At 44.0% G+C, this 72,089-nt stretch overlaps 1 pseudogene; it reads right to left on the reverse strand.

The window, feature by feature from the left end:
* Window positions 1-40,273: 40,273 nt before the first annotated feature.
* On the reverse strand, window positions 40,274-41,783 carry LOC114693633 (annotated as a pseudogene).
* Between the last annotated feature and the right edge of the window lie 30,306 nt (window positions 41,784-72,089).

Raw genomic sequence — 72,089 nt, forward strand, 5'->3', positions numbered from 1 at the left:
TCAAATGCAGGTTAAACATATTGTGCAAATCTTAAAAAACCCAAGCTCTTTTCTTTTCCTTTCAGATATGACCCTGTTTGCTGCTCAATTCCTTTAATAGCTAATCCCTTGTCATAGTTAGTTTCTCAATTGAACTGTCTTCTTGATGAAATGGTCCCTTTGATCTTATGTGCTCTTCTGTGACTTCTCATTGTTACCATTCCTGACCTCCTAGTCAATGATGACTTATCACAAGTTATGACTTTAGTTATTAATTAGTTCCTGTATTGGCTTCCATTTTGTAGTGTAAGTTCTAAGAGGACCGTGCATGTTTTGATGATCATTGTGTCTGCCCAAACAGCAGAGATGCTGTCAACGGGCTTCACTCTCAATGAGTAATGATTTGATGAATGAAGTGGATATATATTGAATGCTCTGAGCTCTGTTCAGACACGTGATATCCAAAGGGAAGAAGAGGGACATAAGACCTCCACGTAGTCTGCAAGATGGATAGTGTCCCTCAAGGAGGCTGTGCCTTGGTTGTCCCCAGGGAATCACCCATTTAGTCTGCAAGCTGGACAGTGTCCATCAAGGACACTGTGCCTTCATTACCCCTGGGGGGATGAAGAGACAAGCTTCCTTATGGCAGAGTGAGGGTTAAAATGGAGTAGAATAAAAGAGAAACATGAATGAAGCCTGTTCCAAGTAAAACAGATGCTTTACCTCAAATCCACTTTGTTTCCATGAATAAAAGGGGGAGTAGGGGCAGTTGGGGAGATAATAAGGAGAATTTGCCTGGCTTTGGCTCCTTCCTGAATTGCCTGGTCACTTGCGACCTGGGATACTTTCTTGGCTCCCTTCTCCCCTTGACCCCTTGCAGCCTCCCCACTGAGTCACTGGTGTGTGCTTGTGGAAAAGAACAAGCAAGTGACAGAGGGAAGGGGGCTTGGAGGAGAAACTAAGAGCTGGCTTCTGTGAGACTCTAAAACCATTCAGACCCACAATGCATTTGTGGTTGTCTTCTGGGCCACCAAGGAAGCAGCATGCCTGAGTATTAGCATTCTGAGTTGCTGACTGTGGAGCCCCATGGAAATAAACAAGTTCAATGAGTTATGGGCATAGGGCCAGAAAGGAGGGCAGGGCCAACCTCCTAACCTCAGGTGGACAGGAATGTTACCTGAGCAGAAAAGGTCCCTGGCCTTTGGCAAGCTAATTAATGATAGCCAGAAAAGGATGCTGCCTACATCACTCTGGAGTGCCACACAAATTCTCCTGGACACCATTGCTCATATTCACACTTAAGAAGAGAGTATTAGGCACCTACATGGGCCAGAAATTTGTCTTTGAAAAATCAATGCAATGAACACACAGTTTTGCCTAGTGGATACATAGTCTAAAGAGTATATGAATTTATGAAAGCTATTATGTACTTATATTTTAGGAACACTTCAATGACAAGAACAAAACGGTCCTGTCTGGAAACCTCTTAAATTTGTTATAGTAGTGACATTCAGAATTTAAAGTGATATGGACCATCAATAGAGAGAAAGCAGAAAGGAGAAATGAATTAAATCTACTACAGGAGACTGGCATCCAAGAGCTTCTTACGGGCAAAATGACAATGGTCTTCAGGGGCCAGGGAGACTCGGGCCAGGAAAGAAGCAGCCCCTGGGTGGTTTTGGTGTTCTTGGCAGACGACAGGGTAGAATCTTCTAGCTCTTGTTCCCATTCTAGACCATTTCTGCCTGCTTGACATGTCCTTCTTTTCATTCCATCTTCAGGCTCTCTTCTGTCAAGGCTCTCCCAACTGGTGCCCCACCTTCCAAGGCCGGCTGTTTCTACATTATTCTCACCCCCTCTGTTTCTTCTCTTTTGGCATTCTAATTGTGATGTGTCTAGTAAAGAAGGAGGAGGTGGGGAGATCCCTAGAGGACTCTAAGAAATGACCAGCTGGGCGGTGGTGGCGCAGGCCTTTAATCCCAGCACTCGGGAGGCAGAGCCAGGCAGATCTCTATGAGTTCGAGGCCAGCCTGGTCTACAGAGCGAGATCCAGGACAGATACCAAAACTACATGGAGAAACCCTGTCTCAAACATGCCATAGGTGGTCACTGTTCCCCTCACTGTACTACTGTACTCCTGCAGCCTGGTTTCAGGGTCACACTCAAGGTGTATTCAATGTCCCCAAAGGACCCCTGGACAACCACAGCTGCTTCCTCAGCTCCTCCTCCCTAGCTTCGTGGATAGAAATCCATGAAGTCAGTGCTTTTCTCACCCCTCAAGCCAATACTCACCCCCCGTAGCCAGTTATTCCCACTTCTTTCATGCTCAGGATCGACCATGAGTTATAGCATTTTAGGTGAGCCTTACAATAGAAAATAACCTTTCAACTTAAACTAGTGTTTGCTACAGGTTCTGACACTTGTTAACAAATACTAGACTAATCATGCACCTGAACTCCCTGGTCCATTTGACTAGCTACATTTTATTCTTTATTTTATTTTACCATTGTATTTTATTGAAACAAAATGTTTTATGTCTTTATAGGGCACACCATGGTAATTCAGCATATATATCAAATCAGAGAAATGCTTACATTTCCATCTCTTCAAATATTATTAATCTGTATGTGTCAGGAATACCATACATTTTTAGTAATTTTGAAATCTATCTATGCTGTCTTGACCTACTGTGACCCCATTATGCTTGAGAAGGTCCAGAAGATGTTCCCCGCTTTGTCTACTGCCCCGACTCAGCATTTTCTTCCCCATCCCACACCTTCCCAGCTCCAGGGACTGTTGTTCCATTCCATATTATGCTGCTCTAGTAACAAGGCTGACTTCCAAGTTTCCACAAATGAGTGTGAACACGTGGTGTTTGTCTTTCTGTACCTAGCTTATTTCACTTAATGTGATGACCTCCAGCTTTGTCCATATGCCTACAAATGACAGCTTCCCATTCTTTTGTTACAGCGAGGTAATAGCTGATCATGTAAAGCTACAGGATGCAAAAATCAAAGTACAGAAAACAGTCATATCTTCATGCATCAATGATAAGCTTTCTATAAAAGAAATTAGGACCAGATCTCATTCATGAGAGCTACAAAATGAAAATAACATAGGAAGTGAAATATCTCTACAATGAAAGTTATAAAATGCAAGAAGAGGACATAATAAATGGAGAAATACCCTGTGTTAATAGGTTAGAAAAATGGATAATATTAAAAAGACCACATTATGGTTATCTGTAGATTCAATGCCATTCCAATTGGATTATCTGTGTTGTCATGCTATGGCTGATACATCTCTTGTAATGGGGAAAGTAAAATCCATAAAAGGAAAGTAATATGTGAATTAGTGAGACAGAAACCTTGAAAGTGAATCTAGTATTCAGTACCAGCATCTTCTTATCCCTTTGATCTGAAGTAATAATACAAGCCAAAGGTGAGGAAAGAGCCCCTGTAGGCACAGACGACACACACTGGGCAAAACCATGACTCCCGAGGCTCTGTTCATCTTGTGGAAACACAGACTCTGAAAACCTGGGCAGCCCTCCCCACCTGGAAGAGCTGGGCAGCCCTAGGCACCTGCTCCTGGCATTTTTCTGCTTGTCTAAATTGCTTTCCTGGAGACAGATTCAGCCTCTGCTCCTTGGTCCAGAGCATCATTCAGACCTGAGCTCCTTGACTGCACACTCAAGAGTTCATGCTAATTAGCTACAAGAGGCACACACAGGGACCCTGGTGCTTGGGGCAGCCCAGGCCTCTTTGTGTCCCTCTTAAATCTTGGCCTCTGTTGAGTGCCATTGAAGCGCTCAACACCTGCTTTTCTTACCTCTGTGTTACTTACGCATGAAGTATCACAGTCACAGCCTTCACTCTGAACACCAACTACCTTAATTCCCTTTTCCCTAGACCTCAGCAGCAGATTGGATCTCAGAGTACACTTCTCTTTTGGTCAGAATTTTCCCCTGGGCTGTGTCCCCCGTTTATCATTCTGGCCTCATCACAAACATCAACTTCTCTGAGAAGCCTTGAGTGACCCGACACTCTGGCACATGACTTCATTCCTGATTGCTTTTCTTCATAGTGTTGAGAACTACCTAAGTAGTTACATTTGTATGTTCATTTGTTTAGTTCCCATGTTTTTCTTACTAGAGTTCAGACATCCCTTCTAGAGCATAAGTGTTCAATTTTGTGTGCCCGTATGAAAGCCATATCTGCCTTGAAATAGACATTCAAAAATCACGTGTTGAACAGAAGTGGATTGAACGTGGACTAACTTGATTTCTTTGTGCTGTGTGCACAGGGGGCTATAAAGCCCCACAACAAGCCATCTCATTGGTTCTCAGTCTCATACGCCCAGTATAACAAAGGAGGGTCACCCAATGACTGACCTTTGTGACACTCACCAAGGTCTTTCCCACATTTTTGATCCAACAGCGAGTTACCCCATCTCCACTAAATCAGGCTCCTTTATATCCACTCCAAACCAGAGTGGCTGTCTTTTTCTCAAATCGCTTTGGGAGAGGTGCATGCCTTCACTCAATGGCTGCTAATCCCCTCTGCTTCGTGTCTGAGGTCTCAGGGACAGTATCTCTCTTTCCTGGAATCCTGGAGGTATCAGAGAAGTTCAAGAGTCTTCTGGAGAGCCAGGAGAGAGACCATGGCCTAGTTTGTGCTTCCATAGGTGTTGGGGTGGGTTTTCAGTTTGGATCCCTTGTCCCATTGGGATGTGTTCATTCTCATCTGTATATGTGGGACTTCAAGGCTCCCTGCCACCTCACACCTTAGCCAAACTCCCCTGTGGCCACTTCCCATTATTTGCTGTTTCTCATAACAAGTTTTCTGATCCTTTTCCACATGTCCCAGCCCCACCCCCTGCAGTCAATCTCTGCCGTGTGGCCACCTCTAAAGGACTGTACCTGTCACTCCTCATTCTAACATTCCTCTGCACCCACAAACCATTACTCAAAGCTTTTCCTGTAAGGGAATATTCTGTATTCCCTCTCCTTGTTTTTTTCCTACCAGACCAGTTCCAGTCATCTTCCAACATACTGTTTGTCTGTTTGCACAAATCCACCTCCACAGGACCCTAGTGAATCCAGATTTGACTAGGTATCATGTTTTGGGTCTCCATTTATACTTCCTGTTTGGTGGAATTGTCTTTCAGGTTTTAAAAATCTGTTTTGTTTGTTTGTTTTTAAGTCCTGATGGGGAAGAAGATGTCTATATTTTATTTGTTTAGATTTTTAAATTCCATTTTATGTGTATGTTTGGCCTGTATATGTGTATGTGCATCATGTGTGTGGTGTTCCTGGAGGTCAAAGGGGGCATTGGATCCCCTGGAACTGGAGTCACAGATAGTCGTGAGCTTCCACAGGAGTTCTGACACTGTAACTGAAGTACTCTGCAAGAACTACAAGTGTTCTTAACTGCGGGAGCCATCTCTCCAGCTCTGTACTTCCTTGAAATAATTTCTTTTCTCTCTTTGGGGGCATGAGGGCAGAGCAGTCATTGAAAGGTCTTAATGAATTAACTATCACAATTCCAGGGTAATCCCTCTTTGTCCCTCTCCCACTCTGACTTCTGTCCCTCCTTTCCAGAGCCAGTCAGCTAACATGTCAAAACTCAGAGGAATGACCTTGAATCAACCAAGAACCTCTCCTGCACAGCGTGGCAGAGGGAGCAGGAGCTGGCAGAATGGCGGGGAAGAGTCTCTGCCCTCAGGGGTCTTTGAGTTTATTAGTGAAGCAGAGGTAAAGGAAAACACAGCAAGGTGGTAGAAGGAAATGGCTTGGCAGACCAGAGTCTTGGCTCCCGGGTCTTCGTTTCACCCACCATTGACTCTCCTGGCAACTGTCTAGGAATATTTCAGAGTCACTTGGGTAAGGCCTGAGAATGAATCAAACGTCTCTTTTCATCGACCCACCAGGTCTGGCTGAGAGCTAGGATGGTCATTCTGTCCATTCCTGGCCCTGAGGGCCAGACCACATCAATTCATCCTGCTCAGCCAGGGGTAGCTCCTGTTTCCAAACCTCACCGGAGACGATCCTGCCCAGCACCGTCTACTTTTCCTGCTCCGATGGTTTTGAGCCTTGGAAATGAATGGCTAATCCCAGCTGCATTCCTTGGACAGCCTGAAGCCTTGCATATTTGTCAAACCCTCTTGGAGAGGGAGCTCGAGGGGATCAAGAGGCAAAGGCTTATGCGGGAGGCGCAGCCAGAGTCAGCTTTTTCCACTGGGCCATTCAGCTACATTCTGACTGGGCTCCAAGGTGGGAAAGTGGTTCCTGTTTGCAAAAAGATGAATGTTGGTGTTTGACTTCTTGCTGTATCTGGGCCCAGAAGCTCTGGCAGGGAAAACCTACTCTAATTTGGAAAAAAAGAAAAAAGCCTTTGAATTCCACCTGCCTGCTCAATCGTCAGCACCTCCTTCTCTTCCATACACCGAGCATGTGGGATTGCAGCCTGCCAGGACAGGCCTCCTGGACAGAGCTGTCTCTCCTTGGAATCCTCCGGTTCTACTGCTCATCCTCCTGGATGGACCGCTGACAGCTGATATCACTCAGTGCTGCTGTGCACTGAGGCTCTAAACAAGGGAAGAGGAAGTGGTCTTGGGCGAAGTGGTAATGTCAAGGGGGCAGAGTGCCGATGGAAGGCTGAGGTTTAAGCATCTTTGAAACAGATCCTTGGATCTTTTTTTATTTTTTTTCCCCAGACGTCTTCTTTATGGAAAATTCCACTCTTTCCAGATCATTTTAGTGTCTCCAAATTCTGAATGGAGGTACTTCACAGAGCTTGACAGCCAACTGTCTCGGGAAGCATGTAAGAACCAGTCAGCATATGCTGCTTTGTCTTCAGCCCAGGGTGCTGCCCCTCTTCAACACTGCTATGCAGAGTCCCTGGGAGAGAAGCTGGGAATAAGGAAAAAGAGTGCCTCTGCCTTGAGAAAGCTCCTATAAACTGCAAGGCTTGTGCTAGGCTTGCAGGAAGCCAGGCACTTTTTTTTTTTTTTTTTTTTTTTTTTTTTTCCGACTGGGTTTCTCTGTAGTTTTGGTGCCTGTCCTGGATCTCGTGCCGTAGACCAGGCTGGCCTCAAACTCACAAAGATCCGCCTGCCTCTGCCTCCCGAGTGCATGCACCACCACTTCTTGGGGAGAACTTCTAGGTTCTTGTTAAATGAGTCCCAAAGCACCACCTTGCCCTTCTCCCATGCAAGGAGTCAGTGAGAAGGTACTACCTAAAAATCACAAGGTGTGGTCAAGTCCAAACCTGCAGTGGGACCAGCAGGTCCTAGAGTCCCAATTATGTTGACGAAGTATGAAGACAGTCTATCAGAGAATTCTTTTAAATGAGAGAGCTTGGGATTTTTAACGGTCTCTACCTTCCACTTGGGTTTTCCCTTAGGAGCCCAGAAGATGAGGTGGCTCTGGGAGTCCTCCTCCTCTCTTTCTCTCCGGCTGAGGCTCAGCAATGTGCCACGCTGTTTTGTCAAAGGCTAGGTCCTCACAGCACGGGTGAAGTGCTCTACAGTTCTGTACCTTGCTTCCTTTCTAGCTGCTTCTTTGGTCCTAGAGGTGTTAAGCTGCTCCCACTCTTATTAGTCTTGTGACATCGTGCTTTTCTGATTTCCCTTAACTCGTCCATGTCCCAGCAAGCCCCTCCTACCGTTGAACTCTCCTCGTTTCTACCTGAGTGTATCGTCTGTTTCTTACAGGGACCTGAAGGGAAATGAGGTACAAGTAAGGATCTTGTTTCATCTCAAGCCTCCAGAGAACATCAAGAATATTGAGCTCAACACATTAGCAAATATATAACAAGAACATTTGTATGGAAATGGGAGAGTGTAGTGCTATCGGGTCCCATCTGCTTCTGAAACATTGTAGCAACCGAGAGAAGACTAGACATGCAGATGTGGCTGAATCTCCAGTCCCGTGGAGTCATGGGCTGAAAAAGCAAGCAGAGACAATGGCAGGCTCACCTCTGCCTCTGTAAATGGGTGCAATTGAACTAGACCTATCAAGACTGATGCTGCTGCCACCTACATCCCTGGGGGAAAAAGCAACCTGCTGCCTAGGATGGGGGAAGAAGGCAGAACACAGTTCTGGAGCAAGGTCCTAGGTTAAGACACCTGCTGGCTCAGAGACGGAATCTGCGATATTCCTCCTACCACAGAATGGAAATGCCAGGCTGCTCACATTTAATCTAAGGTCAAGTCACACAAGGTAAGCATGTAAAGCAAAATTCTGAGATGCTTATGTGAAAGAGATAAATCAACAAATTAAATGATGCAAGAACTGATAATACAAAGGACCAAAAAATTTAAACGCATACAAAAGCAACAGCAATAAAAGAAACTGTGGTACTAAAATACAGCCATTGGGGGGAACTCACATGATAGGGAGAATAAATGTTTAGAATTTAGAGCCAAAACAGCAAATAAAGAGAGGTGGATGTGGAGATCAATTTTATATGTCAAATTGATCAGATCAGGCCTGTGGTGATGTGATACCTCGTCAAATTTTATTCTTGGAAATTCTGCATGGATATTTTGGATGAAACTAACATTTTAACTAAATCAGGTTGTTCTCCATGGTCATGCTATAGATTAGATATAAATAAGTTATGATCTGGGTAGTACTAAAGAAAGAATCAACCTAAAATTGTAATCTAGTTAAATTAATGATGATTGATGGATGTAAAATAGACATATTTACATACATAAAAACTAGGGATATTTACCGTGCACAGAACTCTTACATTTAGCCAGGTAAAGACCCGAAGACAGTTAAAAATCCCAAGCTCTCTCATTTAAAAGAATTCTCTGACAGACTGTCTTCATACTTCGTCAACATAATTGGGAATCTAGGCAGGTCCCACTGCGGGTTTGGACTTGATTACACCTTATGGTTTTTAGGTAGTACCTTCTCACTGACTCTTTGCATGGGAGAAGGGGCAAGGTGGTGCTTTGGGACTCATTTAATAAGAACCTTATATTTGTGCTCTAATGAGTTTTCTAACATCCATCCTTTGAAGTCTTAGTTGTGAGCTTTAACCTTGGATGGCTGAGCTACCTCTCCATCCCTTCAACATACTGGGCAAGAGGGTTGGGGGAATGTGTTTGCGTTTGGGAGAATACAAACATTTACCATCAGTGAGGAAGACTGTGGGAGCTATTTTTATGCCAGTAGGTTAACCAGCTCACAGTGAGTGGAGTAGACAGACAGAAAGAACATGGGCTTTACTGATGTTAGTGAGCTCCGAATGAATCAAGCCTGGCATTGCTCTACCTAAGGACTTTGGTTCTAGGGATAATATACTTTCTTAATTGCTTAAGTCAGTTTAGATGTTAAAGCTTCCTGTTACTTGTAGCCCACAGCATCCAAAGCCATTGAACTACCAAATCAAGTTCTTGACATCAGGGGAGAGGAAGTGCCATGCATCCTCAGATCTATAGTTTCCCCCCTGAGAGTGGAGAGTGGCTTAGGGCAGCCCAGGATGATAGCTAGCCTTGGTTTCTCATATCACCTTGGGGAAAGAGAAAGGCATTCAGCGAACTGGGTCATGAGTGCCTGGGGACCAGAGTTGTCCTAGGGCTTTCAACTGAGGCACTCTCCTAATGAGCAAACAGGCAGGAATCCAGCAGGGAGGATGACAAGGCTCTTGGAGCTTCTTGCTACTCAGATTAGATGCGTAGAGGTAATAAAAACCACCCCAAAGAAACTGTAAAAGGAGGCCTTGGGAAGCGCGTCCAAAGGAACGCAAAGGAAGGAGAATAGAAGGAGCCCGTGGAAAGAAAATCTTCCAGACCAAATGACGATCCAAAAATAATGAGACCAAAGTTCAAAGAAGTAATTTAAACCAAATAAGGCAGGGAAGGCCTAGCCAGCACAGGGCGGGCTTGCTCTGCAGGGAGCGGGTGAGCAGCAGGCAGCAGGATGGGACTAAGCAGAGTTCAGTTTAGGACAGCCAATGGGTCAGAGGGAAGGGAGACGTGTTGCTGCAGCTGCCAGGGTCAGAGGAGAGGCAGGACTAAATAGTACCTTCTCACCTTCCCAGCCCTGCCCTACCTGGGCATTGCTCCACCTCACCATTAGCGGGACTGCTCCAGTTTGCACAGCATGTCAGAGCCCACTGGACCAGACCAATAAGACAAGCCTTGCTTGCTTAGAATGTTTCTGTTTAGGCACTCTTTTATAGTTGATTGTAGCAAAGAATTACAGGGCCATTCTACAAACCTCGGAAGGTGGGAGCTGAGGTCATTAGCTGCTTGCTCAGTCTGTAGACCGAGGCTCTTGGTCCTAAAACCCAGGTAATGGCCCGAGGGTGTAGAAGCAGAACATTCTACTGGCTCATTTGTGCGTTCTGCGTGTGGGTGTGCATTTGCACACGAAAACACCTTTCCATTCCTTTTTTGTTTACCGTGTGCGCTATTCCAAATGTGCGCCCTCTACCACCTACCACAGCCTCTTAAGTCACAGCTGTGAGCAGTGTGTGTGTGTGTGTGTGTGTGATGTTGTTGGCCAGGACTTCAGTATTTAAAGATGTATTGACATCTGGGTCTTTCATTCAATTGTGATGTCCAATACTTATTTTCTTGACAGAAGATGGAAGTGAATGGTGCGCCACGCTCCCCAGGGGATTCCTATTGCATTCAGAAACACACAGAGAAATGATCTTTTAGCTCCTGAGATCTTTCCTATGACTGCTCTAATACGAACCCTCACAGCATTGGCAAGTAGGGTGGCATTATTGATATCAATCTCATCTAGATAGGTAACATTATATCTTAAATGACTCTGAATTGGTTAGAAATGTCTTCCTTTTCTTGCTCCTTCCAAGGAGTTATCTGGAAGGATGTCACGATGGAAGAAGAGAAAGAGAGACTCTGAGCCAACGTAGTACTACATAGATTCCCATTTATCTCCACTGGGGTAGATGTCTGGTCTTTACTGGCAATGGACATTGGAGACAATACATTTTCTTCTTAATCTGGGGTCCTGTCAGTACCACACTGGCCTTTCTCTGGAGCAAATATTGACAATCCCAGAGTATAAGAAGTGGGACTCTAAGCTCTAAGTACATATGTATACGCTATAGGCTTTGCTCCCTGGTCGTGTACCTGCCATGCTGGTGGGCTGTCATGAAGTCAATGTTGATTGTGTCTTTCTCTGGGACTCTTCTTCTAAGAGGCTCACAGTTTCTGCCAAGTTTTGACTGGTAACACCACTGCTGGTGGCCTCGAGCAAGTGTTTCCCGGTCCTTCTACACCTACTTGGTGCCTTGGCCCTGCCGCCCCCTTCTCCTTTTGTTTTATTGGTTCTTTTGGCTCCTTCCAAGAGGGAGAAAATCAAGTATGGTGAATTTGATCTCTTTGCTCTACTGCCATCTGCTCCTACAGTCCACCTTGGGTCAGCCAGGTCATTCTCCTGGCGTTATGACCTGGGATGTGTTTTTCCCTCTCCTGATTCCTTGAAACAGACAGACAAACTGTGCAAAGCCCAGGACTTGCCCTTCAGTGGTGTGATACGGATTCTGAAGTATTTAAACATCCAGCCATCACATTAGCATCCACAACCCTTGAGGCTGATCTGCAACCCTGTGTAGAAAAGAGGCTTTATTGAAGGCTGCCTCGTGGCTGAGGAAGGAAGCTAAATCAGACAAACCTCCATTGCACAGCAGCAATGTTACCAAGGTTCCACACGTTCCTTTTGAAATGTGGGCATTATTTATTAAGCGGCACAATGTTATTTACTAAGCGGTACAGTGTGATTCATTAAGCAGCGCTGTTTACTGTGCGAGAAAAGCCACGAGGTACAACAAAGCCCACTGGAAGAGTTTATTAAGGGAAGGGAACAGAAGGGATGTGCATAGGCCTATGGAATGACTGTGCAGGAAGAGAGGGGAGGTATAGGTGGAACCTGTTTTTATAGGTTCCCCCACCCCCTTGCACATGAGCATATGGGCTTATGTAGCTACACCACCCATGTGCATTAGATTAAGTGATCATGCATTTACACAGACTACATAGGTCATGTAGCTGGGGAAGTGACTAGGAATTCTAACAGTGGGACCATTGACTTCTTTTTCTTTCTTTTAATTTAAAGAAGCACAAAATCTCCATCCTTCACTGTCCCTCATCATCCCACTGTGGCATTACAGGTCAGCCTCTAGCTCCCATATGCGTTCTGCTGGCTGATGTGTTAATCGATACATATTCCCACTCAGTTACAGACTTCACACCCTGGACCCACCTTTAACTCAGTTGCCTTATCAGCGAGGTGGAACTATAACTGTTCCTTTGTCCCTAGGCTTCTGGGGACCATGGATTCTTGGGAAGCAGGTTGTCAATACTAAGCAGATAGCGTGCCCTCTGTTTCTAAGAGCCTGTCTCCAACAATTTAGACTCTGCGAAGATACGATTTCCATGTGTGTGCTCATGCCTACGGAGTCCACAGGCCAAGGAGGCTGTGACTGGCGTGTTAAATGGTAAATCAGCAGCCTCAGATTTCAGGAGTCACAGGTTCTGTTAGCCAGCAAGCAGGGGGAGGGGGGGAACTCTGGATCTTCAGAGTGTGACTTTGCAGGGCCTGCAGGGACCTGCTACAGTTCTGTGGCTGCAGGAGCACAGTTCAGAGCAATTCACCATAGGCCTAGCCTTTGCCCGGGTTTACCCAATCAGAGCTCTGTTGCTATGCCTCCGCCTGACTCCGCACAGCTGACACTGTCTGCAGACATCTCTCGGCTGTCGCTGTTCAGACTGATGTTCAAACACGGAACACATACTTTTCTTGCTGTCCTCCCTGCTTCCCCACCATTCAGCCTTGGGGACGAACACCCTAATTATGAGGTGGCTAACTGTGGAGACACACAGACATCAGACTCAGAATTATTATTAGCCAAGAGACCTTGGCTCAAGACGGAAAACGATATCTACAAAGATCTTTATCTCAAGCTATGCAATGCTGAGAGCATCTGCTGCCCGTGGTATTTGGGGACACTAATTAAAAGGGTGCCAGGGCCACAAGTTTAACTTTCTGTCCTTCTCGCTTTCAGGGGTAAAGAAATCAACAGGGGAGAGATAACGAGCACTCCAAGAGTCGTTTTTTTTTTTTACCTTGTATTCCCACCTCTCGTGGGGGCCCAGCCCAAAGCCAGTGTGACTGTTCACAAGGTGCCAGTGAACTGGGGGCTCCCTGCCTTCCTCTTGTCTTGCAGAACATCTGGATTTTGTTTGCTCCCCTCCCCTCCCACAGGCCCCATCTCACAAGAGACAGAATAAAAGCTGGGCAAGCATGTGCTGGAGAGAGGGAGAGAGGGAGAGAGGGCTGGCAGCGTTCATGACACCTCCAGAGCACACTGGGGAGGGGGAGGGAGAAATGATGGACGGGAACAACTGAGTGAGCAAGATGATGAGGTCCAATGCTATGAAAGAAAGGGGGAGTGCCACTGGAATAGGAGGAACACAACAGCAGCCCAGGGAGTGTAGGATACCAAAGAGTGTATGTGTTGCATATCCAAAGGCCACGAGGTCATCTGTTGTTCTTCAGGAGCCATTCAGCTTGTTTTTGGAGACAGGTTCTCTCACCGGCCTGGGGGTGCTGATGAGTGTTGGCTGGCTGGACAGTGAGCCCCCAGAGTCTCCTGTCTCTGCCTCCCCAGCATAGGGATAAGTGCCCAGCACCATGTTTAGCTTTTTATGTGAATGCTGAGGAATGAATACATGTCCTCAGGCAAGCGTTGACTGGGTGAGGAATGCATGTCCCCAGGCTCAGGTAGCAAGCATTGATGGGTTAACTCTTAAGCCCTGAAGATAAGTGTAGCAGCAGGCAGCGTTGCTTTGTTTCAGTTGAACTTTGTGAAATGTTGAAGAAGGTGTGTGGGCACAGGTTAGAACAGCGATGCAATCACCACGCCACGGAGCCCTGGACCCAGGGCTGCTCTGTCACAATACCCCCCATTGCTTTGTCAGCCTTGTGCTGGCTTAGGTGCATGTTCTACAGCTTTATAAGAACACACAGAAGCCAAGAAGCTTGATAAGGGTCCCCGTGGGATAGGGCAGGTTGTGGTAAGAAGATGAATTTGCTAGAAACCTGAATAAAGCCAGTTGTTAAGCTGCAACCGCTGAAAGAGAAGTTAGGGAGAAAGACAAACAACTTTCCTTCAGATGGGTTCTCCCGGTGGATGGACCTACTCCTCTCTTCCTCAGTTCCTCCATCGTATCTCCTTTTCTAGACATTTGCTCTAGCTGGAGGCTGTGTCATGATGCACACACACACACACACACACACACATATGCGCGCGTGCACACACACACACATGGATATAAAGAATAATGGAAACATCTGGGGAGTTCTGATCTTAGTTTTGAAGAGCAGAGTGTAAAAATACAAGCTGTGGTCTTAAAACCTCAAGTCTAAGAGAAATAAGAGATTAAAAAAAAGTAATCACCATGTCTTAAGATTTCCAGCAAAGACAATTCTTTCAGCAATTAATATCTGCCATGGTAAATAAATATTTTTCTGGTATTGGGAGTTCTATAAGGTCATAATAATCATTCATTAACAAATTCAACTAAACGTATTGCTTTTGCTTTTGTAAAATTAGACCTACTTATACACATTGAGGTTTCACCTGAAGGTGAAGAAAGTTATATTAATGATGGAATACTGGGTGTCTCCCGTTTCCTTCCTTGTGCTTCGAAGCTTTGTGTGATTTTTAAATACCACTTAAAAATAAGGCTAATATTATTTACTACAGATGCAATGTAATTTTCTTTAAAAGCAAAGATGCCAGGATGTATCTTGAGAAATAACTCAACGCTGTTTACGTTTACCTGTGGATCTCGTGAGGTTTGCATATATTACTCTGTGTGTGTGTGTGTGTGTGTGTGTGTGTGTGTGTGTGTGTATGGCAAGTACGGTGAGAACTGCAGTGTCTCAGTCACTCTGATCCATGGGGACACTGTATGATACTGAAGTTCAAGGGACAGAACAGAAGACAAATGCGGACCACAAAGATTGGGCGTGACTCAGCAGAAGCATACTACAGATTATTCAGAAAGCTCCAAATCTTTGCCGCTTCAGCACAGAATGGTCTTAGTCTTTCCAAATTTGGGTGGCACTCCAGCCTCAGCTGGGCCAGCATTGAGAGGAAGGTGGGGACGGAGAGTGAAGTGAACGTACCAGGCTGGCTGGCTCTTCTCCCAGCAGGCAGACTAGTGGGTGGGCTGTCCATTAAGGCATAAGCAGAGAACAAGGTCCCTTCTGTAGCTGGATGGCCTTGAGGGAGATCAGAGGCCTGGGGGGAACATCTCAATTGCCAGCATTTCTCAGAAACACAGTGGAAGTCTCTCAGACAAAGCAGACAGGTTGGCATAGTTAGAGGTGAGAGACAAGTGAGGCAGGCCAACATACCAGGGACAGAGGTGAAATCGCGGCTGTCTGGGGGTCTGCCAGCTGTAGAGCAGCAGCAGCAGCAGCTCTCAAGACCCACTCCTGGGAACAGGTTGGAATTGGCTCTCAGACCATGTAGGGTCACCTCTGGCCTGGAAGACCCAACTGTGCCTGAGTTCACTTCCTGGCACCAGCTCTTAACCGCAAGGATCTGCCTCTGTCTGGGTCCTTTGTTTGGTTGTGGGACTCTTATGGGGCCAGTCTTATGCTCTCAATTCTATGTTAGCTCCCCCACAACCGCTTAGCTTTTTCCACTGGTGTTGCTGGCTACCATCCATTCTTTACCTATCAATAGGCACATCTGGCGTAGCGAGCGCTCAAGTGCAGGACAGAAATCCTGTCCCTGTACTCTCAGCGTCCATGGCCCTCCCTCTTTCACCTAGACTCTTGCTAATTCACAAAGAAGGGAACAGACAGCACATAAACAAACAAAAGTTAATACAAAACAGAAAGGCGATTTCCTGGCCCCGGGACGGAGGCACAGCACAAAGCTTTAGCCACACAAACTTTTTTCCATGACCAAAGAACCATGTCATGACCCCAGGTTGAGCAACTATAATGCAATACCAGGGTGCCGAGAGTTCTGGGAGCTGTTGCCCTCCAGTAGGTCACTTCTCAGCTATAATATAATTTTAGGGCTGTAATATAATTTTACAGATGGAAAATTCCAGAGAGAAATGACTTGCTCCGTGTTACAGAGCAACATGTTAGTCAACCAAAAAGAAACAGCAAAGGCCTGCTCCCAGTTCTTTGATATCCCCAGATCTCTAAAGTGGTTTGGCTGGGGTGGGTGTCTGGCAAGGTTTTATGAGGAGAAGCCAGCCTGACAGACATTAGTGTCTTCACCAGCCTATGTTACACCAACCCTCTCTCGCTTATCACTTGACTTGAGGATTGAAAAGGAGAAGGCCTTTTTAGTGAAATAAACAGAAGGTGGATGCCCATGCTATGTTTACAACTGACCTATTTCTTTTTTTTTTTCTTGGTCTTGTCTCTTTAAGATCCCTTTCCTTCTCTTCCATCTGATAGCAATCTAGTTACTTGTGTATCTCACTAGTAGTTTAGTGGATACTCTAGTTAACAAGTTCTGCTCCATCACCAAGTAAGTTTTCCATCAGGATCTCAAAGCAAAATGAAGATCCAATAGTGTGCTGTAACGTCTTGCATACTGAGAGAGCAAAAGTCTTACTCTATCTCTTGCTCAATGCTTCTGTGATCCACCACAGCTATTCTCTCTTCACTCTGGGTGACCTTAGTTGGGATATACCATTACATAAAATGTATATTCTAAGACTCTGACCAAGGAATCAACTCTCTAAATTTCTTTCATTTGATGTATAATTATGTACTAAATATTACTTCTTAATTAAATGAAAGGAGGGGGAGCAATTGACTTTTGAGCTTTAGATCCAAATGGTACAGGGGTCATTTGGTTCTATCTTGGTACCCTAAATTAGATGGAAAAATAGCCAGTGAAACTCAGTCAAGAGCTGTTTATAGAGGACTTGATGGTTTATAATGTACACATCAGTGTTGGTCAGACTTGAACTTCTCTCTTGATTGGATTTCTCACTCTGGATAAGGTACATGGCCTTTACCCCCAATTTGCCAATATGGAAAGATAATCCTTACAAGTTGGATTACAGATGAGTTCTCAAATGAGTTAATGATGGAAGCAGAGGAAGCAGCCCATCATGCTTTTCCAATCATTTTATCCTTGACCCCACTGCCATACAACAGGGAGTATAGAAACCATGGTTATCTTTATGTGGGACAGAGGTAGGCTTATCTTTATTTAGTACTCATGTATAGGAGTACTTTCTTGTTGGGACCACCAGCTCACAACCCAGAGACTTAATAATTATGAAAGCATGGCCTTAGCTTAGGCTTGTATTAACTAGCTCTTATGACTTCAATTAATCCATTTATATTAATCTATGTTCTGCCATGTGGCATTACCTCTCTTCCATCTTGGACTTCCTGTTTCCTCTCTGTCTGACTGGTGACTTAGCCTTTCTTCTTCCAAGAGTCCTCTCTGTCTCTGGAAGTCCTGCCCAACCTCTTTGCTTCCTAGCTAGCTGCCTGTGATATTTGGGGCAGGGCGCAGCAGCTGGTGGCTGGTGCAGGGAGGTTGCAATGGGAAATCCCAGACTCTTCATGGAGGGCTTGGAGGGAGGAAGAGCCAGCTGCAGTGGCTTTGGTGGCTGCAAAACCAGCAGCAAGGGGCTGCCCTGTGATCTCGTGCTCCGCTTTGGATGCCAGATGAAGCATTTATCTAATTAGTCTTAACCAATAAAAACTCAGGAGTCAGATACTGGGGTAAGAATTGATCAGAGAAGCACCAGAGAAGCAGCCAGTGACCTCTCTCTTTCCTTTCTTGATCCAAAAGGGCGAAGAACCTTTCTAAACCCCTCCCTACTACTTCCTGTGTCTCTCTGTATGTCTTTGGTCCTCCAAAATCTCTATGGTTAATTTTGGTGCGCTAGCAGCTAGCTCTGCCCTGTGATTCAAAGTAAACTTTATTGGCAGTCTCTGGAGTGTCAAGAGTGTGATCAAAATATCCCACAACAAGAAAGTAGAATATGAACAGATACTTCTTTGTTTTCCCAGATAGCTTCAGGTAAAATTGTTCCACAAACCGAGTGTTAAGAGTCTAGTCAACTGTTTCAGGAGGAAAAGAAGTAACACCAAGTGTTTGATTCTCCCTCTTCATTGAGACTGCATGATAGTCGTCCTTGGTGTAAGCATTCTTGCTTAGGCAAGGCACTGAGCTGAAACCAAGAAGATGGTCCCTGGCAGAGCAGAGCTTTTTGAGGGATGCAGGATTGGGATGCTGGGGGAGTCCTTGGCAGTGTACAGGTTTGAGGTCCAGACTGCAATCTTATTTTCCATGCCTCCTGAGGAGCTGGCTAGGCAAAAAAAGCAATAATCTGAAGACTACTGAGCACCATCCAATCCATCTTGGAACCCTTATTGGAAAACCAGAGTGAGGGGTGGTATGTTGGGATAGTGCCTGCTTCTGGAGATCAATGGATACTTGGGTGATTTTCTGCATTGTTTGATACAACTTTTAATTTAAAAAAAAACAGGTAATGTTAAGAATGGCTGCTCATTCTTAAAATGCTTTGGGGAACCAAAACTTTGGGGAAGTCAAAGGAAGAGATGTTGGGGACTGCCAGGGTGAAATAGCATCCTAGTGAAGAATCCAAGAGCTCGATACTTTCTCTCATACCTGTTTACTAAATACCCAAGTCTCTTGTGCTTGTTTTTTTGTGACAGTTGTCTTTAGGACCCTCGAATACATCTGATCCTACTTGACATTAGACACAGGGAAAATTAGAAAGATGTGACTTTTGTACTCAAGCAATCTTAACAATAATATGAATTGGTGGGAAAAATCTTATAATACAATTTAAAATATAACACAGAGAGCTGGGAAAATGGTCCTGTCAGTAAAGTGTGTAGCCCTGTGTTCAAATTCCCAGCATCACAGTAACACAAAGAAAAGCTGGCATTTTTTCTTAAATGTGAAGGGACGGGTGTGGTGGTATACCCCTGTGATCCTAGCACTGGGTAAGTAGAGACAGGCAGATTCTTGGGGGCTAACAGGCCAGTCTTTCTGAATCGGTGATCTTGAGGTTCATTGAGAGACCCTGTCTCAAAAAGTAAGGTGGGAAGTGGTAGAGAAAGACACCTGACATCAACCTCTGGCCTCTACATGTGTGTGTATGTACACACACATACAACACACAAATAGATACTCATGTGCATACACACACAGTCACTGCCAAATTCTCCCAGTGTGGTGTATTCCTCTTGTAAGAATTGCCTCATCTAGTTAAACTTTGAACAGAATGTCATAACAGCCTGGAGTCTTGTGATATCAGTTGGCTCAGTCTCTCTTAAGTCAATGAAAACAAACCCCCTAGAAAGTGAGTGGCAGAGGCAGCTGACTTAGTGGCCTCCCAGGTTCTCACATCCCTCCTTCTGCTGGGTCAGCAGTACTGAACATGATCTGACTTTTACAAAGACCGGTTTCCCTCCCTTCATAGGGTAGAGCCTCCCCTGGGTCCCCTTGGCCTAAGTGCACAGGTGGGTCTGCTTGCTCAGCTGCTTCTCACATCTCCAGCTCTAGGGCCTCTTCCTGTCCATGTGTTTTCGTCTGATGGTAAAAAACGAGAGCTGGGGCTTTCTACCATCTTCCTTCTGTCTCTGTGCTTTGCCCAAGGGGGCTGTTACATAAGACATTGCCTATGAACGATGCATCTTAAAATTCATTTTCACCTTCAAATTTCAATCCTCCTTCCTCCAACATCACTTTCCCTCTGTTAATTCTGTGTAGCTCAAAGTTTTCCTGTGTCCCACCCGGCCTGCAGCTGCTCAGACCCAAGTAAACACACAGAGGCTTATATTAATTAAAACTGCTCAGTTATTAGCTCAGGCTTACTACTGACTAGCACTTGCACTTAAACTCAGCCCATTTCTGTTAATCTATATGTTGCTACGTTTTCTGTGGCTTTACCTGTATGCCATTACATGCTGCTCTCTGGACGGTGGGCTGGCACCTCCTCACTCAGCCTTCCTCTTCCCAGAATTCTCTTTGTCTGCTTATCCTGCCTATAATTCCTGCCTGGCTACTGGCCAATCAGTGTTTTATTAAACCAGTGTACAAAAGCATTATTCCACAGCAATTCTGCATTTTTATTTCTGTCATCCAGGGGTTTTACTTTATTAGGGATGGTGTATTCCTTGCTGCTGGTGTCTGACACAGGTTTGGCCAAGATTTTGCTTAGGAAACTTTTCTTCAATGGGGCTACCTGACACTAGAGGCAGGACTGAGTTTAAAGCTCAGATCTCATTAACTTTCACCCCAGTCTTCTTTCCTCTTCCTCTGACTCTTGGTCCTTCAGTTTGCAGAGCTCATCTGATGTCCTGACCTGTTTATTTCACTGTTCATGCTTGCCTTCTCTAAGAGATTCGACATTTCTTGGGAAAGGACACATTTTCCCAAGATTGATTGAGCTGAGGCATGAAGCAGAAGAACACTGCCTATTTTCCAATGATGCTTTGTTAAGTTTGGAAGGAAATGGATGCTCGGAAAGCACAATGGTGTCTACTCAGATATGGTAACTCTTCCTGGTGACTCTTCCTTGCCGTTCCCTACACTTTCCTGTGTTTTCTCTTCACCTCACCTTTCTGCAAGGTTCTATCAAAACTTCTATAAGCAGCAGAAGGTCTTCAGGTAGCTGTGGCTTAATAAATGCCAGGTTATCTGCCAGCCTAAAGAGACATATTTGCGTGTTAGATTCTTGGTATGGGACACAAAAACTGGGGTGGATGGAATATACGGGGAAGCTGAGTGGAGTTTGATTCTAGAGGCATCCACCGTGGGTTCCAGCTGAGAACACTGGCTTCTGGAATCTCAAAGCCTCACCCTGGGGACTGAGGAGAGCACTACTAAGCGAGAGGACTGGAGATGTTCCTGCCTTCTTCTGACTAGGGGAGAGTTATGTTCTGTAGTGTAGCTAAGCTAACACTTAGATAAGCTTCCTCATCTCTGAATCCCGGAGTGGGCTTCCCTTGGCTAGAGCCTGCTGGAAGTTGACCCTAACCTCTTTGCTCCCCTTCAGCTTCCCCAGTTTATTTTCACTTTTTTACAATTTCTTTCCGTAAGGCTTTATCCACTGCGGGACTTTGACAGTCACTACGTATTGTTTTAAGCCTTTTCCCCTAAGAAACGTGCTTAGTTACTCACTGGACATTGTAATTGAATTTCTCTCAGAAATGAGATATGGAGTCTCAAACTGTTGACCTATTCCCTCCCCAGTGTCATTTTGATAAATGACATAAAAATATACCAGTCGTGAGAACCTCCTGGACCCTACTTTATCACAAACCCCTGCCCCTGACATTTAATAGTCACTAAAGCCCGTTAAGTTGATCAGTGTCCAGTAATCCGATGATCTTGGCTGTGTTCTTCCATTCTCCAGGCTCCTTCGCCCTGCCAGTGGTATAACCAGTGCTCAGAACCGCTGTGTGCTCTTGCTGTGGTGAATGCATTCGTTCACCTCCAAGTGCTTTTTCTTTGTCTAAAACAAGGGAGGTCTTGAACTGTGGTGCTGAGTCTTCTCTGGTTCTGATCTAGGATTATATAGAATATTTATAATTACTATGTCTCAGCTTATATAGATCACAGTCCCTCAAATAAAAAGCTGAGCTTTCTGTCCTCAGTGTTTTAAGCTCATCCTCCTTCAGTAGGCCAAAAGAGTTTTGTTTAGATTCTGACAGTCCTCAGAACCGAACCTATAGTGAGGATGACTTCCCAGAAATTCCTGAGGGAGACAGGCTCCCATCCTTCACTTCTGCCATCATGGTAGTGGAGGGAGCTAGCTGCCTGGAGGCAGGTCTCAACAGTGTGTTCCTCTTTATTACCACAGCTACCTTATCTGCTCTGTTGCTGCAGAGGCAGGCACACAGCTGGCCAATCCCCAGATGTTTGTTCCCTCTGAAAATTAACTAGAGGGAAAATAGTGAGTTCTGTCCATGTTCTGTCCTTACCACGGCCTGTCCCAGCAGACAGGTCAAGGGAGTTAATGAGGTTGCTCCTGAGGCTCCCCTGCTCCCTAAAGACCAAGGCTCCTTTGTCCTTGATTTCGGAGCCTCACTGAAGGGCAGCAAGGAGAAAAGTCAGATGGTACACCTGCTATGAGCTGATGGACTGAACATGCCCCTGGAATGGCATTGCCTGATGTGTGAGAAGTTGCTGCTCTTGACCTCACAGTGGCCCAGAGGAAAAAAAAGAGCTAAGAGCAGCATACCTTGTCTACTGAAGTTGTTTCTTGCTTCCTGTGGTACTGAAGTGGGCGGTTTGTCGTCAATACTTCCAGTTTTTGTTGTTGTTTTGTTTTGTTTGGTGTTTCTTTTATGCAATGTCCCCATCCTGTTGTCCTGGACGAAGAGCAGAGAGAAAGGGGGGGGGGGGGAGAGAGAGAGAGAGAGAGAGAGAGAGAGAGAGAGAGAGAGAGAGAGAGAGAGATGCAATACTCGTGACAATGCTCGCTGACATTTCTGGTAAGAAGTTGGCAAAGACTCTTCAAGAGATGTTAAGATATCTCTGCGCTTTCTAACACAGTCCAACCAAAATAGGAATTTGGAGTTATCTCTACCATCATCAGTATGACTCTGCCTTTTTATAGGTATGGAAAAACCAGGCTTTCTGCAAATTAGTAATGTATTTTGGCTTCCCAATCCTGTGTACTTTCCATTGCTGTTAGCTTTCTAATTGCATTCGGATTTCCTTATTCTCCAGAGCCAAGGAACATCAACATGTAGCTTTAAAAATGCTGCTAAATCCCAAATAAATAAGAGTAAATCAGCAAGGTATCGTGTGGGGTCTTGTCTTCTTAACCTCAGATAAAGTGCTTGCATTAGACTTTGGCTCTGGGCCACTCCGATGTTTTGTGACCTTGAGGAACTGTGAGGGTGATAGACATAGGCCACTACCCAGAGCCCCATGCTGACTCTTGAGAGGAGGAGAGGTGAGATTCTGCTGTTGTTGTTAGCTTATTTCTGTGTGGAACAAGGGAAGATGTCCCTAACTTTTGGTTAGCAGAGTTTGTGTGAGCCTAAGAAGTAAGAGAGTCCTCCTCCACTGGAGTGAGTTTGTTTGCGGGACTGTGAAGACTCCTGTTTCCTCAGCTAGAATCACATGATGACTTAACATTAAATCATTGGAATTCCTTTAAGATAAAATTGTGAGAAATACATTAAGTTTGGAAACGTTGTAACTGGTTTCCATGCCTGGCTGTGCTCCTGGGACTTGTCACCTCCATCACATTTATCTAATCAGGAAGGTGGGTAGGTGGTCATTGAGCCAAAATAAAACTGTCACTATTCTAGGTGTAGAGTATTTAATATGAAGAATGCAATGGACCCTTTGTCATAGGTCTTAAGTCATAAGATTGGCAAGTAGATAGAATGATAATAATGTTGTATACAAAACACAAATTGAGCAAGGCAGAAGCGTACCAGAGAAGAGGACTTGTGTATGCGGAGTGTGTTGTCAGGCTCTAAAATGGGCTTCCCAAGAATTTTTTTAACTTTCCCTTTGAAAAGTAAGTCCTAACCTCTGTCCCCTGGAGTGCCGTGCCTGGGTTTAGTGATTTCGACAAGAAGGAAGAATGAGAAGCCAGGTGATTCAAGAGCCACCTCCCACCTCTTCTTCTTGGGTTGTTTGCTGTAGGGCAAGTCAGCTCTTATGTCGAGGATACACAAGCAGTTTATAAAGAGGCTCATGTGGCAATAATAGGGAACTCTTGCCAACCCTGTGGAATGGAGCCATTCAGGAAACAGACGCCCAGCTCCAGTCCAGCTGTCAAATGGCTGCAGCTCCTGCCAACATCCTGAGCTTACCACAGTGGAATGAGGACCTGGACCAGGCCACCCAGGTAAACTGACTCCAGGTCCCTGAGCTAGAAAAACTGAGATAATCATATATATATATATATATATGGTTTGTTTAAAGCCACAGATTTTCAGGATGATTTGTTAACTAGCAATAGATAACATATATGTGTGTTGAGAAACAGCTAGTCAGCTGTTTTCACATTGCTGTGATGAAATGATAACCGATAGAAGAAATGTGAGAGGAATAGATCTTGACTCACAATTTCATATCTATGGTCCATCATGGTGGTGAAGACCTGGGGAAGCAACACCATGTGCCCGGAGCTTGTGTCAGAACTCCTCATGTGGAGGCAGACCAGGAAGCAGACAGCATCTGAAACCAGAAGCAGATTGACCTTGAAGCCTAGCCCATGGTGGCCCATCTCTACTAGCTAGACCACTTACCCTAGAAATTCCACCATCTTCAAAAAGAGTGCCAACAACTGGGAGCAAGGGTTCAAGCATACGAACCTTTGGAGGATATTTCATATTAGAACCCTAACAGGGAAGTTATTTTGTGAGGATGATAGAAATAAATAAAAATAAAAAAGGAAGACTGAGATGGGGAGAAGCAGCAGGATGATAGGGTAAAAACATGCTTGAATTAGGAAGAAATCCTAAAACCTGCACACGTGAATGAAGCCATCCTTTCAAAGGACCGCTAGAACCTGGAAATCATCTGGGAATTACCTCATTGTTCTCTCTGATGGAGCTGCTATTGCTTCAGTTACTTGGTAGTTCTCTCGTGTTAGAATTCAACTCATGGTGAGACAAATGATCTTTCCCAAAGAAATATAAAGAATACTGTTCACGGGCACATAACTGAATTCTACCCTGTAGAAAAGAAAGCCATTTCAGCGGGTGTGGAAGATGTCTTGGTATGGTCTCAATTTGCATTTTCTTAATAGCTAACAACACTGAACATTTTCGCATATGTTTAATTGACCATTTTTGCATATTTTTTTAGAACAACACATTCTTTTATGGTTAAAAATGTTTCTCTTACTTTTGCATCTTAAGAATTCTTTATATATATTCTGGGAAGAAACCCTTAAATAAATAAATGGTTTATAGTTATTTACTGCCATTATGAAACCCATCTTCCCACTTTATGGATCCTATTATTTGAGAACCAAGTTTTCAGTTTTACATATATACATTTATATGTATAAGTGTACATATATACATGTATTTATTCATTTGTTGCTTATGCTTTCAAAGGAAACATGAAAGGAAATCATCAAAGAACTTGTTGCTTAAAAAAAAAACATAAACTATGTTTTCTTTTGTGAGTTTTTGTGTGTCCGCTCTTACATTTAGATCGGAGTCTTTTTTGTGTTTGGAAATGCACGTGGGTGGGGTGGGATGGGGGAGCTGGAGGAGGGCAAGGGGACGTGAAACAGAAGTGTAGGGGTGTTAGGAAGCAACATGGAATAAACACAGGTACGCAGAAGCGCACTGGAGCATGGGGACAAAGTGAAAGCAGTGCCATAGGGCAATTCCTTCTTATCAATAGGATGCTCCGGAACCCAAGCTGGCCTAGAAAGCAGACTGGTGCAGGAAGTGCATTTGGTTTTTAGTCTAACACATGTCATGATGTTGCTGTTGCTGTTTCTACTCTTTTGCTCTTTGGTCTTTTGGGGGCCCTACCACCCAGCTAAATCACACACTTATTCTTTCTTATAAATGCCCGGTCTTAGCTTGGCTTGTCTTTTCTTAAATTATCCCATCTACCTTTTGTCTCTGGGCTTTTTCCTTTTCTTACTTCTGTACATCTTACTTTCACTCTTACTCCTGGGGCGGAGTGGGGGGGCGTGTGGCTGTGTGGCTGGTCCCTAGCGTCTTCCTCTCCTTGTTCTCTCACTCTTTTTTCTTTCTCCTCCAAGATTTCTCTTTCTATTTCTTCTCTTTTCATGCCAGCCCCGCCTATCCTTTCTCCTGCCTTGCTATTGGCCGTTCAGCTCTTTATTAGACCAATCAGGTATTTTAGACAGGTACAGTAACACAGCTTCACAGAGTTAAACAAATGCAACATAAAAGAGTGCAACACATCTTTGCATCATTAAACAAATGTTCCACAGCATAAACAAATGTAACACATCTTAAAATAATATTCTACAACATTGTGTCTTTCCCCAAAACTCACAGCCTTTCTCAATTGGCTAGATTTTAAAGAATCAGAGCAAAGAAATTGAAGGAAAGGGAGAAAAAGATTCCTAGCTTCAGGTTGTAAAGTTCCAGAAGTGGGTGTGGGAGGGGACTTTGTGTAAATAAAAATTAACCAGGTAGGTATCTTATTCAATATTCTATTGCCATGAAGAGAAACAAAGACCATAGCAACTCTTAGAAAGGAAAATATTTAATTGGGGGCTGGCTTACAGTTCAGAGGTTGAGTTCATTATCATCATGGCAGGAAGCATGGCAGCATGCAGGTAGACATGGTGCTGGAGAAGGAGCTGAGAGTTCTACATCTGGATTGGCAAGCAACAGGAAGAGAAAGACAGGACAAGTAAGGGTTGTCTTGAGCTTTTTTGAAACCCCAAAGCCAACCACACAAAGGGACACACTTCTTCTGACAAGACCACACCTACCCCAAGAAAAGCACACTTTCTAATACGGCCACTCCCTGGGGACCAAGCATTCAAATCTATGAGCCTTTGGGGGCCATTTCAATTCAAACCACCACATTAGGGGAGATTAGAATGTTTGCATGAAAGTCTTATTAGGTGTTGGAGATCAAAGGTGAAGGGAAATTATGGAATGCCCTTTGCAAGCAAAGCTACTTTTGATAGGAAAAACAAAAAGGAAACATTTCCTACAGGAAGTGATCAACAAAACAAAGTATAAATGAAAACGACACAATGAGGCTCATTTAAAAAACCAATAAAAAGACAATTCTTGTGTATATTAATTGGCAATGGTTCAAATTCACTCTTTTGCATGTGGAGACTCAGCTGTCTCTCTGCCAGAAGGGTTTTTCATTCCCTATTGAATTAGCTCTGCACTTCTGTTGAAGGAAATCGATGATAAATGTGTGGGCTTATTTGTTGAGTCTCAATTTTATCTCATTGATCTCTGCATTTGTATGTGAGCACTACACAGTTTTATTATTATACATTTACAGGAAATTCTGAAATTGGGGAGTTCTCAAAATTACTCATATTTTTCAAAACTGCTTTTAGTGTTGTCTGAGTGTTTTGCATTTCTACCTGAATTTAAATATCAGCTGACAGCATGATAGGGAAAATTTTGAATGTATAGATGGAGCTAAGGAGCATGGCTTTCTTAGCAATCTTAAGTGTTCTGACCTGTGAACATTCATAATAATTCTGCCATCTTAGATCTTAAAACTGTCTTAGTGGCATACTATGATGTCTTCTAGTTCTCTTATTATATTTTATCTATTTCTAAGTGTTTGATTATCTTCATTTTGATCTCTTATTATTTTTAGTAGAATTGTAAGCAACACTGACACCTTAATTTAACTTCCAAATTTTTCATAACCATTTCCTCTTCTTGCCTATTGTCCTGGCTAGCTCCTCACCACCGTGCTGAGGAAAAGTTGCAAGAATGAACATGGTTGTTTTGATACTAACCTTACAGGAAAATATTCAGTCTTTTATCATTAAGCATGGCGTGAACGTATAGATCTTTTCATAAATGGTTTCCCCAGGTTGAGAAAGTTCCTTTCTAGTCCCATTTGTTAGTTGTGATGTAACAGTGTTGAAGTTTTGTCAATTTTCTTTTGCATGCATGTCGATAAGCACGCTACTCCTTTATTTTACAACATGGTGCATTTAAATTAGCCTTGTGTTTCTAGGATAAGTCCCATTCAAGCTTTGTGCCTTCTCCTTCTTATGCACTGTTTCATTTGCTGGTGTCTGGGAGTATACTGCTAAGTATTTTTGTTCCTTTTTTTTAAAAATAAGGTTTGTTGGTCTGTTATTTTCTTATGATGTCTTTGTGTATGAGGTCCCAATAATTTAGGCCTCCTATAACAAATTGAGAAGTATTCCTTGTTCTTCTCCTTGCTTGGGAAAAAAATGTTGAAGATTGATGTGAATTTTTTCTTTGAATGCTTGGTAAGTTTAAAACTAACTGACAGAGCTGTATTCTGTGTCATGGATTTATTTATTTTCTGTCTCTTGAGCATGCATTTGTAATTTGTAATTTATAATCTTTCTGGGGATTTATGCATTTCATGTAAGTTGTTTAAATTTTTTTTTTTGGTACACAGCTGTTCACAATATACCATTATAAATCTTTTTATTTATGTAATGTTAGTTGAAACATTTCTTCTTTTATTCTTGGTTTTATGAATTTGAGTCTCCCTTTTTTTATTGGTGAGTCAGCTTGTCTTTTTTTAATGACTCGGACATTTTTTGGACTCTTATAGGCTATTAACCAGCTGTGTATCTATTAGTGAGTTCTTGGGAACATTAGTATCTGTCTTGGTATTCATACCTCTGTTTTTCATATTCTGTTTTGAGTCAGTCTTAACAGCTTAACACTTCTCTCACTAATGAATAATTGAGTTCTGTTTTTATGAAAGTGAGTTCTGAACTTGTGAAAATGATTCTTTAGGAAAGAAAATGATGAAAATCAGTGAAGAGTTAGAGAGTAGTAGGAAATGAGATGAGAGAGAAGGATTAGAGAGAGGAAGCCTTGGGTTCATGCTTTTGCTCTGAGATGAAGCAGTGTGCACCACGGCGGAAAAGTCATCTCCTTTACTGGAACCTCCATGACCTGTAATATCTCTGCTTCCTCATAAGATAACTGTGAGAAGAAAAATGAGACCATGGAATAGAAAATCCCATGTCAGATTGAGGGTCAGCTTCAGGATCTAATGATTTGGCTTGAGCTACTGTCTTCCAATCCTTTTCTTTTGGCAGAATCCTGAGGGAAGAAGGCATAGAAACTCTTCAAAGACTAGGTCTTGTATCTGGAGAAAGGTTTATTTTGTCCAAAAAGATACTTGGAGATTGAACATGAATATGGGACGTAAGAGTCATTAGCCCTCTAAGAGAGAGAGGATGGAGCTGGAGACAGCTGAAAGCTCTAAAGATGCATCTGTTTCTTCCTAACTCCACATGGGGCCTCGGGCAGGGGCCTGATGGTGGAGGGCCAAGATTGGGGAACAGACACAAGCCATGAGAGAGACATTATGGGTTATAAAATAACAGAAGACCTCAGGCAATTTCAAAAGTCTGAACTTGAAGAGGAAAGCAAACTACCGCCCATGAATGCCAACAGAAAAAGTTGAGGACGTGAGTATATTATGTTTGGGACTAAGAGAAGTAGAGGTTCAAGAGAGGTATGACACCCATCCAGAGGGACTATGCCTGAAGAAAGTTTGTCTCACACAAATTAGCGAGCATCTCTCTTCAGCCTGCCTCTCACGGTGTTCCCAGATGAGAAGACAGATCAAATCAGTATCTCTTTCATTCAACTGTATTTATTTTTATTTTATTCTGCCCATGGCTTGACCTAGATATTAAGCCATTTATAACAACTTAAAAATATTTCGCCATGCTCCAAATCCTCCCTGACAAACGTCTACCCATTGAGTAAGTTCAGTTCTTGCTGTTTGGAGGAACTCCTTCTTCCTCTGGTTCCCTCATCAGTCATCTTCAGCCTGTTTCTGTGAGAGTTTAGCTGAAGTGCTAAGGAAGGAAGTAAATTCCACCCAACCTCTAAGGAAGAAAAGAGCTGGGATTCCATGAAAAGAGTCCAGGAGTAGGCCTAACCACACTACCATGGTTTTGTGAGGCAGTGGACAGTTATTCAGTGTTCTCAAGAGTTTGAGCATTTGAGGAGTTTCCATCAATAACTCCAGGACAGGGACCTGCACAGGATACTCTTCCAACCATTTCTCTTCTTCCTTTATTTTCTATCAGCAGCAGAGGCTCTCGGGAGAAGCATTGGATAAACACAAGCGTAGAATTAAGATAAATGCATTCCTTTTCCTTAGGAAAATTTCCATGATGTATGAACACTTCCCCAGCCCTTAGTCAGCAAGGTCAAGTGCTGCCTCTTTAAGGAAGATTCCTTTTCCCAGAGCTGAGGCTGAGAGTTGATGCTGGGGTCTGATAAGAATCTAAGTTTGGGAGATAAAACATTTTTATGGACAAAGGGATCCTGTAGGGTCAGTGCTTCTCTCTCCCAAGAGGCTTTCTGCTCTTCTGTGGTATAGCCTGGCATCTTTACCACAGGCGGGAGCTCACCTAATCTAATCTATCCTGAACTATAGCATTAGGGTGAGGAGCACATTCTTTTTAAAAAATATTTATTTGTTATTATAACCGCTAAAGCACATTAACTGTACAAATTAATGCGATTCATTGGGGGTAGTTATATTCATTAATATGTGCCTCTTTAATAATATCTACCTACTCAACTTTCTTCTATTTTCTCTCATCTTTCCTCCAATTCTCTGATAATCCTATTCTACTTTCAGGTCATTTTCACCCTCCTTTTCTTTTGTTTCCTCGTAAGAGGGCAAACTTGTTCTTCCTGTGTAGGAATACTCTCTAACCAGGCTGCCATGCTCATCCCAGATGGACCCAAAACACTTGTTTCTTCATTGGCAGCAAAGAGTAAGCAAACATCTGGGGAGTGTGGTTAGACTTCAGAGAAGAATAATATCAGTACACATGGGTCCCAGCCCTAGCTCTGTCACTCAGTGGAGCTCAGGGATTGCAAATAAGTTGTGTGCCCATGCTCCCAGGCTAACTCCGCAACTAGCCGATTGACAGGAATTGGTTGGATCACGCTCTTCAAGGTCCTTTGAATTGACATGCTGTGTCTGAGTATGACATACAGAGACCTCCTCCCAATGCCTTAACCATTTGCTTTACTTTGTCTATTTCCCCCTCTTGTCCTTTCTCTTCTGCAGTGGATTCTAAAGGGCTTAGTAGAGTAGTGCCCACCAAGAAACTAACTTGCAGAATAAGAAAACACTACCTTGGGAATTTAATTTACAGTTCATGACATAATTTTAATATTAAAAACAAGTTAAGAACGACAGGGTTCTTAGAGCCTGGTATGGTGGGATATACCTTTAATTCCAGCATCCAGGAAGCAGAGACAGGTAGGTAGGTCTACATGATTTCCAGGTAAGCTTGGTTTATGTAGTGAGTTCTGAGTCAGCCAACATCACATAGTGTAACTCTGTCTTAGAAAACAGAACAGGAATGACAGGCTACACAATATAGTGTCTGATAGCTAAGAACATCCAATTCCATGCACACACTAGAACGTGATCTTACAGGAGAAGAAGACACCAGGACCTGGATGTGTGGAGGAACCATGCTGGCACCATCTTTGGAGCTGCATTCACAGTCTACTCAGCAAAGACTGGTACACACTGAGGCACAGCTGCCTAGGAAGGACAGGAAATGGAAGCACAGGTGTTTGAGGTGTCAGACCTCTGTCTGTCACTGTAAAGGGGTGAGCCTACATTTGGATAACATGTTTCCAAGTACTATATGGAATTCTGAACCCAGGCCATGCACACAGAAACACACACAGGCATGCACAGACATACACACACACACAAAGCAAAAAAAGGAAGAAAAAGGCAAACCAGAGGGAAATTTTCTACACAAATAGGCTAGCCTTCTGTCAATAGGTCCAAATCATACAATAAACACGTTCCTGCCCTTCGGTATCTTTCTCATTAATTCTTAAATAATGTTAATCACTTTTGAACGTAGCTGGAATATTAGCACCAGATTTGTTTAAAAACATTTCTTTGCACTCATGTAGCACCCTTTCTTAAGGCCCAGTGTTTTAGAAACTTTTACACTTCCCTTAAACTCTTGGCCATATTTCCACAAAAAAACAATCATCTCTCAAAAATGCTCAGATAGTTGGCAGTGGTACCACAGAAGGAGTCCAGTGATGGGCACAGCAGGGAAGGTATGACTCAACTTTCTCAGAACTCTGGCTTTTTCAACAAATCAGTCTAGGGAGACAGACAAGGGCGCCTAGCCTTCTGCTCTCCCTGTCCTCCCTCTGTCATTATCTGCATCTCTCTATTATATCCTTCATGAAGAACATGACACACGTTGACATGTCATAGAATTAGCCAGCGTCCCTGGTTCCACGTCTCGAGGTACTAAACATGCTGTATGTGAGCGAGTCCTTCTTCTATTGAGGCTTCAGAAATATGGGCTATCGTTTCTGTTTTGTTTTCCCACCTTCCCCACTGGCAGTTTGGGGCAAGTAATAAGACCAGTGGTTTGGGTTGGTGGGGAGCGATGGAAACTGGTGATTACGGGTTTTTAAGGATTCCTAGGCTTTTAAGACCATGTAAGTTCACTTACTAGTTTCTTTTGTGTAGCTATGACCGAATAACTGATACATACACCAAAGAGAAGACTTAAAGGAAGAATTTATTTTAGCTCATGGTTCTTGAGGGTTCAGTGTATTTGTCTGAGCAGAACAGGACAGCAGTGGGAACACAGACAACTGCTTACAGCATGGCAGACCAGAAAGCCAAGAATATGACCAGAAGCCAAGGAATGATGCCCCCAAAACAGCCTGCACCCTGTGGCCCACTTCCTCCAGCCAGGCTCCATCTCCCAAAGTCTTGAGAATACCCCCCAACAGTGCTACCTGCTGGGGACCTAGTGTTCAAAGCAGAAGCTTTGGGGGACATCGAAGGCTAACAAATGACATCAGATGCTTGGAATGGGGAAGATGGAATTGCTGTGAAGAAGGTGGTCCTGAGAAACTCACAGTTCCAATAGGTGTCCAGGCCTTTAACTTAGAAAACCCAGAGCGCATACAGTGGCTTGAATGGGTCCAAAGTGCTTCTGGACAGCAGCACTCCGCTCTAGAGATGCGGCACAGTGAGAAAGGCAAACAGCACAGGACGTTCCCCTGCAGTGAGTCCAATGGGAGATTTGAATCAGAAATAACATCGGATACATTTTGTTAAGGAGAAGATTGAAAAATAATTAGAAATGAAGCTTGATGTTCCCCAACACACAGGGCAAGGCAGAGGGGAAAGGCAGAAGCATAAAGTAGACTCCTGTAAGACTGGTGGAAGTGGCGGACAGATGCATCTGTAAGACCGTGGAAGAGGGGGACAGATGCACTGTAAGACCGTGGAAGAGGCGGACAGATGCACCTGTAAGACCATGGAAGAGGCGGACAGATGCACCTGTAAGACCATGGAAGAGGGGGACAGATGCACTGTAAGACCGTGGAAGAGGGGGACAGATGCATCTGTAAGAATGGTAGAAGAGGCAGGACAGATGCATCTGTAAAATTGGCGGAAGAGGGGAGCAGATGCATCTGTAAGACCGTGGAAGAGGGGGAGAGATGAATCTGTAAAATCGATGGAAGACGGGGAGAGATGAATCTGTAAGATAGGTGGAAGAGGGGGACAGATGCATCTGTAAGCATGGTAGAAGAGGCGGGACAGATACATCTGTCACGCACCTCAGTCTCCTGTCCACACCCTGACCAGGAGCATCCCTCTGCTTCAGATTCTCAGGGTGGACGAAAGGGGGACCTGAATGAGTCAGAATGCAGGGTGAGACTGTTTCTGGTGAACTCGACTCTGGAAGTTTCTGGCCATAATAATCTGCGTAGAGGTCGGAGATTGTGTCTTTTTTCTGGGCACCTTAGTATGACAAACCACCTTTTCTTTCCCCTTTCGGCTCAGAGCATCAAAGTGCAGCTTGAAGACAGCCTGGGAGATGAAAGCTGACCAGGCCACAGGCCTGGCAGCTCCTGACTTCCAAGTCTACTCTGAGGACCATGTGTGTGCGCGTGCGCGTGCGCGTGCACGTGTGCACATGCGTGATAGTGTGTGTGTGTGTGCACACGTGTGGTATGTGTGCATGTGTGGTATGTGTGCACGTGGTGTGTGTGTGTGTGTGTGTATGTGTAGGTATGTGTGTGGTGTGTATGTGTAGGTGTGTGTGTGGTATGTGTGCGTGTGTGGTGTGTGTGTGTGTGTAGGTGTGTGTGTGTGGTGTGTATGTGTAGGTGTGTGTGTGGTGTCTATGTGTAAGTGTGGGTGTGTGTGTGGTGTGTAAGTGTAGGTGTGTGTGTGGTGTGTAAGTGTAGGGATGTGTGTGTGTGTGTGTGTGTGTGTGTGTTTGCAGTGGCTGTGGAAGCAGACAGAGGAAGGGCCCAGGGGTTTTGCTGCAGAGTAAGAGTCTATGGTCCCACTTTGTGTATCAGAGAATAAGCTGGTATTTGACGGCACAGTCAGATAACGGTGTTTCTGAGCAGGGACTAGGGGTGGACTATGGGACAGCTGAGAAAGGAGTGGGCACATCAGAATGTCACTGCCTAAGGAGGGTAGACGACTGAAGACTCTGCCCACATGATGCAGTATTTTTCGTGGGCTCTTTTTTTGGGGGTGAATTTAATTATTTTGAGATTGAGCTGTGTTTTAGGTTATAATAGAAAAAAAACAGTTATCCCTTTTAAAAGAATCGGGGTGTCTTACAGCTTTTACTTCCCTCTGGCATCTATTTAACAGTGCATCTACTGTGTATAAATCTGAGACTTGAGTGTGGATCTTTTACATGCTTTCAGAAACATAATGTGTATGTAGCATCATAACACACAGAGTTATAGAGTGTTCTTGATTTCCCTTTTCTTGATTTCTGTCACTTCCTTCTGTTATGGACTTTGGCTTAAATTTACTGTTTTTTTTTTTCAGTTTCTTCTTTTAGTTTTGGGTATATAGGGTGTGTGTGTGTGTGTGTGTGTGTGTGTGTGTGTGTGTGCGCGCGTACGTGGGTGAGCACATGCGGGTGAGCCCACGTGTACTCGTACAAAGGCCAGGGAAGACGTTGGGTGTCTTCCTCTGTCACTCTCCATCATATTCCCTTGAGACGGGGTCTCTCACTGAACAGGGAGCTTACCATTTCAGCTAAGCAGGCTGGCCAGTGGGCTCCAGGCCCCTCCCCACGGCCCCCACCCCTGACAAAAGGGCTACAGGCCCTTGGGATCAAATCCTACTTTCTTGTGTGGTTGCCGGGGATTCAAACTCGCTCCTTGTGCCTGAGTTCCCACCACACAGGCCGTCTTCCACTGTTCTGTTTGTTTGTTTGTTTGTTTTTGGTTTTTTCGAAACAGGGTTTCTCTGTGTAGCTTTGCGCCTTTCCTGGAACTCGCTTTGGAGACCAAGCTGGCCTCGAACTCACAGAGATCCGCCTGCCTCTGCCTCCCGAGTGCTGGGATTAAAGGCACGCGCCACCACTGCCCGGCCACTCTTCTCTTTTTAAGTTGCTTGGAGACGAAGCTAGAGTGACGAGTTCAAAAGCACCACCCTGTTTTTATAGCACAGCCATTGGGTGCCATATGCTCCCCCTGAGTATGACCTCAGGGTCACACAGCAATTCTTCATTTTTTATCTATTTTGTTTTTGCTTTCCATTTTTTGTGATCTTTGCTCATAATCTGATAACATCAAGATTTCGATAATGTCGGTATTACTATTATGTAAAGATACAGAAAAACAGAATTCAAGGAGATGCCTTTCCGTGAGATGAGATTCCCCCTAAGAAAACTTGCCGGAAGGGGACGGTCCAGTGACCAACAAAAGCATGGAAAGGAACCATCCAGATAAAGATCAGACCCCAGAGGGTTCAAAGTACAAAGTTCCTGAAATGAGGACATGAGGGAAGCAATCTGTAGGCATAAAGGAAAGCTGTCCTGAGGTCTGTCTTCCTGAGCACACTGTTTCCAGAAGGACTGGAAAAGCCACAATCATGGGGGGGTCACAGCACCTCCACAAGTGGCCCCATCGGTCTCTGAGGAAGGACCGCTGTCCTGGGATTCTGTCCTGATTAAACTGTTACAGTCTTTCATTCTTAGAATGCAGTGCTCTGTGCTTGGTTAATTAGTAGTTTCGTGTGTTGCTGGAGATTGGACCCAGGGCCTCACACATGCTAGGTATGTAGTCCTACCCCTGAGCTCCATCCTTCACCAAAATTCAGTTTTTTACCCCCCTGAACATTTGCCACGAGAAACCACTGGATCTGCTTTCTTTTTTAGGTTTTATTTTTTTTTTTAATATTCCAATGAAACTTCCCAGATTGACCTCAAATAACTGATTCATATCAAATCCACTTCTTTGCCTTTGCCGTTGCCTTCCTGAGTGGGTTTCTTTGATTCGTGGTGACAAGATTAAACTGATAAATCATGGCCGCGATCTGGTGCCATCCGTTTTCAACTTTATTCTTTTTCACTGCCAAGGATCTGTGATGGAAAAAGTTCCTCAGTAGGCCACAGCTGGCTGGAGCTCCACAGCGAGTTAATAAACATCTGCTGAAGCCGAGCCTCCCTAACCCTCCTCTCCCCACGCTGCCTGGCTGAGGAACCGTTCTGGTTATCTCTGAAATCTTTTCCTGGATCTTCTCTCTGCTTTGGCTCTGTGGACCTTTCATCACCTCCCTCCATTCTGAATGATCCACAGCGCGCTTGTTTCTCTCAAGTCAGTCTTGGGAAAGTCTAGAGCAGGCCTCGGCTTTTCACCAGTGATGGAGAGACCCGGCTTCTGGGCCTCGGACTCTCACTTCATATGGAGAACATGGCCCCTTACAGCAGAGGAAATATTCATGGCCCTCAGCACCAACCAAGAAGGTGGCTGGATAGGATCAGGCAGATCGATACTTCATGAGAGAAATGAATTCTGTCCTGTGTGGGATATCTCTCTTGTTAAAGGCAAAACCAAATTGTTCTGTGCTGGTTTTTGGAGGAAAGTTCTTGCCAAAGTTTCTTTGGTTGTTTTTTTCCCCCTCATTTGTCCCAGTTAGAAACCCTTCCTGATGATGGGACAATTGAACTCTTCTCTGTACCATGATGTGTCTGTCGGCTACTGAAGGAACAGAATCCTTCCATTGTATCTTTTACCTGGTGTATTTGCCGCTCCCTGGAGCAGGGGGAAGAACTGACTTTCACGGAGCCACATTTAATAGTGGGTGGAGCGACAGTGTTCAGTGTTGTGCACAGTTCACACATGGTACCATTTCTTAGCTTCTTGGCTCCACGTTCTCTCGGGGGAATTGCAGCTCATAGTCTTGTGTCTTCACCTCACAGCACACTCTGTGTGGAAACTCCTTTGAGTCACATCTCCCGGTCTGGAGATCATGGACGGAGGATGGTCATCTTTTCTGTTTTCCAACTGTGTCTGAAGACAGGGCAGGTCTCTGTTTCCCTATAGCTATGCTGCAGGGAGCGAGACAGATGGATGATCAAAGAACCAGCATAAGATGAAGATGTGAGCAGGTGAAACAGGAAGCCTCAGATTCTTTAACATCCAATTCTTACTCTCCAATATTTTTTTAGATGCTCTGGTATTAAGAAATGGTTAGGGGTTGGGGATTTAGCTCAGTGGTAGAGCGCTTGCCTAGCAAGCTCAAGGCCCTGGGTTCGGTCCTCAGCTTCGTTAAAAAAAAAAAAAAAAAGAAATGGTTAGGTATATCCTTCATCAATAGGTTGGATTTTCCCTTCTATCCCTATATAGGTCTTAGGACTCTTGGGTCTTTTGACTTGGTAGGACAGAAACTAGAAGGTAGTGATGACAGCCCCTCTTCAGTCATCATCTACAATTTTATATTCAATAGAGTCTTTTAAAGTGCAAATGAATTTTACAGATACGCTGATTGTCTCTCGGAGCTCCAGAGAGTCTTGTGTATACATGCATATTTCATTTCTAGTATTCATGCCTGAAACACCCAGAGGTGTCAGGTCCAAGCCCCCAAAGAAGCAGAGGCCAAGAGAGGCCCAGCTACCTGGTCTTGGATCACAGACATGTTGTTAAGCCCACTGTCTTCACGTCTTTCCCAAGGTTATTTGAACTGGCATTATATAATGATGACATCTTGTCTGCTTCATGCTGGCAGAGAAGGTGCCACAATAGGGCATCACAATTATGTCTCCATCTTTGTGTTTATGAAGCACCCTGAGAGACTTAATCTTGACTGACAACTTGGTGGGATTTCGAATCACAATGGAAACAAGTTTCTGGGCCTGACTGTGAAGGATTATTTAGATTAGGTTATTGAGGTGAGACATTATGCGTGGGTGGTACCAACCTATGGACTAGGATCCTGGACTGAAGAAAAATGAGAAATCTAACAGAGGGTAAGTTATATCTTTCATGATAATGGACGCAACACTACCGGCCACCTAAAGCTCTGGCTGCCTTGACTTTCCTATCATGATGGGCTATACCCAGGAACTTGGAGCCAAAATCAACTTTTTCTTTATTAAGTTTTTTTTTCAGGTACTTCATCCCCCATCAACAAAACAAGTAACTAATACTCCCCGCCCCCTTTTTGCTGTTATTTGTAATCACAGAGTCTCTCAACTCTGAGACGATAATCCCAGGAATGAATTAATTCCTGTCCAGGAGGGAACTAATTAAGCCATCAGCTACACTCCCCGCCCCCAATCTCCATGATCCACTACCTTTTTCTCTAGCTCTGTTGATCACCCTTGGCACAAATGGGTGCAGATGGAACGGCTATTCTCGTCACGCCGAGAGAAATCCTGGACGTGTTTAATTTCCTGCCACACTATGACAAAGACCTCGCTTCATGTCTTTGTGACCACATCTCTGTAACTTCTCAAGAGCAGAATGGATTGAACTGGGGATACTCAGAGTCCTTGTGTCGTTTGGGGTGTCGCCAGGGCAGCTCTGGGGTCTGAATGTTTTCATTTTATTCCTGCTTTAATACCATGCCTATTTCTCCCATTTTGAAAATGTCGTGGAGTAGGTTGGTGTCATTTGTTTTCATAAATGAATGTGGATTGCAATTTATGGCCAGATGGGCCACGAAAAACAGGAGCCTTGTGAGCCTCTTGGAAAGTCCAAAGAAAAGGAGTGGGCATCGATTGGGGTGAACTTTTGCACTTCAGGATTTCATTCTGGGCAGAGAGTAAAGACTTATGAAAAATCCTGTTTTAGAACAGTTGGGCACAAAGGAGCCCTTCTTAGGATTATTTTTGTCACTGTTTCTAATTTCTGTAGCAACTAGAAAAAATGTAAATACAGTGAATTCTTCGTACTGGGAAACTGTGTGTGTGTGTATGTGTTGGGGAGTGACTTCATTCGGCTTGGAACTTAGAAATCTAGAGTTAGAATCCTTCAGAGAAACCCCATAGCCAGCATTAGGAGTGTGCATTGGATCATAAAGCATAAAGGCTCTGACCCTGTATGTACATCTCTACTTAGTTATTTCTTCACGGGTCAGTGAGGAGAAATGGGTCAGTGAGAGAGGAAAAGAACAAGTCAAAAACACTGGAGAATTTGATGATTCGATGTTTCTATGAAATAATGGCTTGTGGGAAGCTGGACTCAAAGGTCAGCTTGGCAACAGCCAAGGAGGAGGCTGCTTGGCAGCTGGGTGAATTCAGAGAGCACGTGCAGTAAGATTGCTTCTTCCCACAAGGCTACATGCCTCAGGGGATGTGAAGGGCAGGACTCAAGGAGACCCAAGGCAGGCAAGTTTAGGAAGCAGTCTTGTTCCATGGACTCCTAATTGGTTTGGGTTCTGCATGCCCCTTCACTCTTAAAACTGTCTTGGTAGCCTAGTTCCTTACTTTCTGTACTATGCATATGGCGCCCCTCTCAATACACCTAGCAACTCCGAACCCTACCTATATCAGGCTACATGTATACCCCTCTCTGGACAATAGCATAAGTTTCTTTGCCTCTAACAACAATCACATAAACAATTTCTATTCAAATATTTCCAGATACAAAGACTAGAAAGGCTGATCTGGTTTGATCATTGTGTGTGTGTGTGTGTGTGTGTGTGTGTGTGTGTGTGTGTGTGCATGGCAAGGCAAAATTGTGTTCTCTAGTAAGCTTTTTTGGGAGAATCTCCTGCTTACATCTTGTGCCTATGTATAATTATACAAGTGTATAATATGTATACTGCATATGACTAAAATCAGATACATTTTGGGAAGGGACATAGGCCATAGAGAAATGGTTATATGACTTAACACATGAGTCAAAACAAAACAAAAGCCCGCCCTTACTATATGCATTAGTAATGAAAATTCTCCTTCGCTAGAAGGGCTTTAAAGGAAGCTCCAAACAGTAATTGAGCCCTTCGAGTACCCTCACCCATGTGGTTTGCAGCGGACTTTGACAATGTATCCCTTTCTGGTAAGTCCTGGTACTTCACTTTAAATCAAGCTCTCTCGCTATGTAAGCCCTTCTCTTCATTTTTTCTTTTCCCACACTGGCAATAGCTAACTTTATTTGTTCAAAAGCTCATAGTGCAAGCATGCAACAAGCCTGGACTTTGATCTGTGAGCTCATATCACATGTCAGAGAAGAAACAAACTGTGACCTATATCCAAGTTAAAGACTAAAGGTTCATGGTTAATCACATTGTAGGTTTGAGATTTACAACCTAGAACTCGGCAGTCACGGGCCTTGTAGATCCTTCTGGACATTCCCCAGGGTTTCTGCACATTTCCTGAGCTGAGTTAACCTTGTCAGCCTTCAGCTTCTGGTTGATGACGATGGCTAATCCCTGAACATTAAGGATGCAGGGAGACTGAGGAAGATTTTGTTCTCAGCGTTATATATTCCCTTCACCATCATAGACACGGGGTGAATCTCAGATCGTTTTTTCAACTGGATTCAGTGAGGGCAGCCACACTTGATGCAATAGTCCAGTGATGTCTCCTTTTAGCTTAATGGCTTCAAAGGCGCTTCCCACCACCACATATTATATTCCCTTCCTTCTAGTTCTGTCGTAATCTGTTCCCACTTTTGGATTCAATCCCTGGAGAGGAAATACCTGCCATGGTCACCCCACTCCACACAGCCACGCTGGAGTCAGCATGTACTCCCCAAACCCACCCCTGACAGCTGCGGAGATGAATGCTAACTTTCTGCCCTCACAGGGCAAAACCTAACAAACCCAGACTGCCAACACAGCTAAGCATGCGGTGCACGGGTGGCCCGTTTAGTTGCCAGGTGACACAGGTATGAATATCCACCGGGTTAGAAACCACAGTGCTGGTGCAGTCACAGCTGTACTTGGTGCTCTGTGGAAATAGGAACATGAACACATTGTACCAAGCTGAGTTGACCCTTCTCCTGATGGCGGCGGACTCCTGCAATCACCACTACAGTCTTAGAATTGGCGATTACAGAGCAATTTTATCTATCTATCTATCTATCTATCTATCTATCTATCTGATCTATCTGTCTATCATCTGTCTGTCTGTCTATCATCTGTCTGTCTGTCTATCTGTCTATCTATCTGTCTATCTATCTATCTATCTATCTGTCTGTCTGCCTATCTGTTTATCTGTCTATCATCTATCTATCTATCTATCTATCTATCTATCTATCTATCTATCTCTCATATGTGACATCCTCAACAGATTCCCCTCCTTCTGCCCCTCCCAGCCCACCCCTATCCACTCCTCATATTAACACTGGAAAACTCAACCCAGTAGGAGGACAAGGGTCCCAAGAGCAGTCAAAAGAGTCAGAGAGCCCCTGCTCCTAATGCTAGGAGTCTCACAAGAAGCCCATCCTACACAGCCATCACATATAAGCAGAGGGCCTAGGTCAGACCCGTGCAGGCTCCCTGATTGTTGGTTCAGTCTCTGTGAGCCCCTGTGAGCCCAGGTTAGTTGATTCTCACAGAGTAATCTTTATCCACCACAGTTTTAGGAGTCTGAAGAGATAAGCTCCTGTGCTGCAGATTCATCATTCTCCTTTGAGCTTGTCTTTCAAGATGTCTACAAGGGCAAGTTCCTCAACCAGAGACTTTCCCAGAATGCTGATAACACATGACATAAAACTTTTCTGAAACCTCCTGTGGTGATCTTATTGCATGGGGTGGTGCCTTCTCTTCTGTACCAGGTGTGATGAACATTTCCTTAAAGGCTGCCATATTGCCCAGACAAGAAAAGGCTCACAGAGCACTGAAATGGGGATCAACACAAAGTCATCAATCTCATGAGCCCTTATTTTCAACTCTTTGGAAAGGAGATCAAAAAACATGGACACATCTAGACCTCCTTACCCTCCATCCACTGATAGCAAAGTTTCTTTGAGTCTTTTTAGGCTATAGTTTAGTAATTCGAACTAGTTATACCAATTCCTAGTCAAGTTCTATTTTAAATCAAACAAAATATCTAGACAGAACAATTTCCAGGCTCCCTTCCATTACCAGCATTCTGTTGATGACAATCTTAGATTTAAGACGTTATCTTAGGATCTGAGAATTATTTTATCCTTATTCAAACAGTTGGCCTTTAAATCTCTTTTAAGAGGCATAATGCTATCCAAAGATCCATCTAATGCTTTTAATGTAACTTTTAAAACCTTATAATTTTAAAAATAATTATTTTCATATATATCAAGCTCTGTGATGTAGGTGATGCAGGAACTATGCTTTCCCTTGGTCCTTGTAACTGGACTGATTTAGACTTGGCCTCCTCGAAGCACAGCTTGTCCATCACTCAGCAAGACAGGTGAACAGGACAGGTGCAGCTGTACCTTAGGTTGCTTGTATCTTGTAGAGCAAAACAATAATTACAATAAAGTGGAGTGTGTGATGACAGGAGATTGGAGACTTTGCCAGGGGGAATCTGTTTCAGAATGGAGGACAGTGAAGAGCCTTCTAGAAAAGTTACAGTCAAAGTGAAAAGAAAGAGACTGCTTCCATCGGGCTGAGAGAGAGCCAGGGAAGAATGATGCAGCGAGGGAAATACAGATCCTGTGCCTTGAGATAGGATTTCCCCAGTTCCACCTGTGTGCATTGGTAGAAGTAAGGCAAGAAAGAAACGAGAGGCCAGAGACAAATGCTGCTCAACTAGCAGATTATTTCTATGTCCACTGTGGGAGAACCCTCAGGATTACTGTTCCCACTGAGTAATTTCAGCCACGTTGCATCAAGACAGGCAAATTTTGGTTAATTTAATAGAATACTGAATGGATGTGTATCCTGGACCATCTGTGAAACTCTGAATGCATTTCACGGCAAGAGTCCTTAGCAGATACTTGTTCCTCAGGGACAGTGTGATTAATACCATGTGACCCTGGAGACATCTTTCTGCCCATGTGTAGATATCATCACCAAAGACTATGAGGCAAAAACTCTGCCTCATTGAAGTACATTGGTCTGGAAAATAACCAATGGAGACAGTTACAACATGTACAGAGAAAATAGAAAAACAAGAGAGTCCATGGATACTCTTCTCCAGAAAGCAATAGAAACAATGGTTATTAAGGAAATCCTTAGAGGGTAGAAGAGACCTAAAAGAGTGGGAAGGACAAACAGACACCATAAAACATAGGTGAGAAGCCAAAGCAGAAGGAGCCACAGAAAAATCTGGAATAACTATGATGGAAAAATGAGTAAATGGCAATTCTATCAAAGTCTGGAAGCAGCAACAGCAACAGCAGCATGCTAACAAGTGTGATGTGGAGTTGGGATTTATGCACTGCTGCTTGGAGGCTTGCCAGTAACAGGCTTGCTAGTAAGCAATTTGACACTACTCAGACAAATTAACATGGATCCCACATAGGCATCCCAAGAACATCTCAGCAAAGTCCAGAGGGAACATGTTAGGATATGTTCATTGTGTTCATAGTAGTAGGAACTTGAGGGTGATATGGAAATCTACCAATGCAAATTAGGTAGGTAGCATCATGAGAGTAATACATCATGTGAACTGTGCAAGAGAAAGAACAGGGAACCTGGATAAACACCCAGTAACATAGACACATTTACAAACAGTGCTATAGAAGAATTAAGACACAAAGATAAGCATGGTGGTATATAACTTTAATTTCAGCAACCAGGAGACAGAAGCAGGTGGATGGATATCTATGAATATAAGGTTAACCAAGCCTACAGAGTGAGTTTAGGTCAACCAGGGTTACATAGTAAGATCCTGTTTTAACAAAATAAGAATTAAGAAGTATAAAGATACATAAAATTTCCTTTTTTTCTAATAGAAAATATATATATTAGAAAACACATATTTTTAAAGAACACATACAAATCAAAAGATGAATATAAATTAAGCCCAAATGAGAGTAATTACTTACAGGGAATAGGCAATAAGAATATGATGTATTCTTATCTCCTACTTACAAAGTAAAAAAAAAGGAAGAAGAAAATGAAGGGGTGGAGTAAAGAATTCCTCCTCCACAGTGAAGCACTCACGTCCCAGGCTAGTCCTGTGTCCTGGAAGCAAGAGTCTAAAGTAAGGCATGCTTTTCCTGATCTGGGACACTCCACTACATAGTGGAGAGTTTCTGGACATCCTGAAAACCCTGTGTTTGTAATAAACCCTCTCATCTGAAGTCATCTGAATATCTCAGTGTATACCCAAGTCCCATCACAGAGATGAAGGTTAGGATACTTTTATCAGACAATTGTTAAGTACTGTGCTAGTTGAAGATTTTCTCTAGAAAATACCACTTGGTCCTTAGCAACTGTTTCGTGCATGAGTACCATCCTCTCTGTTCTGCAAGGGAGGGAAACTGGAGCACAGAGAGGTTGCCACAGTCTCCAAGTCATACAGCCAATAGGTGGTTGGCTGTGCTTCAGATCCAGACAGTGTCAACCTGGGCCTGGGCTTGGAACCACAGAGCTGTATCAAAAGACTCTCTGGAGCAAAGGCCATTTAGCAAGTGGCTAAGCTCTCCCAGTGTTAGGCTTGGCTAATTTCTCAGACTCCCTAGATGTCGTTACTCACTAACCCTGGCACACCAGTTAATACAGCACCAGACTGGGAAAACAAAACAAAACAAACAAATCTGAAATGCTGTGTCTACCCTTGCTCTCTCAACCCCACTAATGACACTGGATTTGGACCCAGCCATTCTTTCTCTCTGGGGTAGAGTGACCTTGAGTTCATTGAATTTATCATTAAGCTTCTGGGGTCTGTCTCTTCATCTGAAACACTGAGAACACTGATAGATAGCTCTCAGACATGTTGCTATAGGGATCCAATGAGATAACAGATAATAAACAACCATGAATAGGCCATGGCCCATGTTGGGGTGAGTGGGACACAAGTGGTCCTCCTACCCCCCAAATCCTACATTGTGCCCTTTGTTATATTGTTATACAGCCCAGGAGAAATAGCGCATCCACTGTCCTGGGCATCTTGTGTGAGCCTTCACTTGACAACAAGGACTGCAGTGGCACTGTTGTGTAAGTTTGGTGTTTTGTAGGCCCCCTAAAAAACTAGCCAAGTGACTGTGAACTGAAATCTCTGGAACCGTGAGCATAAAGGAGCCATTCATAGGCTGTTCATATCGGGTATTTCTTTGTTACAGCAATGAAAAGCTGACTAACAGTATCTGTTCTCAATTTTCTTGGCAACTGGAACACTTTGGCCTGGGATTTTCCCACTCACGACACCTGCTCTTGAGACTTGAAATGTAAGTAGAGGCAAACAGTGAGAATATGGTAGCAAAAAGGAATGCTGCATTGGAGATGTGAGCCGATGGAGAGGCTGAGCAGAGCGGAGCTGTACATCCGCAATTTACTCAAGTCCTTGTGGTTATTGTGTGGTGGGCCATTCTCTCTAAGTCTCTGTTCCCTCACCTGCAACAGTACTGGCCTTAGGAGGTGTCAGAAGAGATAATGGATAAGAAGAGTTCATGCATGCCAAGTCCATTGGAATACTTAACAAGCAAATATTAACTTGGCCTGTGTCCTCTGGAATGCAGTATTCTTGCCTGCAAGATGAAGAGATCTCTTGCTGCAGAGATCACATAAGAGTTCCATCAGGACCAAGTTACGTGGCACCCAGAAAGCGCTTGGCATAGCACTTGACTATAAGCCCTTGGTAATTGTTAGGCACGATGCTTATTTTGTGCGTCCAAAACCAGAAGGAAACAGAAGTGTTGAGATACATCATGTGCTAATGTGTGCAACTAACTTTGATATGTGTAGGGCAAGATGGAAGGGTATGGAGAAATGGATAGAAATGACCGAACCAATCTTAGCTGATGAATCTCATGATGAGCACATGCAGGCTCATCCACATTCTTACAGCAAGTCTGTGTGTTTAAATTGTTCACAATAAAAATGTGGTGAGAAAAACAGAACAGAGATCTGAATGTCAAAATGGTTGAAGAACCAGGATTCCAATAAGGAAATGGTATGAGAGGGACTGGAGGGTCACAATGAACTACCCTGGCTGTCTTTTCTTGCTGTAGAAGACAACATCTAGTATCAAGGCTGTGAAGCCTTAAGGTGTACTTCTCTTCTGAGGTATGGTGATATACCTGTGCTTGAGAGCAACAGTCACTGTCAAGACTAGGGGGAACGGAGCACACCTCTTAGATTCACATCTCGGGCCTGCGTTTTCTAGCTTGGTCAGCAGGGAGAAGTCGCTGAAGTCACAGCACTTCATTTCCTTCCCTGTGAACATGAATATAACATCACTTATCTCCTAAGACTGCTTCCGAGTTTACTTGAATTAATATCACCATCATCCCATGTTAGGAAAACCTAATGTCTCAGTTCTGATGTTTTCCCCAAGGCTCCACCTCACTCCGTTATTAACTGGAGACATCTGGAGAGACTCAATTGCAGGAGGACTGGAGAATGGTAGGCAGGGTCGCAGCAGGTGAAGTTGGGCTAAGAGCTGAGTGGGAGTCAGCTCCCAGAAACACGTATGTTCAGGCACTAGTCTGATGAACGCAGAGATCTAGGGTTTTTTGTTTTTTTTTTTTTTTTTTTGCTCGTTCTCTGTCAGGCACGTGGTGTCTAACGTTATATTTAAAACACTGAAATTATAACCCTGCCATAGTTCCTTTGCAGGCTCTTCATCAACCTGGGCAAAGCGTGTGGCTGGCAGGGAGCCAGCCTCATCCCCTGACCTCCTCCTCCTCCATGTGACTCAGCACAGAGCAGTCATTTTAATAGCTTCTGAGTCCAAGTTTGAACTTGCCCCAAATGAAAGCCTCCCTCCCTCTCCACACTTTCTCTCCGTTCTCCCAGCCCACTCTCCATTTCCAATTTATCAGCTAGTAAATTCTGACTTGAACTTGGAGCCAGCGTTTCATTTATTTTTGGCAAAAGATCAAATTCTTCCAAGAAAAGAAAAGAAAAAAGGAGGGTGTGGAGGGAGGCTCAAAAAGAAAAAAAAAAAAAAACGCCTAGTTAAACAAAAAGGGACTCCTGGAGACAACTCCACAGCACTGAGGTGCTCAGTGAAGAAAGAATACATCTTTGGATGTATTAAGTGTGAGTGAGGTTGAAACCGAGTTTGAAATAAGTTGAGCGTGCAGCAGGGGAAAGATACCTGCCCTGGGAAGATCATGGGGTCACTGGGACACTGGAGACTTTCAAACTGGAGGAAGGGTTTGATGGGAGCATGGGACCCACATTCATTTTCATTGTGGCTCGTGTGGTCCCTTGTGCTTTCGGGTAGATGAAAACATTCTGCGAACAGACTGTGCCGATGGAGCCGATAAGCTTCGGAAGCGCCAGGTGTCTTTCTAGCCATGCCAACTAACCTGAGTTATGGAAGAGGTCATACTATATAGCAGCACAATGATGGAGAAAGGTAAACTGAATTAAGACTGACAGAACTTAAGTCTGATCGTAGCCATCAGCTTGCGGAAATTCTTCCTAAGGTCGGTAATGTTGGTTGATGGAAATATTACAGAAAATGGTGAGGGCTCACTCGTGTTATAAGCAGCGTTGTAAATGATCCTATCTGTCTAGAAGGAAATCTGACATTTCCTTTCTCTATTCTGGCCCCCACATTAGTGTTTTAGTCACCTCCTTCCATGCTCATTGGCAATCATTTCTCACTTGTACCATTTGTATCATTTTTGCATGGATATGTATAAAATATGGGTTATTATTTTAAGGGAATTTTTCTTATTTCACAAAAAAATGGCATTACAGCATACATTTTATGTGGTGATATTGTGTTCCCCAATATATTGTGCATCCTAATAAACTTATCTGGGGTCAGAGAACAGAACAGCCACTAGACATAGAGGCCAGAAAATGGTGGCATTTCACACCTTTAATCCTGTCACTTGGGAGGCAGAGATCCATCTGGATTTCTGTGAGTTCAAGGCCACACTGGAAACAGCCAGGTGTGGTAACAAGAGCCTTTAATCCCAGGAAGTGATGGCAGGAAGCAGAAAGGTATAAAAGATGTGAAAACCAGAAACTAGCCTGGTTAAGCTTTTAGGCTTTTGAGTAGCAGTTCAGGTGGGATCCATTCTGGATGAGGACTCAGAGGCTTCCAGGCTGAGGAGACAGAATCAGCTGAGGAATTGGTGAGGTGAGGCTATGGTTTGTTCTGTTTCTCTGCTCTTCCAGCATTCACCCCAATACCTGGCTTCAGGTTTGTTTTTATTAATAAGAGCATTTAAGATTCATGCTACAATTTTACTTTTTAAATTTGGCACTATATTTCCAACATTCTTTTTTCTTTTCTTTTCTTTTTTTTTTTTTTTGTTTTTTCGAGACAGGGTTTCTCTGTGTAGCTTTGGAGCCTGTCCTGGAACTCACTCTGTAGACCAGGCTGGTCTTGAACTCACAGAGATCCACTTGCCTCTGCCTTCCGAGTGCTGGGATTAAAGGCTTGTGCCACCACTGCCTGCCTTTCCAACATTATTTTTCAAGCGCATTATTTTTCAAGTGCTTCAAATTTCTGTGCAGAACTCCATCACATATATCCAGTAAAGTTTCCCCAATAATTCTCCAGTAATAGACTTCCACTCCCCACCAACTTCTCCTTCTTCCCCAAACAAAAATAATGCAAACAAAACAAGAACAAAATACCCCTCCCAAAGAGACAGTGAACTCCCTCATACTGGTTAGATTTTTGGCAACCTAGAGTCATCTGTGAAGAGGGAACCACAATTGAGAAAATGTCTCCATCAGATTGGCCTGTTGGCAAGTCTGTGGAACATTTTCTTGATGAATGATTGACGGGGAAAGGCCCAGCCCCCAGCCCACTGTGGGTGGTGTCACCCTTAGGTAAATGGTCCTGGGTTGTACAAAAGAGGAAACTGAGCATGCCTGCCAAAAAGAGCAAGCCAGTAAGCAGTTTTCTACCATGGTTCCTGCCTCTGTCCTTGTTTGAGTTCCTGCTCTGACTTCCCTCAATGATAGATTGTGACTGGGATGTGTAAGTCAAATAAACCATTTCTGCCCCAAGTTGCTTTTAGTAATCGTCTTTATTATAGCAACAGGGAGCAAAGCAGGCCACCCCCTCCAAGAATGGGGCAGCATTTCTTTGTATATCCATGTCTCTATCTGTATCCATGTCTACAAATCTAAATCTATTTACATTAATTTAGGATAGACTTACTGAATGTTACCATGTAAGTATATTTAGTTTGATTAGCAAAGAGGTCAATGTAATAACAGCTCTTCAAATTATAATTATATATATATATATAGGCATATACACATACATATGTATATTTTATCTATAAAAGTATGTATTTTTTTCATGGACTTGGTGCTGCTGAAACCTGTGCCCACACATTTACCAAGATAAGCATATAAGGAAATCACAGCCACACTGTGTATTAGAAAATTTTTGTGGGTGTCTGAAGTTTCATGGAAGCCATATCCCTAACACATATGACTATGCAGGGAAGAGCCAGGACAAGGTTGAGAGTGCATCCAGGGAGCTAGTTCAAGGACAAGCCCAGGTCCTCCACAGGCTCATGGACCCTGTAGAGGCAGGTAACTTCTCACCCCTTCTTTGTCAGTGGTATCATGGGGATCACAGTCCACATTCATGAGTCAGAGTCCTAGGAGGAAATAAATTGCACACTCAAATTGAGTGACTTGAACAACTTTAGAGGTGTAGGACTGTTTATTGTAGCTGAAGCTTTCCTGTGTCCCGCCTGGCCCGCTGTCAGGAGAAATCTCTGTCACCCACTGGTCCCACAGCTGCTTGGACCCAAATAAACACACAGAGGCTTATAATGATTAAAACTGCTCAGTCATTATTTCAGGTTTACTAATGACTAGCTCTTACACTTAAACTCAGCCCATTTCTGTTAATCAATATGTCGTCACATGTTCCATGGCTTTACCTTGTGCCATTACATGTTGCTCCCTGGACGGTGGGCTGGCGTCTCTTGACTCAGCCTTCCTCTTCTCAGAATTCTCCTTGTCTGCTTATCCTACCTATACTTCCTGCCTGGCTACTGGCCAATCAGTGTTTTATTAAACAAAAGCATTACCTCACAACAGTTTATAAAGATTTAGTGAGGGTAAGGGGACTGTACTGTTAGTTTTTCTCAACTTGACACAAGCTAGGGTCATCTGGGAAGAATCTCAGTTGAGAAAAGACCTCCATGTAGTTTTTGTTGTTATTGTTTTTAACTCTTTACTCCTTGAGGATCCACCCAGCTCCCAAATAAATACATGGAGATATATTCTTATGAATGCCCAGCCTTAGCTTGTCTTGTTCCTAGCCAACATTTCTTAACTTAAATTATTCCATCTACCTCTGCCTCTGAGCTTTTACCTTTCACTATTCTATATACCTTTCTTTCCTTCTTACTCCATGGGTGGCTGTGTGACTGGCTGGCTGGGCCCTGGGGTCCTCCTCTCCTTCTCCTTATCTTAGTCCTCCTCCTCCTCCTTCTCACTCTTCTCTTTAGCCTAGATTTCTCCCCTTATTTATTCTCTCTGCCTGGCAGCCCAATCTATACCTCTCCTGCCTAGCTATTAGCCATTCAGCTCTTTATTAGACCAATCAGGTATTTTAGGCAGATAGCACAGCTTCACAGAGTTAAGCAAAAGTAACATAAAAGAATGCAAGATGTCTTTGCATCACTAAAGCAAATGTTCCACAGCATAAACAAATGTAACACATCTTCAACTAATATTCTACAACACCTCCATTAGAAAGGCCTGCAAGCAAGCATGTGGAACATTTTATTGATTAGTAGTAGATGTAAGAGGGTCCAGCCCACTATGGGCAGTGCTGTCCCTGGGCAGGTGATTCTGAACTCTATAAGAAAGCAGGCTGTGAAAGCCACAGATGAGCAAGCCAGTAAGCAATGTTCCTCCATGGTTTCTGATGTATTTCTTGCCTATAGGTTCCTGACTTGAGATATTGCCATGGCTTCCCCTCATCATGCACGATAATCTGTAAGGTGAAAAAAACCTTTTCCTCCCCAGTACACTTTTGGTCACACTACTTTATCACAGCAATCAGAAGCAAACTAAGATCAAAATTGGACCAGAGAGTGGACTCCTGCTGTGACAGATCTGGCCATGTTGTTTTGGGGGAAGATTATGCTGATGTTTGGAACTTTAGACTAGGAAATCCATGGAGTGTTCAGAGATTAATCATCTGTTGTGGGAACTTAATAATGCTGAGAACAGTGCAGAATATGGTGGTCTGGCTGGTAAAGTTCACAGGGAAGAAAAGACTCTACCAGGGCCATTCATGTAATATTTTGGATTGAGAATATATAGAAGTGAAAGTTTGCTTTACTGAGATCATCAATAGGGCCATCTGGGTCTGAGAAATCATCTGTGATTAAGAAGAGCCCAGCATTACTGAGACGAAATCTGCTGGAAGTGCTTCCTCAGGGTTAGTGTGCAGAAGCTCTGGTCAGCATCTCATACCCACTGCTGCACCTGGGAATGTGTAAGAGTCTCTACATGTTACTGCTTTTGGCTCCATGGGAGCTGCATAATTTAGGAAGGCATGGAGTTACAGTTGAGGTTTGGCATCATGGGATGTCAAGAGAGGCCATCAGGGAATGGGTAGCAACTTCAGCTGCACTGGAGACCCTCAGATTGACCGGGTCATGGAAAGAAGCTGAGGCCTGACACTGTAGTTGGCATTGTCTTTGGGCCGCCAACCGGCTCCCAAATAAAGACATGGAGATGTACTATCAGTTATGAATGCCCAGGCTTAGCTCAGGCTTGTCCTACTAACTCTTTTAACCTAATTTAACCTGTTTCTATTCATCTATGCCTTGCCTCGGGGCTTTTACCTTTCCTTCATTTTGTATGTCCTACTTAGCTGCTTCCTCTGTGTCTGTGTGACTGGTCCCTGGCATTTCCCCGTTGTCTCCTTTTCTTTCTTCCTCAAGCCTAAATTCCTCCTCCTACTTAATTTCCCTGCCTGGAAGTTCCGCCTTTACCTCCTCCCTTGTTATTGGCTGTTCAGCTTTTTATTAGACCAATCAGGGGCCTTACACAGGCAAGGTAAAATAACAACACATCTTTACATAGTTAAACAAAGGCAACACATCTTTCCAGAGTTAAAGAAATGCAGCGCATCTTTGCAGAGTTGAACAAATATTACGCAACATGACATCATGAGAGGAAAGGAGATGCCACAGGTGAAAGACTGGCTTCACTGCCCTGGAGGCGACTGATTGAAGGAGCCATGGAGAAGAGCTGAGACTCTGCATCATATGGTAGAGTTGGAGTCCCTGAAAAAGGCTTGGAGACCATTGTTGAAGGTACAGACTGTGGAGAACCCAGGATATTTGGGATGCCAGGACTATGGGATGGCTTCCAAGGACAGCAACAGCTGTAGAGGTGGCCCGAACCTATAAAATGAGCTAAGTGGGGCTGGAGAGATGGCTCAGTAGTTAAGAACACTGGCTGCTCTTTCAGGGGTCCTGAGTTCAATTCCCAGCAACCACATGGTGCTCACAAACACCTGTAGTGAGGTTTGATGTCCTCTTCTGGTGTGCAGGCATGCATGCAGGCAGAACACTGTATGCATAGTAAATATTAAGTCTTTTAAAAAATGAGCTAATTTAAAACATGAGTGTGCTGTGAATGGGGAATGTACTTGAGGGGTGCCGAAGAGGTATGACTGCACAAGGTCTGTGTAACCCAGAAGCAAAGCAGGACATCCCATCGTGAATGTGTCAGCCTTTCTTTGTATATTCATGTCCATATATGCATCCATATCTACAAGTCTAAATCTATTTACCTCTGTTTAGGATAGACTTAGTGGGTCATACTATATGAGTATATTTAGTTTGATTAGCAAAGAGACCAATTTGATAAGATCTCTTCAAATTATGTTACATATATGCGTGGACTTTGGCACTGCTAAAAATATGCCCAAACATTTATCAAGATAGTTCTGTAAGAGTATTTACGGAAACATTGTATATTAGAAAAACCCTGTGGGTCTCCAAGTATGGAAGCCACACACGTGATTCTCTAAGATGGGTGACTCTGAAGAGAGGAGAGGACACAAGGTTGAGAGTACATCCAGGGAGTAAATACAAGGATCAGGCCCAGGTCCTCCAGGGGCTAATGCACCCTCTGTGGTCAGGTAACTTCTTGCCTCATTTTTTTTTTTGTCAGTGGTATCATGGGAATCACAGTTCATATTCATGAGTCAGAGTCCTAGGAGGAAACAAATTGCATACTCAAATTGAGTGATTTGAAGAGCATTGAAGGCATAGAACTGTTTGCAAAGGTTTAGTGAAGGTAAGAAAACTGTGCTTGCTCTGTGTGTGTGTGTGTGTTGTGTGTGTGTGTGTGTGTGTGTGTCTGTGTGTGTAAAAGCCCAGGTCGTCTGGGAAAAGGGAACCTCTGCTAAGAAAATGTCGTCATCAGATTGGCCAGTAGGTAAGCCTATGGAGCATTTTCTGGATTAGTGATTGATGTGGAAGGGCCCAGCTCATTGCTTCTGTAGGTTGTGTAAGAAATAAAGAGGGCTGGAGAGATGGCTCAGTCCTGAAAGGTTAAGCTCACAACCAAAAATAAAAGAAATCAGGAGCAAGGCGAGCAAGACATAAGCAAGCCAGTTAGTAAGCAATGTTCTTCCATTTGCCTCTGCTTTAGTTCCTGCCTCCAGGTTCCTGCCTGAGTTCCTGCCCTGACTTCCTTTCATGACATGCCATAAAATGGAAAGTGAAATGAATGTGGTTTCTTTTTTTTCCCCCAAGTTGCTTTTGGTCATGGTAATTTATCACAGCAATAAAAAGCAAGCTAAGATAGAGGCTATGTCTATTCCTGGGCTAGCAAAGGTGGGGGAGTCATTTCTGGGAATGAGTGGGAAGAGGGACTACCATATACCAAGCCGAAGACTGCTGTGTGAAAAGGACCACTAATTAAAGCTCTGGCTTTCTGTTTCAGGAAACCAGCAGGAGAGCAGGAGGTACATACTCCTCCTCAGCTCTCCCTCCCCATCTCTTCTGCTGTCCTGGGGCTGACTCCAGTGGAGAGTAAGAAGCAAGGAAGCAAGAGCACTGTGGTTGCTTTCCACGAAGTACAATGTGGACTTGGGTTTGGGTAGGCAAATGGAAAGAATCTAAGGAATCCTGCAGAATCCTTTTGCAGCCTTTGTGAGAATTAGATGAACACTTAAGTCTAACATGATTAGCAGAATGAGCACCCAGAACACAGGGCTAGTGTTGTTATCCATATCTTGTACATTTTTTTTTATTGACTGGCAACTAAAACCTTTGAGTCAATGTAGTTGACTGCAGCAGATAAGGTTACTGTGGTATATAACACCAACTAAAGGAAGACAGAAGCTGCTAGTGTAAGGTGTGTGGGCCTCTTGGAGACAGACAGAGAGAGAGAGAGAGAGAGAGAGAGAGAGAGAGAGAGAGAGAGAGAGAGAGAGATATGCACCAGCTTCTCTTTGAGGAAACAGTTCTTCAATGCAGAGATGCCACCATTCTTTTCAACTGAAGTCACTGCCCCATCACTCTCTTCAAGCTTTTCCATCCAAAAGACCAGACAATTGTAGTGTTCTCTGAACTGGGAACCAAGCCCCACCACCCAGAAAGGAGCTTGTATTACTATGGTCCCCATTAGGAATGAGGTGCCATCTGAACCAATGGCATCATTGTACTCATCAAAGAGACTTTGGAGGACTAAGGACCATCCCTGGGCAGCAGCTTACCTTGGATAACTAAAAACACATATCCTTACCTTCAACAGCCTGGCGTGGTTTTCTGGGTGGTTGTCAAGGAATTTGTAATCATTAGAGCGGTCTGAAAGAAAGGAGGAAGTTTCCTGTCCTCATAAGTGTTGGATTGGAACTGGCAAACCACCTGCACAGATATTACAGAGAAGCCAGGTGACCTCAGAGCTCATTCCATGCAGGAGAACTCTGCAGAGCAAGGGGAGTGCCGTTAGAATTCTCACATTAAAAATCGCTTCCAGGGCTGGAGATACAACTCAGTGATGGAGTGTTTGCCTGGCATATGCAAAGCCCTGAGTTCAATCCTGAGCAGCAAGGAGACATTTCAAAGGGAGCAGGCACAAATTCAGGCAAGAGGATTGTCATGAGTTTGAGGCCAGTATGAGCTACACAGTGAGACTTCATCTTAAAAATCAAAACGAAATAACCACCGTATAAGAATTGTTTCTCTATAGAAAGAAGCCAATATGTTATACCTCGCAAAACCCCAGCTTTGGAATTAGGACACAGGCCATGCTTATCAGTCAACGGAGTGGCTTTCCAACTCCTCTGTTCTTCTCATCCCCATGCCCTTGATGTCACGAGAGGGTGAGTCGGAATGTTTCTAAGCTGCCTTTGTTGAGAGTTTATAGCTGGTCAGGAGATAATGTTCCATCATGGGTATATGGATGAACACAGGGCAGACCCACAGTGAAGGAATAAAATCCACAGACTTCCAGGGCCCTGCACGGTTCACTGTGTTCCTGGATAAAAGAAGCTCATGCTGGGGGCTTAATCAGTGTTGAAAATGTCTTCTTCAGTACTGTTCAATGAGCTCACAGAGGCCTGAACTCTTAGACCAGGTACCACTTACATATTGTCAACTTGCGTTTATGGCCAGAATACAGAAAGGAGGCTTGTTGTACATTCTCAGGAGCCTGACTCCTGAAGAGGCTAAGAAGATGCTGCTGCTTCTAGCCACATTGTTTCCATAGCAACTACAACCTGGTGGCAGGGACAGGAATCTATTTTCTCATAGATCCAGAAGGTAGAGATTGAATTATTAGCAGGATAGTTCCTTCCTAGGGCCAAGAGGGGAGAATCTACCACGGCTGTTGTCTTTACCTTGTAGACGGCCCCGAGCTTTAAGAGTTCTCTTTGACTTTTGTCCCTCTTTGCATATCCGACCCATTGTGAGTTTACCTGTCAGATGAGAGAGTTAGGGCTACCCCAATGACCTCACTGAACCCAGTTGTCTCTGTAAGCACTGTTTTCAAATAAGGTAATATGCTGAAGTACTAAGGGTGAGACTATCAGCACATGATATAATTCAATCACACATCTATCCATTCCACCCTGCCCAGTCCATTGGGCACGTCCCCCTTGGCATGATGGGTAATTGGCAGTGTGTCATGACAACAGCTGTCCTCTCCTTTAGATGCTTCCCCTCATTTGGCTTCTTACCCCTCCCTCCAATTTTAAACTAACATTTGGTTTTTATATAAATGTTTCCTTGGATGTTGTGGGTGGTGTATTGATGTATGGCAGAAAGCTAGGCAAAGACGTGAACACACACATACACACACAACATGTGTGTAGGGGAGAGCTTTTCTAATGTTTCTCTTTTCAGAGCTTCTGTTCACCGCAGTACAGTATTTAATTTGTGGGTTCTTGTCACGTCTCCAGTTTCTACAGAAATAATTAATCTTATGTTCTTGCCTCAGGGTTTCCCTGAAGGAAACATGCACAACACAACAAAGTTGTTGCTTAGTGTAAAGGCCGTCTCATCTTGGAAATGACCCTACCAGACATTTACATTGGCCTGGGTCCACACACCCATCCACGACAGTGGTCATCTCCATCCTGGACTCAAATGACCCGCTTTGCAACTGAGCTCATCCCATCGCCCCAGGAATGGTGACAAGAAGGGCCTGAGGGAATGTCTTCTGATGTTCCCAAAGGCTGGAGCTCCTGGGCTTTGTCACGCTCATGATGGAGACAGTCTAGTTGGTGTCCAACAGTTCAGATGATCACCAAGGAATGATTCCCAAGTCCATTCTCCAGGGTACTTTTGATTTCCTTTTTAGGTTAACTGTTAAAAAGTAATATACGATTTTCTGAACTTTGAGATGAGCCAAGTATTTAAACTGACTAGAAATAAGTGTCTCAAGCCTACATCTCCTCAAGAAGTTCCTACAACTTCATGTAGCGAAGCTTTCGTGGCTCTCATCGGGGGAACAGATACAGGCCATTTTGAAGTCTTTGGAGTTCACACAGAGGGCAGAGAAGCCAAATGTTCTCAGTGACTTAGTGGATGGAGATGCATGCTCTCACTCCTGTCTCCTGGCTTCCTGCGGGGGGCGGGGGGTGCTTCTTCCAGCAGACACATTGTCTGCACCTGATTTCCCTCTCCAAAGCTGTTCACCGAATGTCCCAAAGACAGCCATGAGCCACAAGGGATCTCCATTGTCCCCTTCTCAGTATTGCTAGCCATGAACATTGTGCCACCCCGAGTTCCAGTGTAGGAGAAAGAGCTAGGACCCTATCATCACGCCCGGCTCCCACCCTATTATCAAACAAGGCAATCTCAGTGCAAAACAACATGCTTTACCTTTCACCAAAAAACAAGCAAGCAAAGCAAAGCAAACAAACAAACAAATAAATAAATAGGAGAACCAAATTGAAGGGGAAAAAATGTTATGAAAACCCAGAACTCGAGGATGGAGAGATAGCTCTGTGGCTCATGGCTATTGCTATAATTCCCAAAACAGGAGTTTGGTTCCTAGCACCCATGCCAGGCAGCTTCACAACTGCCTGTGACTCTAGTGTCAGGAGCTTCAATGTCTTCTTCTGGTCTCTATGTGCACTAGCACACACTTGCACAAATACACACACAGATACATACACACACATAAAAATAAAATAGAAATCCTTAGAAAAATAATCCAGGACTCTCTATCCTTTGAAAATCTTTGAACACGTGGAAAGAAATGGATCACATTGTCCACCAACCTAAAGGAGTTAAATTATAATAGGCAATAGATAATCTGGGGTATATAATACGCAGCAGGCCTTGCGCCAAGTGCTGGTCTGTCTTCTCACTGAATCTTGGTGAAACTCGTTAAGAATAATTTCTAATGGTGATGAAAACGAAGTGAGTGGCTACACATAGGCATGCTTAAATATTCTAAAGTGTTATAAAGACTGATATATTCAATACATGCTATCATTTTATTAAATGATCCCTGGCATTCCTTTATGCCTAGGCTGTACACAGTGAAATAACAGGTAGCTAACATGATATGTGATCCAACCCTTTCACATACCTCAAAACACTACCCAGAGGAGTGACATCAGCCTTGTTAAGAGAGCCATAGAAATGTTGAGCAATCTTGTTGGGAAACCACAGTTACATGGATTCTTCCCTCAGCTCCATAGGGATGCTCAGGTCAAATAGATTGGTGGCTAACCGGAACACAGAGCTGACTAAGAATCCATTACCTTTCAGATCGTGGTTAGTGGCTTCAACATGAACAAGGTGTTTGCAAGGGCTGGACTCGGCTGGTTTCAGCTGTCACATCAGTAGAGTGGGGATGCTACCGTGCATGTTTATATGAATGAACTGAGTGAAGCAATGCATTTAAAAATGCCTCTCAAAGTGCTGACATATAGGAAGTGATAAAAAAAAAAAACAGTAATTAAACACCCACTGTTTCAGCTTGCTTAGGAAATACAGAGCGGTGTGGGGCTCAGTCCAGGTGACACATTCTATAAAATGCATGATGTTTGAAAGGAAGAGCCTAGAGGCGTAGGGACTGGCAGAGTAGAAATGCCCTGTGGGTGAGATCCCTGTCTGTTCTTCCTCACCCATGTCACCCACCCTGGTCACTGAATCACTTACTCCACGTTGGTGAGGAGTTTACTGGAGTGTGAATATAAGAGTGTGTAAGGACACTGTATTCTTTCTTTCTTTTTTTTTTTGTAAATTATCACAAAGACTTTTTAACCCAGAGAACCCAGAACAAAAGCCAATGAGCGTTACGTTAAGTACCAGGGCGAACAACCCAAGTAAATAGCGTGGGAGGAACAGCTGGGCTGATGAAAGCGGTCTGGGCATCAGGCAGATCTCTGGACTTGTGGCACATTTCTGAACTTTTCTAATCTACACCTTAAGGCTTGATCGGAGGGTAATGTACCACACTGGACCAGTGAATAATATGCACTTCATACAACGACTCTGTGTTTGTTTTCCGTATCGTGTCAACTACGTTTAAATTATTCTTTGCAAACGGTGTTTGTTTCTGTTCACCACCCGAAATGAACTCATCACTAATGGTGAGGTAAACAGGCTAGGCTCTAGAAGCAGGGACTGATGAGCGATTCAAACAGGCCGAGGTGTTCCATGGCCCTGGCCTCCAGCTCTGTGTCCTGGTTTCTACTGACACTCCCCCAATCACGCAGCCATTGTTTACTCTTCACAGTCTGATGGGCTTGGATGGCGTCACCTCCCAGAGGATGACCGCTGCACGGTCATACCTGTTCCCGAGGGAGCACTTAACTCTGTCCGCATTCAGAAGCTGACGTGAGGGCAAAGAGCTGGAAGGGCGTGGGCTGAATCACATGGCAACCGTCAACTGAAGAATCCTTTCCAAAGGCTGGCCGATGACTTCTGAAATGGACAGCATGTCTAGCACTAGGCCCTGAGTGGGTAGAGGAAGCATCTCTGATCAAAGAAATCCTTGGCTCTTTTATGTGGGCTGACTGACCTGCACCAGGTCTGTGTGAGGCCTGGCAATGGCTAGACAAAGGCATTAAAGGAAAATGTGGAGCTTGTTCGATGGGGATTGGGGATGCCTTTATTTTTCTTGTGGCTACAGCTTATCTAAGACCACAGATGAATTGCGGCCCAAGTCTCCTTGGTTATCAGCTGTTCCCATTCAAGCTGGGTGGCTGCAAGATGACAAGTCTGGCCCACAGTGAATGACGCCACATCTGAAGGCCTGGTTCTGCTCCAGAGCAGAGAGAAAGCTCACCACATACAGAAGGGAAGTCACAAGCAGCAGCCCAGGGACAGGCTACCCTCTGCAAGCTTTCCCACTACTCTAACTGTTCTTAGGAAGCACCGTCCATCTTTTTCTTCTCCCACACCCCAGTGCTCAGTGTGGGGACGTGGAAGGCTTGGAGTTGATAGGTGGCAACTAGCCAGGTAGCAGAGTATTCTGAAAGCCCCGCCCCTTTCCTCCCAAAGCAGAGAGCAGCAGAATGCTAGGGCTGCCTGCCTTCAGCTCTTCACAGTAGCTCTGCCACACTGAGCGCTGCCCAGTACAGAGCAGTGTGTTGGTCTTCTTTACTTTGTGTACTCAAGTGTTCATTCTGCTACGAGTCTGTTGTTTGACTGTGCCAGATACAGCTTTGTACCTCAGACAACATTCTGCTGTCAGCAGAGACCCTCTCCTTCGGGGTTGTTCGCCCTGACTTGGAATTGTTCTATGGGTACATAATCTGCTCTGTGTAACTGGTGCGTTGTCTCCCCGACTATTTTCTTTTTAAGGATTTTGGTGGGGGAGTCACTTGAGGACTTAGTGTCAGGCCCCCTGAAATTGTCTTTGCTAAAAAGTGATCTGTGACTCTTTTTTTTCTTCCAGAAATCTCAACCTTCAGATATTATTTTCTGCAGGGGAAGGCTTTGTTCCCTGGCAACACCCTGGAGAAATCTCTGCAGGGAAGGAAGCCAGTCAACACACATCTCTTGGTTACACATTAATGGGGACAAGGAACAGCTTTTACAGAAAATTGATTTGGCCAGCAAAGAGATGAAGATCATGTGACCAGGTCGGCAGGAAGGGATGGGAGGGCTAGGAACAGGCTCCCTTCAGAGGCCAGGAGTGGAGGAACCTCTGGTAACCATGAAGAAAAGTTCTTTTCATACTTTTGACAAATATCTGCCTTTATTATGAACATCTGGGAAACTTGATGTGCAGCGTGTCCTTCTTAGTTCGTCTTTGGAGGGCAAAAATACAACCCTTAGACATTGTAAGATAAACATGTCAGAGGTTTTTATACTGCTCAGTAGTTAATTAAGCCAGCAAGATGATACAATCAGTTTGAGGAAGCAGCAAAGAGCCACACGTGAATGCTATGTGCCCATGAACAAGTCAGGATCATTTGTGTGTTTAAAATAGTGGAGATGATGGAAGCAGAGTTGAGCGGTGGTTGCTGGTGGCTGGGGATAGGAGAGGGAGTTAACCATCCATAGCCATTAAGTTGCACAGAGCCCGATGATTGAATTCTAAAGGTCTGCTTTTCATCATGGTGCCTCTAGCCAATAAAATAACCACACTGCACTTGGGAAGTTATGATCTTATCCTGGGTGGTTTTATTTTGTTTTACCACAATTAAATACAAAAACAAAATAACAGAAATGCCCTGGCCTCCAGGAAGTCCATCTGGAAATACCAGCTTTGGCTCTAGTTCAGTTTTCTCCAGTCCCTTCCAGTATCCATAGTAACCCCTAGGTATCTTCATCATTTCCTTTATCATATTTATAACTTCATTTAAGTATCTGAATTTACAGCTAATATGTAATCTAGCTGTCATAGAACATTATTTTAAGGTGTGTTACTCTTGTTTATGAAGCACTTGTTTAACTCTGTGAAGCTGTGCTGTACCTGTCTAAAACACCTGATGGTCTAATAAAGAACTGAATGGCGACTAGCAAGGCAGGAGAAAGGATAGGCGGGACTGGCAGGCAGAGAGAATATATAAAAGGAGAAATCTAGAAGGGAAAAAAGAAGTAGCTAGAGAAGGAGGAGGACCCAGGGGCCAGCCACCCAGCTACATGGCAAGCCATGGAGTAAGAGACAAAAGAAGATATTTAGGAATAGAAAAGGAAAAGCTCAGAAGCAAAAGGTAGATGGGATAATTTAAGGAAAGCTGACTAGAAACAAGTCAAGCTAAGGGCAGGCATTTATAAGTAAGAATAATCCTCCTCGTGTGATTTATTTGGGAGCTGGGTGGCAGAGCCCCCCAAAAAGAGTAAAACCAAACAACAACATCTAGCCATTGCAGTTCCGTCCTCTTCCAGGCATGGGGTCCAACACATCACATTTTATATTATACAATGACTTCAATGTAACAACATGTTCCATTACAACACTTACATTTTCCCTAAGTGCTGTGTGATGCTGGGTGCTCTTTGTAAAGCATCCTCTTTGCCAACTGTTCCCAGTCATCTTCACCACCACAATATTCAGGTTTTTGAAAGCACCAACAACTTGATTCCGTTGTAGTTAACTGTGGGGAGTAGTCACACAGGCTTTGACAGGGGCATGCTGGTTTTTAGGAAGAGGATGGACTTGGAGATTAGTGATGGCTTCCGGTGCTTTCTTCCTCTACACCCCTGTCCGGTGTCACTTTGGGAAACCCACAGCCCAGTTTCTTGTTCCCCAAATAAGGATGATATTAGCTTTGATTTACATCTCCAAAGCCCTTCACAAAGAAAGCCAAGAGAGGAACTGTCAAGTGAATTTAAAGGTCTGCCTAAACCCTCAACCCAGCACACACGAGGTGTTTCATAAAAGCTCTTGTGAACATATTTCAGAAATCTAAGCCAGGAAGGAGATCTTCAGTGGCCCCATCCAACCTGACCCTTCAGCTTGCAAATACCCCAGTCCTTTGTCCTGGCAGGCCTCCCCATTTTTGTTTGTTTTCATTGACAATGTGACTGGCTGGTGCCTGGAGACAGGGCAGGGTAGGGAAACTGGAATCTACAAGACTCCTTCCCCTCCCACCCCTCAAGAGCTCAGGGGCCCCAGGATCAGATTGCTCACTCCCAGGTGCCAGAGAGACCCTTGTCTCTTTGCTGTCCTACCCAGATTGCCTTCAATGTCCTTTCCCCAGCTGGAGGTGACAGCTGACAGAGGCTGCTCTGAAATGGATCGCTCTCCTTCCTCTCCTCCCTCCCTTCCCTCTGCTCCCTCGAACTGTAAGAACACTTTGGCGTCTTTCCATCACTTGCAGTTTGTGTTAGAGATTCGAATCTGCTCTCGTTCTCTGTAAATAGCTCAGACCTTAGGGCAGGGGAGCAATCTGTAAGGAAACCCAAAGATGGGGATGTGAGCAGATAGCTGAGCTGGTTGCTCAGGTATGAACACACTTGCGTTCCCCTGACCCACATAGCCTGTGGCTCCCAGGGTTTGCATCCTAAGTCAGGCCTCCCTGTCCCTGGCTTTTCCCGCTCCCTTTTGCTATCATACATTACTCTCATTAAGTGCCTTTCATGACCCAGACTGCCAGCCAAGAACTGTTGTCCTCTTATTGCCTACCTGTCCAGCCTCTGACCTTTTTCCGGCTTGCATCCTCTGTCAAGAGAGCACCCCCTGCTCTTGAAGATGGTAGAACTTCCACATGACTGGGGAAATTTTATTTTCCTCAAGCTGAGAGAAACCCATCTCAAACTGATTAATGCCTAGACAGGAAGGCTGTGATCTATGTAGCTGAGAAGTCCAGGGGTGTAGATGAATGCAGAAGTTCAAAGGCCTAGGCTACCTGATGCTCAGATTGCGATGTTCAGCAAATGAAAATACAGGGCACCCAGGTACATTCTAATTTCAGACAAACTTCTTTTCTTAAAAAATTTTTAAGAAGGTACAGATTTGCACGTCTCACACTACTTCCTATATTTATATTTTATGTGATTATGGTCTCCCACATGTCATTTCCCTCAGCTTTTGTTGTTATTGCTCACAGGCAGGCTCAGGGCGTGAGGTAATAGAATGAGTCTTAACAACCCCAGACTCGAATTTCAAAATTCAGCAACTGTGCAAGAAGAGCCCTTCTTTCACATGAGAAGTAGCAGAGTTTGGGGTTGTATTTCACGAACCTGGTGTGTCTTGCAACTACCTCAGAAGTAAACAATGGTTGCATCATAGGCTAGGTCTGGGTCACATGACTCCCTCTCCAACCAGGATGTAGATTTAACTGCATCTAAACTACTTGAATGATCACCAAAGGAAGATCAGGCTCCTATTATCAGGAGGAAGAGCATGGATGTCAGCCAGATTGTGCTTAAATGACTTAGGAGTAGACAGTCTCCACAGCCAGCCTTAGAAGAGTGTCTCAGACCACACCCTGCTTGCTTAGAGGTGGAGGTCAATCACATGGTAGTAGCTCATGGTTTTGCTCCGAGACAGTGAGTTGAAGAATTGGGGGCAATTTGACTGGGCCTAGAATCAATAGCCAACATCATATTGTATCTGTGCTGGTTAATACCATTAACTTAAGAGGATCTAGAGTGACCGAGGACAGCCCCCTCTTCCTGCATCCTAAAGATCATTGTATTTTCCAAAGGAGGTGTAAGTTAGTGGACTAAAACTTTTTGTCAAAGAGTATCAGATTTTTTTTCCCCTGGAGTGGCCATCAGAGACCTGAGTAGTGATAGCAGCAGGTGATGTTTCTGGGTCCCGTATTAAAGCCGCGCCTGGGTGACGCCATCAGCAGAACATGGTCCCTACAGTGACCCTCTTCTGAGAATTGTGGTCCTTGAGGATGAACAGCAGCTAGTGAGAGGAGACAGGTCTCACACTTGATCCACTCTGCCCCGCTGCCACTGTGCTGGCCTCTTCCAAGTTCTCCTTCCCTGCCTGCCTCCCGCTGACCTTTTATGGTCTGGATTCTCTAGAACTGGGAACCCTGAGTGGGAGGCTGCTTGGGGAAGTATGACTGCCACAGTTTTACTCTCTGGCCTCTCCATTAAGACTGGCATTACCTTCTAGGATGATCGCCTACTGAAAGGAACCGGAATACAGACCCCTGTGGTGATATTTTATTTGTGCTGAAATGTGGTGATATTTTATTTGTATGTTAATAAATAAAGTTTGCCTGGAGATCAGAGGGAATAGCAAGCCATTTTAAGGTAAACACAAAAGTCAGGCAGAGGTAGCTCACACCCTTAATCTGATCACTTGGCAGGCAGGGTCTCTATGTGTCAAGGCCATACTAGGGAACAGAGCCTAGAATGATGACACATGCCTTTAATCCCAGTACCAACCATAGAGTCCTGGAGGTCTGTACAGATAGGCACTAACAAGGAAGTGAGGTAGCTGGGCTAAGAGCCAATGAGAGGGCAGAACAGCAAGGCAATAAAGGCTCGGGTAGACAGGAAGTAGCGCACTTTTGGTAGCTGCAGAGCTGGAGAGGTAAGGTTGGTGGTTCTCACTATTTCCCTGATCTCTAAGCCTTTCACCCCTATATTTGGCTCTGTGCTCTTTATTTAATAAGACCGCTTAGAAATTCGTCTGCAGACCCCTGAAAGAGGATGGCAATGGAGAAAAAAAAAAAAGAGCTATTTAGAAAAACAATTAGTTTGATTCGCTGAATGAATAGTCATACTTTGGAGTCAATGACTGGAAATTTAACTAGACAAGAGAAAGCAATACAATGCACAATAGATTAAAATGACAGAAAGATGGTCTATTGGGGAGGAAATGGACAAAGCCCCAGCCACTCTTTTAGTCGTTGTTGATAAAGTCAAAGTCTGCTGACCCATCACTGTTAGATTTGTTCTTTTATGGTGTGTGAGTGTGGATGAGTGTGCAAAGGTGCAAATATATGTACATGTGAGTGTGCATGAGTGAGTGTTTGTAGACATGTATGTGAGCAAGCTTGTGTGCAAAGCATGTGCGTATGCCTGCGCATATGATCACGTATAAGTGTGTTGGTGGATGTGTTAGTGTGTGAATGTGAGATTGTGTGTGTTTGAATGTGTATATGAGTATGAGCAAATAGTTCAGAGGTTTGTGTGCATATATGTTTCAGTATGTGCATGTCTAAATGTATGATAGTATGTGAATGTGGGGGTGTTTGAATGTATTATGTGGGTGGGCGTGTTTGTGAATTTAAAATGTGTGCATGTGTCTATGAGCATATTTCTGTGCGAATGTATGTGTGAGTTGTGTGAGATTATGTGCTTCAGTGTGAATATGAGGGTGTGATAATGTCTGAATTGCGGTCATGTAATCGTGTGTGCGAGTGTGCATGTACGAGTGTGTGCGTGAATGTGTGTGTGTCCATGCCTTCCTGTTCACATAAGCATCAGTCCTCTTATCTTATCTCTTCCTTCAGACCAATTCTCTCCTTTATATCTCTCTCTGTCATTCTCTCTGATACTAGGTAGCAAAACTGACTGAGCCTAAAATGTGCTTTTTATTTGTTCTTATCTCTCATAAAAGACACTATTTTCTTGATGGTTTTAAAGAGTCCACACGCTGGGGCCTTTAGCAGATTTTGTTGGACCTGTCTGAAAAGGCTGCGTACTGTACACTTCTAGGTGTAGACATGGTGGACCGGGCAGAAGTATAGACACATGAAATGATCAGTAGCTGCCAGGAGCTGTGAAGAGAGAAAATGAATCGCCTGGGCACAGAGAGCTTTGGGACTGCTCCGTGGGCCATCAGCAGGGTGGGGAAGTGACCATGTGCATTTGCCAAAACTCAGAGACAGCACACACAAAGAGTGAGCCCCCAATGTAAACTGTGGACGTTAGCTAAGGACACATCAACATGGCCACTGTGATTATGGCAAACACATCACAAGTGCTGCCAAAGACACAAAATGCAAAAGTCGAGAGTGTATAAGAATTCTCTGCATATTCTGTTCTTCCCCACCTCCCACAAACTTGAAGCTACTCTAAACATTAAAGTCTGTTAATTAAAAGAAAAGACATCAGACTTCAAATATTGTCTTTCCTGGTTCTGTCTCTGTTCTCTCATAAGGAAACTCTGAAAGTGAGTTACATTTGCTGAGGGTCAAACTCAGATTCACGAATACTCCTACATTGTCAGCAGTTCACTTAAAACAAAAACTCCAAATTATCCTGACACTCCTCTTCAGAAACCATTGGCACATGCTTGGTCCGAGCATGACACTGAGTCTCAGCACATTTCAGGTTGGTGGGATGGCCTCGTTCCCCTCTGCTCTGTTCTAATGTATCTTAGTGTTTTGTTTGTCTTTGCCCTGTGCCTTCTCACTGATCCCTGAGAAGTCTGTATGGAAAGCGTGTGAGCAGGAGTCCCATAGGAAACTATAACATTATCTCTTTCCCTCGCCCTGGTTGGGAAGAGCTGCACCCCAACTTCTTGACTGTCCTTAGATGCCCACTAAAAGCTGGCTTGGGAATCTGCTGAATTTAAGCCCAGGGTATGGGTTATTATCTTACAACCTTGGTCACACATATCTGTGATGATTCATGAAGAGTCTCCAGATATTTATTTAATGAGAGCAGAAAACCCAAACAGAGCATCATGTGGTTACACAAAGAATTTTAAACAAAGTCCGTGAGCCGGGTGCGAGCCGGGTGCGACCCTGTCTTCTATAAACAGTATCCGCTACGCATCATTCTGCTGGTTATCCCACAAGGGCTGGGGTGGCCAGGCCAAGACACTCAAACCACAGGGCATTGAACTCCCTCGAAGCAGAGGAAACAGCGTGGGCCTTGGGGAATGGTGGGTCTGTCATAGGTAGATCGGCTAGCCTGGTAGCCAGATTGTTTTAGGAACTAGAATATCCCCACTGTCAGCTCCCAGGGAAGGTTTTTTTTGGGCATAGGAGGAGATGCTGGGCTTTGAGGTGTGAGCCACTGTGCTAGGCATTTCATTCAGATCAGTGCATTTAGTCCTCAGAGAAGGATGTTAGGTCCTTCTGGTCACAGATGAGGATGACGCGCAAGGAGAGAAGTCAACAGTTCAAGGAGAATAGGGCTGATGTCATCTAATAGTGACGTTCTTCAAGACCCAACCATAAGCTAGATGTATGATTTAGAATCTTCTAGTGGGTACACACACACACACACACATACACACACACACACACACACACACACTCAACTGAAGTTAATGTTTTATTTATCCCAACACATCTAACATACTATTATCTCAACATTTATCTAATATTTCCTCCTTTTGGTTATCGTATGAAAGCTTCAGAATTTGTTTCAAATTGTATGCTTACAATCTACTACCTCTGTGCGGACTACTCACATTTCAAGTCATGCCTGCCTCCAGGTTGCTGTATCATACAGCACATGCTAGGCCGCCTCCCTTCATCCTTGGATCCAACTGCATCCCTTAAGGTCTGTTTTGCTCTGTTTACTGAACTGTATTTTAATATGATGCTCTTGACTTTTAGTGAAGAACACACCCTATGAAATGTCACAGTCCCGGCTGTAGGTGATTGCTTCCAGACCTTTCTCTGCCCTCTACACCCTGTGCTATTTAAGCGGGCTATTTCATTGTTGTCCTTTTGAAATGCTGTGCCTCCTTCTTTATCATAATTTGTATTTTGTAGCTGGTTTTGTTTTGTTTTGCATTAGCTACTAGGAGGCTTGGGCCCAAATTGGACTTGATGGCAGCTATGGATTAATTCAGTTCATGAGTTAACGATGAACTATAATGACACGGTTGGTTAAGTGTTCTGGACCTCATAAATACGCACCATGTGTTCCCAGTAAAGTTTTCTTACTGAAGTTGAAAGTGAAAAAAATTTGCTTGAATTGAAAGTGACTTAGATTTTGTCTGGTAATGAATAAATGGTGTCCATTCCACCCTAAGACAATAAGGCACTAGAGAAATTGTATCTGTGAGCAGAGTGGGCAAGTCTGCTACTGTGAGACAGACCATGGATATATATGTTTTTAACGTTAATTTTGAAGCTCTCAATAGATGTTTCTTTCCTGAAAGTTCTTAAACTGTGCTTCCAAAATGAAGAAACAGATTATCAAGCCTTTCCTTTGTGTAATATAAGGAAAGGAAAGAAGGGTAGATATATATACTTTCATGGTAATGCAAGAGGAGCATTCCTCCCTTTGCAGAAATGGTACACAGATTAAGGCCACTCATGATTGCTGTGAGAATCCACACACACTTCTGAAACAGCTGCAGATGTGCGTCCAGACTGTGTATAGGTGAGTGTTTTTCTCCGCACTAGCAGGGTGCATAACCGTTGTGAACATCTCAGCCTGGTAAAGGTTCCGACAAGATGAGTGACAGCAAAAATGTGCTAGAGAAAGATGTGCACATCTCGACCACAACTGGAGTCTTGCTGTTTTGATATGAAGAAAAGGAGAGGGGAGCGTAGAGGAAGGGAGGAGTTTCTTGTCTCAACTCTTCAGACACTTACATCACCCTTGATTATCTCGTTCTCTGCTGTCCTCCACCTCCTGTTAACCACTATTTTTGGTTGTTTGCTGGATACTTTCAATAGGTGATGTTAAACAACAGTCAAGTGCAAAAGAAAATAAAACCTAGGATCAGGTGGAGGGCCAGAAAAAGCTCTTGAGAAAGGGGAAGCAAGCGTAGGGGAAGGCCGAGGAGCTTGACACATGATCGGGTAACAGGTCCCAAGATCGCAGCAGCCAGCATAACGGCACCCCCCAGGAGTGAGGGGTCCTAAGATTATATAAAATCAGATGATTTTTCTTTCCAGAGTCCACCATTTCTGTTAGCAGGCTTCACTTTCAAGACACATACAGAATTTCACCTCCACCATCATTATTTCAATCTGCCCAGTCTGTGAGGGTAACCGGCAAAGTTCAACTACGGAGCTAGAAGAACATAGATTGGAGAGTCAGATCAGCAATTGCTGTTCTAGGAAGGGTTTTGTTACACACAATGGAAGACTCAACAGATGTTCGGCCAGGAGAAATTGATGGAAGATGGAATAAGGCTTAAAAAATAAACACATGTATACATATATATCCATACACACATGTATACATACACATATGTATACATGTATACACATACACACATATATGTGTTTATATGTGAGTGTGTGTGTGTATGGGGAAGAGAGAGAGAGAGAGAGAGAGAGCGAGAGAGAGAGAGAGAGAGAGAGAGAGAGAGAGGATCTTTTGGAGCTAGCTCCTGTGAGCCAACCATAACAAAGGCTTCCCAAGGAGGTCCAGGCCACCTCATAACATTTTTGCTGCCTCCCTCATCTGTCATCCTGAAATGCCACTGAGACTGACTCAAAGAACAAGGTCAGTTTTTGTTTTTGGAGACAGCAGGGTAAATCTTACAGATTTGGAACTATTTGGCTGAAGACTTCAAAGAATCAAGTAAAGCTGCTGGGTGATTTGGATGCCACCTGGCCAAAAAAAAAAAAAATGAACTTTTTCAGTTTGGGTAATTTTTCCCCCTTCTTATCTTTTAATTCCTACCTGCTCTGTCCACAACCAGCCCAGCAGCAAATTAGCAATTTGGATGCCACAGATGCAGTTTAGATGTGGGTACTAGCCAAGGTCATGAGGCTGAGTGGCTAAGTGCGTGCATGCCAGCTATATTCCAGACAGGATTTTCAGGGCCAGAGAGGCAGAACCAGGTTTTTCTTCTTTGTCTACACACACACACAGACACAGACACACACACACACACACACACACACACAGACACAGACACACACACAGACACACACACACAGACACAGACACACACACACAGACACAGACACACACACACAGACACACACACAGACACAGACACACACACACACACAGATGGAGAGAGACAGACACACACATACAGACACACACACAGATACACACACAGAGAAGGAGAGAGACAGACAGACACATACACACAGAGACACACTCACACACACACATAGATGGAGAAAGACAGACACACACACACAGAGGGAGAGAGACAGACAGACACATACACACACAGAGGGAGAGAGAGAGACAGACAGACAGACACACACTTTCTATTTTAATTTCCTGCTTCTAGAAAGAATGAGAGGACAACTGTCTGTATGTGGGTCCCTTCCCTTGGCCCCTTCTTTATGGAAACACAAACTCTACACATGGACAAGCCAAGGTAAAAACAGGCAGCATGGAGCCAAAGAGTAAAACTATTACAAATAATAAAAAGACCAGAGGGAGCTGCAAAAGTCAACAAACCTTTTCAAAATTACATCCCACCCAAACATAGATATTAATACACCTAACAAACAATGAGACCCCAATGTGAGCAAATTCATTTATTATCATGCTAAATAGAAACATCTGTATCATGCTATCTACCTTCCCATCCAGATTTTACTAGATAAAGTTGATATGTGTAGTCTATTTCTACAGTGGCTCCGTGTTCATGTACACTTGAGCATGTAGGATGTCCCATGACACAATTCTCCATGCAGGCACCTTGGTGCAGCTCACAGTCTGTCCCAGTTTTTTATTCTACACATTTAACATCAGTTCTTTGTGTTATGGCCCTAACTGCTATGTCCCAGTATTTAAAAAAAAAAAAATATCAAAACTGGAAAACTAAAATAAGAGAAAAGAGTGGGTTTAAATCAGACATTCAATTATTCTATGAGTGGTAGTCTATTTAGGGTGCTTTACAAAGGGGTCTACATCGCTTGGCCTCTCTAAAACCCTAAGATACTCTGTAGGTAGTGGATTTATGAACATGAATCCTTCACTCACCAAGCATTGTTTGTTGAGAATCTGCTGTGTGCCAAGGATGGAAGGCAGATCTGAAGACAGCGCATAAGGAATGTGGTCTGCAGGAATTCACAGAGCACGAAGGATGCAGCTAATCAGTCAGGGGTGATGGGTGTTGTAACTCAGGTAGAAAGCACAGAATGTGTGTGTGTGGGTGGGAGGGAGTGGGGGTTGATTCTAGGAAATATCTGACCTCCGCGCTGCTCTCTGTGCAAACACGTGTTCATGAAGAGGAGATGGTGCTGTTTTGATAGATTAATTGCAGGTAGCCAGGTATCAAAGATGATGTGGAGGTTGGGTACTAGAGAATGTATCTAGAAATTGATATGTTTAAACAACCTTAGTACGGGTCCAAGTAGAACCTCAATTGGATGCAGGCTGGGGGCTGGTCTTAAGGTAATGAGGAAGTCTCTGGAGTCAGCTGGGACAGAATCCCATCTCCTTTACTTAGAAGCTAAGCATCCTTCCTGGGCCTATGTGTCCTGGTCCATAAAACTAGGCTATTTGCCACAGCCTTTTGTAGGGGACTACCGTGAGAGTTAAATGTAAGTAAATATGTCTCCTGTACTTAGACCTGTGCCTAATTGTCTCTTGTGTTAGCTATAGCATACTGTAGTCTCTATGATTAACTAAGGGAAACAAATAGAGCAGAATTAGATACAGTAAACAACCACTTCCTTTCTCATCCCATAGTAAGAAAGAGGAATATCAAGTGGACCAGGAGACTGGGGCCTGACCATGATGACCTACTCATGGCTCACTAGCTTCTGACTGTGGCTATCTAAACAGACAGGAACCTGTCTGTGGTGAGTGTCTGCACGTTACTCTGCAGAAC

This window comes from Peromyscus leucopus, chromosome 13 (assembly GCF_004664715.2).
Source record: "Peromyscus leucopus breed LL Stock chromosome 13, UCI_PerLeu_2.1, whole genome shotgun sequence".
Classification (NCBI taxonomy): Eukaryota; Metazoa; Chordata; class Mammalia; order Rodentia; family Cricetidae; genus Peromyscus; species Peromyscus leucopus.